The sequence below is a fragment of the Aplidium turbinatum genome, chromosome 18 (assembly GCF_918807975.1).
Source record: "Aplidium turbinatum chromosome 18, kaAplTurb1.1, whole genome shotgun sequence".
Taxonomy (NCBI): Eukaryota; Metazoa; Chordata; class Ascidiacea; order Aplousobranchia; family Polyclinidae; genus Aplidium; species Aplidium turbinatum.
The window spans coordinates 19383356-19452705 of record NC_137489.1 but is presented as its reverse complement, the minus strand read 5'-3'; the positions used below and the strand labels follow the sequence as shown (position 1 = coordinate 19452705).

The 69350-nt window shown below is 37.8% G+C and overlaps 3 protein-coding genes and 1 pseudogene across 3 annotated transcripts; 3 read left to right on the top strand and 1 right to left on the bottom strand.

Moving 5' to 3' along the window:
* The first annotated feature begins 5582 nt into the window (after window positions 1–5582).
* Window positions 5583–6185, top strand: LOC145787977 (26S proteasome non-ATPase regulatory subunit 9-like). The gene has a single exon (XM_082599817.1). It carries the CDS (start codon window positions 5583–5585, stop codon window positions 6183–6185), a length of 603 nt encoding a protein of 200 aa, XP_082455943.1.
* Window positions 6186–9849: 3664 nt separating this feature from the next.
* LOC145787814 (lipid transport auxiliary protein 1-like) lies at window positions 9850–20230 on the top strand. Its single transcript, XM_082599648.1, has 6 exons — window positions 9850–11437; window positions 12134–12238; window positions 13957–14110; window positions 14335–14504; window positions 14883–14941; window positions 16793–20230. The coding sequence occupies exons 1-6, from the start codon at window positions 11234–11236 to the stop codon at window positions 16992–16994; spliced, it is 894 nt and encodes a 297-aa protein (XP_082455774.1). The 5' UTR covers window positions 9850–11233; the 3' UTR covers window positions 16995–20230.
* Window positions 20231–37545: 17315 nt separating this feature from the next.
* LOC145787405 (7SK snRNA methylphosphate capping enzyme-like) lies at window positions 37546–43917 on the bottom strand. The gene is made up of 7 exons (XM_082599145.1): window positions 43083–43917; window positions 41982–42459; window positions 41626–41782; window positions 40438–40567; window positions 39925–40143; window positions 39592–39718; window positions 37546–39050 (listed from the first exon to the last, which is right to left on the bottom strand). The coding sequence occupies exons 1-7, from the start codon at window positions 43890–43892 to the stop codon at window positions 39010–39012; spliced, it is 1962 nt and encodes a 653-aa protein (XP_082455271.1). The 5' UTR covers window positions 43893–43917; the 3' UTR covers window positions 37546–39009.
* Window positions 43918–64465: 20548 nt separating this feature from the next.
* LOC145787263 (uncharacterized) lies at window positions 64466–67670 on the top strand (annotated as a pseudogene).
* The last annotated feature ends 1680 nt before the right edge of the window (window positions 67671–69350 follow it).

Here is a 69350-nt window from a genome sequence, read left to right as displayed (position 1 = left end):
CGCAATTGTGCAAAAATTTAAAGCAATCAATGCGGCAGAATAGGTGACAAGGTTTGGAAAAACTAGAAAAACCATATCTACGATCAAAAATGCCGGTTCCATAACATAAATTAAATCTTATTGAAATACTATTGTGAGTGTTAGCCTGGTGAAATGTTTTAAGGTTCAGACCAAGGAAAAAAAGCTATTGATTTATTTTCCTAGGATTTTTTTGTTTTAAATGTTGGAACTGTTTTTTTGTTTTTAAATTTACGAATAAAGGTTACTATTAAAATGGAAATAAAACACAAATAATTACAGTTTTAAAGTCTTTTCGTCCTTCTTTCTTCTTTAAGCTACAAATACTGTCTTTGGGGTAAAGATGGAGAGTAACAAGACCGGGCTGGAATTGCAAATCCCGGTGCTTGTTAAGGGTGGGAAAGGTTAACAAGGGTAAAGGTTGGGTACTGAATTCTTTTCCGTTGATTGGGTAGGGGTTGAGTATTAAGCTATGATTGATTGATTCCAAGTTTCAATCAATTTCCACTTGTAGGCCTAGTCACTTTAACTCTTATCTTTGTGGAAAGAAAAGAGCCAACAAAACCAGCAGGCGCCAGCGTCAATAACTGTATTTATACACTGGAATGGCCATGAAGGTATATACCTCCATGTGACATTTTCCTATTTGTGGTACGTAAGCACCAAAAATAGTACTACTGCCAACCTTGCCAAAGGGCTCCAACTGCAAGCAGTACGAGCTTTGCGCAATGCATAGCAAGGTGCCCCCAGTAATTTTGCTTGTTCAATTTCATTTTGTGTTTGTTTAAAAGATCAATAAAAGTCGTTTAAGAGACAACTAAAAAATCTCAAAATGTAGACAAATATGCTGATCAAGGTGTATATCATATTAGTATGGGTTGCCTACAAACCTTTGAATCACTGTGTGGGTAGCCCATGGTCTGCCCATAAAAAATGTGGCAGCCCATGGTCTGCCCATAAAAAATGTAGGCAGTCCATGGTCTGCCCATAAAAAATGTGGGCAGCCCATGGCCTGCCCATGAAAAATGTGGGTAGCCCATGGTCTGCCCATAAAAAAAAGTGGGCAGCCCATAGTCTGCCCATAAAAAATGTGGGCAGCCCATGGCCTGCCCATGAAAAATGTGGGTAGCCCATGGTCTGCCCATAAAAAAAAGTGGGCAGCCCATAGTCTGCCCATAAAAAATGTGGGCTGCCCATAAAAAATGTGGGCAGCCCATGGCTTGCCCATGAAAAATGTGGGTAGCCCATGGTCTGCCCATAAAAAAAGTGGGCAGCCCATAGTCTGCCCATAAAAAATGTGGGCAGCCCATGGCCTGCCCATGAAAAATGTGGGTAGCCCATGGTCTGCCCATTAAAAATGTGGGCAGCCCATGGTCTGCCCATAAAAAATATGGGCAGCCCATGTTCTGCCCATAAAAAATGTGGGCAGCCCATGGTCTGCCCATAAACAAATTGGACAGCCCATGGCCTGCCCATAAACAAAGTGGGAAGCCCATCAATATTTCATGCTTAGCCCATGATCAATAATTTTATGTGGCTAAATTTAGTAAAATGCATTTATATGACCACGCATTTGAAGATTGGAAGTTTTATATTCTACCTTGTCATTTAGAAACACATTCTGCAAGAAAGCCCATATTGGGCACATATAGCAAAAACAAAAAAACCCACATAGAACCCACATGCCCACAAGCCCATTAAAATAGTATATGGGGCCCATATGGGCTTGCTGGCTGGGATGTTGTCCCCGTCTGGGGTTGTTATCCTCCAGAGGTCCGTCATTTCTTGCAAGACAGATCTATCTAATTCACGGTCTCTCGAGTGTGAAGTTGGGTAATATCAACTTATCCACAGATGTGCAGTGGGTCTCCTGGAGGAGAATAACGAGGGCCTGATGTTTTGTGGCCAGATACTTGATGATGCTGAGCTTGCTGGCCGTAATGCCCTTGGTGTTCAGCTGCAGTACGGTGGGTCGTCGGTACTTTTCGACTTTTCGTTTATTGACTTGAAACTCCGTCACAACGAACAATTGCGTAAATACAGCTTAAAGAAAAAATGCATTTTTCAAAATCGTCATCCGTGTTTTACTGCAATAAGCACTGTATTGATGTATATATTGTGAAAATATCTAGGCTATACGTCTCATACACTCATCAATATACACTATCCTGCACTACGGTATATAGTTTACTCGAGTATAGGTCGATCTCGTGTATAAGTCGAACCCCTACTTTTGAGCTGAACATCGGTGATATTTCCTTCTCCCGTGTATAAGTTGGAAAGCTGACACCGACTTCAACAATCATGGGATGTTACGTAATAAGGACGATTATATCCTACACGCAAAAACAAAAATTACCTCTTAAAACAGCTCTTTCTGCTGTTTTGTCTGGTGAGCTTTGCATATTATTGCTCAACAGGTGCATAAAGTTTAGAACTGACAAGAAATCATTAAATTTGAAAATCAAGTTTGAATCACTGCAAATAAACGTATTCAAAACTCTTACTTCGGCTGACACCATTTCACAATCCATAATTTATGTTGGCAATGATTTTGCCGCAGCAAAAATGTGTTTATTTTAAAAACTGCTGAGCTGGAGACACCAGCTTGTCCCGTGTATAAGTCGAACCTGTCTTTTTGAGGTGAAAATCACTAGCCAAAATCTCGACCTATACTCGAGTAGATATATGGTATTTGATAAAAGACTATAAAGACTTTCGATAAATCAATCAATCGTTTATTTATCAAAACACAAAAGTGACATAAAATAATAATGAAAACAGAAGAGAAAACACTTCGCCGTTGTTAATGCTTTGAAGGTAAGTAATTAGCAAAACGAGGTTAATAAAACTGATAGCGGGTTTCCACTCTGCTTAAGATCATGATTTTTTGCGTTTTATTTCAATAACTTCACTGTCTTGAATCTTGATCGTTGTTATTCACTTGCAAGAAAATGAATCGGCTTGTTTTCCTACTGTTCCAATTATGAGCTAACCCTAACAATATCAAAATTTTTACGACTAGGCGCACTGCATGCGTAAAACTAATCGTTTCAAGCAGCGGTTCTAATAAATTCAATAAATTCAATAATTGCGACCTAGGTGTCAATATAAACAATACAGTAAGCTTAATCAAAGACTATTTTAATTGAGTAAAATAGCGGTATGGTTATAACGTCATCACCTTTCTCGCCCCCCAAGGTTTTTTGAAACGTCGGCGCCTATATGGTCCCATGGGCCATGACTGTGATCAGCAGATTTATAGATAGCGGAAAAAAATGTTCTGCCAAAACAATAGTGGTGTTATTTTGTGGAAACTCTCATGTTAGGCTGTACTGACAAAATCAGTTAATCGCATCATCTATTTGCCAGACCTTTTGATATGATTATCTGATTAACCGGGTGCAACCTAGTTCGTACCTTGAACAGTTCGTACCCCCAGTTCGTACCCTGAAAAGATCGAGAGAAAAAATAGAAAAGAGCCGAAGTCGCTGATCGCAGTTTAATAGCACAAAGCCGAAGTCGCTGATTGGAGTTCCCCAAACAATTTGAAACAAACTGGAGGGTTAGGTTTAGCGAAAACTGCGAAAAAATGTTTACGGAAATTGCGATCAGCGAGGGTTAGGGTTAGAGCATAGATTACTCTATAGTTAGAGTTTGGGTTAGCGGAAACTGCGGAAAAATGTTTGCGGAAACTGCGATCAGCGAGGGTTAGAGCATAGATTACTCTAGTCTATAGTTAGGGTTAGCGGAAACTGCGGAAAAATGTTTGCGAAAACTGCGATCAGCAAAGGTTAGGGTTAGAGCATAGATTACTCTATAGTTAAGGTTAGCGGAAACTGCGGAAAAATGTTTGCGGAAACTGCGATCAGCGAGGGTTAGGGTTAGAGCATAGATTACTCTATGGTTAGGGTTAGCAGAAACTGCGGAAAAATGTTTGCGGAAACTACAATGAGCGAGAGTTAGCGTTAGGGTAAGGGTTAGCGGAAACTGCAATCAGCGACTTCCGCTTTTTTAATTTTTTCTCTCGATGTTTTCAGGGTACAAACTGTTCAGAGTACAAACTAGGTTGCATCCTGATTAACCACCCCGATAGCTCGGTTAGTGCGTGACTTCTGGAACAAAGAAGCTTCAAGATCAAGCTGTGCTGGTTCGACTCTCAGGGTGTGCGCTTGAGCAACGCACGTTAAGGACTGCTCTCCATTCAGCGGCATCTAATGGATGGAATAATTCCCCGGCAACAACCGTACTGAAGCAAAATATGTTTTGCCCACCCTGTTTTCATGACACTTATGAAGTGTTCGTTACAATTATTTCCGTTTTTGTTAAACGCTGAATTATCCAACCAACTGCAGCGTAACTTCTTATTTTACGCTATGTCTCTCGCTAGGTATCCAACAGAACAAAGCAATTCCGCAACAACGCTGCGTTGAAACGGTACTCACTGCATTGTTGTTGCCACGGCAACTACCACTGCCACACGCTGGCAATTCCTTGTGAGAGAAAGCCACTTTTAATCTGTTCTCCGAATGGTCTCACCTTTGTTACGTCACAATCAAATTTCAGTTCCAGGTCAGCGTAAGGGAATATGAATATGACATTTAAATGAACATGACAATAAAATAACCGATACAAACTAAATCGTATTGAAACAATCGCTTTTTACAAATCTTTCCTCACAAACTTGTTGCTGAGTATAAATTGGGGCACTGCGCGATGTTGTCATTTCATTATTGAAAAGTTAAACATGAAGCAAAGTCAAACGTCTATTCGTGCATTCTTAAAACCAGCTTCTAAAAGGCGTCGAGATGATAACGCTGAAGAAGCCATGTCCAGCACGAATGGACATAAAGTTGGCATTGATGAAGAAAGCAGTGCTTTAAGGATGGACAGTGGTGAAGTCAATGTCTCAGGCAATGCACCAGTAGTTGTAGAAGACAACATGAGCCATGGAACTCTACCTGCTCCATTTGACGTTAGCATGCTGCCGGATCAGCTTTCGGCTCGGGAAGGTCGTGTGTTGCAAAGGAAGCTTTTTTCCGAATTCCAGTGGATGTATCTTAACCCTGATGGTACTTGTTACTGTAGTCACCTGTCCGAACATTTTGCGGCAAATCCAAAGGCGCCACTTTAAAGGTAACTGGTCACGAGTCACGCGCTTTTTAGGTCGCAAAGGAAAACATAAAAGAAGTTTGTTTAGTTTAGCAGCGCTCATAAGATCGCAAGGCGCAAGAAAGCAAACATCAAACCTATTAAAGCTTAATTGCTGCAGCGACGCTAAACGCAGTCTTTGTGAGAAAGGCTAACCATTGCGAATTTGCGAACATACACATTCAATGAAATCTGTTTGAAAACCCGCGCCCACCCAGAATTCCTTTCTTTTAAGAGAAAATCGACGCCTATGTAATATGTATATACATAATTATTTAAAAACCATAACATTATTTTCATAACCATACATAGTAGGCTATAGTTGGTAGCCTAGTAAGTTTGTAGGCTACTGCATTGTGTTACTGGTAACAATTATTTGCTTCACCAGTGAAGTTGTTGAAGTGAAGTGAATAATGGCTTCATATGTTAAAGAGTTGATGCGAAAAAAAGATGAAATTGAAAGCAACATAAAACATTGGTATGAAGTACTGAAAAGTCAAGGAAATGTTGGAATGGATGCTCCACTTGTTGACAGGGAAGGTTATCCCAGAAACGACATTGATGCAGTGCAAGTGAGAACTGCAAGGCACAATATCATCTGTCTACAAAATGATCATAAAGCAATAATGCAGCAAATCGAAAATGGTTTAGCAGAGTATCATGCTCAAGTTGCAGCAATGGATGTGAGTGAAAGCACTACAGATGTTGTTGCACCTACCACAACACCACAAACTATTGCAACAGAACTGATACCATTTGCAGCTATCGATTTAATCTCAAGAACATCTCCTGCTGAGTCAGCTGGATTGAAAATTGGAGATGAAATATTAAAATTTGGGTCCGTCACAAAGAACAATTTTATTGGTTTGAATGCGATTGGTGATGTAGTGAAACATAGCAAAGGAAAACCAGTAAATGTACTTGTAAAACGAGATCAACAACAAGTGTCTCTTGCACTTACACCACAAGAATGGGATGGAAGGGGTTTACTTGGTTGTAATATTGTTGCTCTATGAGTGGAGCAGGTACTTGAAGTAATAAAGCTTTTTTGTGTTACAAAAACATTGCCATGTAATTTAACATCTTTGATGGTCTATTTTAATTATCAAGAATGGCTGTTGCCTTAATCCAAAGGTTAAAAATATTACGAGTTGTTTACATGCCCTTGTTATTTTAGAGTGTGCAGTCTTCTACAAAATCAACTGCTGTCACCTTAAAAGTTGTGCTTTTATTTTTAACCAATACCAGTAGATTAGGCTATATGCAATATCATCTGAATTAGTTCATTCAGGCCTCCAAATTCACGGCGGACATGTCCGCCGTCACAGCATGTGGTGTCCGCGGGAGGTACCATCTAGATCGGTCATATTTGTTCGCCGAGAAATTACAGGTACTAGCGATACAAATCGTCATTGCATAGCACGAACATTCGAACAATTGTTGCGAGAATATAATTTCCCACGCATTCTAACGCGTATCTAGAAATTGTGAATATTGTATCCCATTTAGCTTCCATTCAAGCAGGAAAACTTTCGATTTTTGCGTTGCTTTGATTGATGACATTGAATCAGCGTAACAAAGGTGAATTCTTTGCTAAGAATCGATAGGAGTACCGGTACTTCTACACTAATCACGCGCAACTTAGTTCAAGTCTTACGTCACAATGTCTGTCTTTGATCTCCGAGTAATATTGATAAGCCTAAAGATAATGTCTGACTTTGATCTCCGAGTAATATTGATAAGGCAAGGTTGGTTACAAAATTAGATTATACGAGTAGGCTATTACAGCAAGATGCAGCAAAATTTGTTAAGTTTTGGTATTACAGTAAGAAAAGGCCCAGGGAAAGTTTACCTTCGCTAACATGACACGCAAAAATAAACCTAGAAAAAGCCTAGTGAAACTTTGCACAGCAGAAAATAGTAGCGTTAGTGTACTGTAGAAGTTTTCCGGCTTGTGCCCAGAGCATTGTGACGCAAGAATGCACACGACCTCGATCGGTGGAAGTTAATCAGTTATGCGGCGTATTAAGCAGCTACACGGCGGTGACGGCACTTTGACTTCAAGCGCACGTCGTTGGTCTGATGAAAGCCTTTCAGAGTTATTTTGCTGAAATTTAAAAAAGCCTTCTAAACCGTAGCAAAAGTTCTCAAATGGCGAAGAATTATCAAGATAAAGTGTGTCTGCCGTGAGACTTAATTTGTCCGCCGAGATAGCTGCTCAGACCGGACACGTTTGTCCGCCGTCAACAAAAATGAATTTCGAGGCCTGTCATTCATATGCTAAAACAATTTTTGACTGTTAGAGTGTTAGGTTTTGTAACAAAATTCCCCTCCTAACAAGAAATGCTTTGTGCATAACTGGGATTTGTTTCAAAATATCTGCATAGTTAATAGTTATTCATTTTCACTTTTCATAACAACAGTTAATAAAATTGAAATAAAGTGTAGGAAATATCAGTCTGAACATTACTTTTTTCTGGTTTAGATGAAATTGTTTTATTTAATTACCAGCAGATTGTGATGCAAAACATGAGTTTTTCTCCAGTAGGCCTACTAGGCAATGACGACCGTTTTTGTTCAAAACATTTTTTGCTTCTCAAAATAACTTTTCAGGATGCATTGAAGATGCTCGGTTGGTGTCTGTCTTTTGGCCAAAATGTCGATATTTGCATCAATAACATGTTTACCAAGTCTGCTTCACCTCTTCTTCTTTTCCTAATTGGTTTATATTTTTTTATTGAATTTTTTAAATTTGTACAATTTTGCTTCTGATCATAAATTAATATTGTAATGCCAGTACATCCCTAATGTTTCTTGCTAATACTTGTGAGATGACTTAATATACTCTCCTAAACTTTGTCTCACATACTGGAGCATGCTCATCTTTGACTATAAAATGGGATCTAATAATAATACATTTATCTAGCTAGTCCAAGTACCACTAGTTTGAAGTTCAAATAACCAAAGTGCAACAGTTTCGAAGTTATTAAGCTCTAATAATGTGTAGCATTTATTGGTTGAAGTGCTGTATTGCTGTGTACATTTCTTCATTTATGACTTTCTTCATATTAACTGCCATGTGTTCTAAAGGTTTGGAGACTAAATTTGTAGGCAACTATGTATTGTGCTCCCAGGCCTCTAAGCTCCCGGCGGCCACGGCTCCCGGGAAGTCATTGCATGGCCTCCGAAATTATCGTGCCGGTAGGCCATTTTTGGTCGTTGGCTGTCACAAGGCCACAAGCCAATACTTTTTCATTTTGGTGGTATTTCAAATTTTTTTTGGATGTTTGCCCGTTTGGACGTAAATATTTTTCTCATCCCTCGCATTCGCAACCTTTTTTTCACTAACCAGACAAAGTCTCTCGCATGCTGATGAGAAATATCGCTGATAAAAGTTTAGCAAAAATAAGCGTCAACATGTAAAACTTCAAAGACTGCATCCACTTCGAAAGCAGTGCATTTAAATACAATTGCAAATATAGAGAAATAAAACATAGTAACTTTAGCGGGTTTAGCATACTTTATTTCACACAAAATATAACATAATTAAATAAAATAAACTCAAACGTTTTCGACACGTACGTGTGTCCTCATCAGGAATTAAATCTGCAATACATAAAATGAAAAATCGTAAGATAAATTTGACTATGCACTGTAACTGTAACGACACTCTGGACTGAAAGCACAAATTGAACAAATGATACGAGAATGATTGCGAGTAAATTATGCGGTGGGAAACAGATCACGTGAGGTGTAGACTACAGGCATTGGACAAAACAATTAGAACACACACAAAAGGAACGATGAGCCACAGGCGAATAACTGCCGGTTGAGAGATGGATTGTTACGTTTGATTCTCAAGGCTTCCATGATCTTAGTCTGAAAATCAGATCTGCCTCGAGAGATGATTTTAAATTGGTCGATCGAGACATTGTCAGTGCACGTTTCACAAGAGGCGATGTGCTCTTTAATTGCACTTTTAGTTGTTAGGTTTGGGTTTAAGTGCTCCCCGGCCCTTGTCAACAAATGTCTGGTTGACATACCAATGTATGTCTGGTTTGCGTCACGCAAACAACTAAATTTATACACAACATTTGAAGAAAGAGCAAAGGGGGTAGGCGACTTCAATTGAAACAAAATTCAAATATATTTCAGAACCTTGTTTGCGTTGTTTTTACCTGAGTGAACGCAAAAACACAGTTTTAATTAACAGATTTTTAAGAACACAAATTTTTACGGACTTTTTTGTTTTGGCTGTTGGGCGTGAGAATTTGGCCACCGGTAAGAAGCTCTCGTAGGTCACGCTTGGTCGCTGGAAAAATAAAGGAGCTTAGAGGCTTGTGCTCTCACGATGTTCACACTGTCAGCAATTTATATAAGGGAACGTTCAAATATTACGTAACGCCTTCGAGGGGGAGGGAGGGGTTTATGCAAAGCGTTACGTTAACGTCACATCGGGGGGGAGGGGGTTCAAGCAAAACGTTACGTAACGCTTTCAAGTACGGAATGGTAGTTTTTTGTGCTGAATTCGTAGTGAAAAAGCGTTACATGGGGGAGGGGGGGATTGAAAAAAGCGTTACGTTGGCGTTACATGGGGGAGGGGGGGGTCAAAAATTCGGAAAAAAAGCGTTACGTAATATTTGAACGTTCCCTAATTTTAACTAGTCAACGCAATGAAGCTCAAATTAAACATTTTGTAAAAATTATAAATCATTTATGCGTCTTCATAAAACTTTAAAAGTATTTAAGAAAAAACTTATGGCAACACCTGCGACGGAACAAATCTTTTTCTCTAACTTTCAAAAGTGTTATTTTCAACAACTAATCAAATAAATACTGCAAAGTTTGGATGTTCATCGGGATTGGTATCTTTTCTAGCATTAGTTTTGTTGCAACTATTGCTAGAAAAGAAAAAAAAACTAATCAAATTCTAGTTACATTTAGCAGGCTTAGCAACTCACTGCCTAGGTGCATGATTTTTCACATGAATGCATATTGCACAAATAATAGTCAACTTGTTCTTTAACCAATAAACAAATTATGCAAAAACAAAACGTTTTTTAGCTATTTTTGCATGATAAAACTCAGTTTTGCCCATAAAAATCTGGGCAGGCTGGGTTGTTGTTAGGGATGGGCAATATAGAATATCGAATAGTTACATTCCGAATATCTAATTATTCGAATTGAAATGACATTTCGAATCGAATTTTCCAAACCGAAATGAAAATATCCACTTTTCAGACTACCAAAATTTTTTATCAATTTTTCGCCGATCAATTACATTCGGCTCAACGACGGCTAGCCAGCTCTCTTTACCAGTGCTGTTTGTAGACGTCGAAAGACCGTTGTGCTGTGGATTTGCATCTATTTTTATCATACGGAACACAGTTCAACTCTGGGTGAGGCTACCGCTACACCTAGTGTCATAATTTCCGCAACAATGCAGCAATCCAATGAAACAGATGATCTATTGAGCTCCGGTGTTGAGGCGACAAATACTTCAGCATCAAGTAACCATGACAACGAACATCTTTGAGTTGCCGTAGAAAACCAATCCTACCTTAAGGCAAAAGTGCCATATAGCGATGCAATTGAATGGTGGAACAAAAATCAAGAAAAGTTCCCCCTGTTGTTTGATCTTGCAAGGAAGTATTTACTATTTAGCCACTTCTGCATCCTCAGAAAGACTCTTCTCGAGTGCTGGATTAACAGCATCAAAACTGCGATTGCGGCTCACAGGAGAGCATTTAGAAGCTTTAAACATTCTTCACTGCCACAAAGACATGCTCTCCTAGGCAGTTACTATTGTTTTTCGTTTAGTTGCCACTTTTCATTATGTGTCTTCAATAAAACCAGAATAAAAACTAAGCTTTTTGACATTTTCTGACATTGAAAAAAATTATTCTAGAATAGGTATTCGAAATTCTAAATTCGAAAAATTATTCTAGAATAATTCTAGAATAGCTTACTCTTCTATTTTGCCCATCCCTAGTTGTTGTATTAAAAAATCTCGGATTTTTATAACCCTGACAGCAATGGTTATTTGCTTCGCATCTATGGTATCATGTGTTTTTTTAAATATAATGTTGAAAACCTTTTTGATTTAACAGCACCGCCTCTGTTTAACGTTAGGTTGATTGTCAATGCATGTATTATGTCTGGTGGGAACATTACATCCATGCCAAACCTTATATCACCATCACCTGAGCCCGACCAAACTGGCTGGACTGGAATAAGATTTCTTTTATTTCTTATTTATGGATTTTTTGTAAGTTAACCCACTAAATTCTAAATGTGGCTGATTGCTTAGGTTGCAAATGCAAGGTTTAACGTTTTTATTTAAGGTTGGTACTTGAATAAATGGTCTGCTACTATTCGGCAAGTCCAGTTCGGCTAGTCTGATTCGGCGAGTGCTCTATTCGGCGAGTTCCCTATTTGGCGATTTTTTGAATTTTTTTAAAAAAATTATTGGGTACTGTAGCCTAAATTTCATTGCCGCTTTTACATCGTTTAAACGTCGCTAAACGTTGAAATAAGACGCTAACCCTAACCTCTAACCCCAACCCCTAACCCTAACCTCTAACCCCAACCCCTAACCCTAAAACGGCAATGATAATTAGGCTACGGTACCCAATAATTAAAAAAAAAAAAATTAAAAAATTGCCGAATAGGGAACTCGCCGAAAAGGGCTCTAGCCGAATAGGGCACTCGCCAAAACGGGCTATTCCGTGAATAAAAGACTGGAAATTAGAAATTCTGTACATAAACTTAGTTGTTGTGACGCAATTGATACAGACTTTGAGTAGTCCATGAGAGGTTGTTGACTGGAGTGAGAAAGCATGAAAATGCACAATATTTTAAAAACTGCAAATTGCGTTTTCAGTTTAATAGAATTTGATATGGAACAAACATAGCATTATTGCATGAACCTCAGCAATTTTTTGTATGTCACTTATGTTTTCAGGTTTTTATTTTGGTGTTAGTCTTCATCAAACGTGCTGTACTAAGAGCTCGTCATAGCCTCAGATTTCCCCACCAACTAACAACTCCTGGTGCTGGCACGACTAAGGTATGCTTAAGTTCTTAAGGGAACACCTCAAATAAAAAAAAAAAATTTGAAAAAATTTATAAATATTTTGGACTGAAAAGATAAAGAATTTCATCAGGATTCTGAATGTATAATATATATATGTAAGTTTCTCCACAATTCCAATTCTTTCCCTGTTAAATTTTAGAACTAGTGGAGCTACCACGTGACCCAAAAGTCTAAAATACCGTATGCCAGAACAATGATATGCTGAAAATATACTAATAGTAGCAACAGAATAGCCCTTTCGGGTATTATATATATATATATATATTTGTGGTATTTGTAGGTGTTGTTTTGGTCATTCTCCAGCAGTTACAAATTTCCTGTATCGTAGTATTTCAAAGCCAGTTAGTAAACAATAACAATAGCCTAGCTGAAAATGCACGATTAGCAAAATGACATTTTTTGCAGTAAATGTTACTCATGTTTATTTCTCGTCCGAATTGGCTAAAAATTGGAATGCATGCTGGTACAATGTCATTGCATTAAACTATGAGAGCTTTTTTTTTAATTTTATGTCTTGACCATTTTATTGAAAAAAATGTGTATAAATATTTTCGCACACAAGTAACTTTCAAAAAAAATTTTTTTTTTAGGAAAGTGACATTTTAGAGAAAAATGCTCTCATAGGTATTCGCATATGAGGTAGATTTAGCACTTCGTAACATTTCACATTTCTTGTTGCTGTATGGTGCTGATACTGATAGTGAGAAACAGTATTTTGTATTAGCATGTCAAAAATAATTATTGAAATATTGCCTGTGTTTGAAGGAAGCTCATTGCATCAAATTAAACTTTTATTTCATGAGACTTGCATATTCAGATGCATCTTTTCATGCTCTTTTCAGAAATATATGGTATGTTGGGGTTCCCACAATAGTTAGCTTATCTGAGGACGCAAGCTTCTCAGCCATCAGTGAATATTGGGATTTCATTAGAGGTGTCCCCTTAAAAAAAGCTACTTGTTTATTTTTCATGGCAATGCAATGAAGTGTCAGAAATAAAAGTCTTTAAACAAAAGATCGAGTCTGCAGACTGTACCAACTCAAGAATGTTATGACAATATATTAGATTTGCATGAATTACAATAAGTTCTTAAATTTCATGTAAGGAAAAATTAAGGATGTGAAAAGTTTTAGATCACTCGTGTAAAACGTAACTTCTATACTACGACTGGTTGACTATAATAATATAAGACACGTTTATTTATAGTTATTCCATTTGCAAACAGTACAAAGCCAACTTGCAAAAAATTATTGTTTGGTTGGTTTTAGAATCTTTATCCACATAGCCTACTGTCAAAGCCTTGAAAGGTTATTGCTGTTGGCTTCATATACTTGTAGAATGTATGGGCTTTTGACATAGGGCTGGTTACTGAGATTGGCAGAGTGTAGTTTCCGATTGTTGAAATGTTGTTGCCGCTGATTGGAGAGCAATTCTGAAATGCGTTGCTCAAGCGCACACCCTGAGAATCGAACCAGCGCCACTTGATCTTGAGTCAAACGCTTAATGGCTGAGTTAATGGAGCATTTTGAAAGACCTCTGTCAAAAATTGTGGAAAAAATACTTCTTTTAATTTGGTATTGCTAGCTTGATTATTTTGATCTTTTAATTTGAATGTAAGCTAGTAGAGATTGAACATTTAAGCTTCAACAGTTTATGTATGAATGGTGTGGTAGCTTCTGAAATTTTTTCAGAAATTGATAAACGAAATCGACAAAGAGCTTGACAAGGCAATGAATTTAATGTATGAACCAAAACTGATGAGTGACGATGAACGTCCACAACAAGGTGTGGCCAGCTGCAATTATATCTACAGGATGAAGGCGGTCGATGCATTCTCTGAGTTAGGTGAATAATTTTTTAGCTTTTAAATTGCTTTATGTTAATCAATTAAGATTAATTTGTACAAATTACGAGATACTGGCGTGATTTATATTAATAAATTTCCAAAACCAATTATTGTGCAAATGTTTTACATAAAACCTGGATAGCCTATTGCTAACCATCAGGATTGCTTTTTACTTGTGTCCGGTTATACTTGTCAATGCTGAGCACTGTTTTCTTCCCACCAGATGAGGTGTTTGCTGATGTCAATGAAGATCTTGCTAGGCCAATGGGTAAGGATATGCGTCAGCACCTGCTTGATGTTAAGTCACATAGCAGCGGATGCCTGCGTTCCATACGCACCTCACAGCTGGAGGTGATGTCTGATCTCTACATGAAGGCGCGTTTCGGCTCAGAAGTGAGTTGTGCAGTTTTAGTTGTGTGTATTTTATTTTTTAAACATTAGCAGAGCTGTTATCCCACCTTTATTTATAGAAATGTGACAAATGTCTTTGGTTTTTTTTTTTTTAAATCCTAATGTTGTCAAGTTTCAATATTGTAACAGTTTTTGGCTATTCGGAAATGAACCAGGGTTTCAAGAGTTTCTGTAATTAAATTTGGGCACTGAAGATGAAAAGAGTTGTTTCCGAAATTTGACTATTTGAAATGTTTCCTGACTAATTGACCATGATAATAATTTGTGCATTTCGGATTATTGTTTATTAATTGCACAAATTACAACATAATCACAAGCCACATTTGTTAGTGTTAGATCAAGAATGCATTTTAATTGCAGGCATTCACATCGCATGAATATGATCGACTTGCCGAACTAATTACAGAGGTTGTTGCTACGTAAGTATGAACCATTGAACCTGGTATGATGAGGTTTAATTGATTGATGTAGTAGTAAATTCAATAGTATTAATAAATTACTATGGAATTATTGCAATGTGTGTTGGAAATCAAAGGAAACTGGAATGGACTTTGGGTTGGTTTGCTGGAAAAACAGAACACTAGTCAAATATGCGAAAGCGATACCATGCGAACTTCAACATAGATTGGTGGTTATCGACTTGGACAAGAGATGACTGAACAAGACTATAAATTAAAAAAGGGAATCAGAAGAAAAGTTTGGAAGTTAGATGTCTACACAAGAGAAAGGTTTGAGAAGAGAGTTGAAAGTCTTGTTCATAACTATGTGACGGATCTATTGCTATTGGGATCCTTCAAGAATAGAGTTCTGCAAGCTTGCGTTGAAGTTTTTGGGAAAATAAAAGGCAGGATTGATTGAGGAGATATGCGCTGGTCGAACGAAAAAGTGGGGGGAGTAATTGATGAGAACAAATTGGTGCACAGGTGCAGAAATACATCAGAAAAAACTAAGCTCAAGTACACGCAATTGAAAAATTGGGCGAAGAAAATAGTTGCAAAAGCTATGAAGAAGCAGAACAGGAATTAACCAAATTATAAAAAAGTCCTAGTGAAGTCTCTGAAGCGAGATGGAAAAGACGTGGTTGATGGACAATGTATCAAAGGAAGAGAGGGAAAACTTGGTTTCAGTGAGAAAATTTTGGAAAGATTATATGGAGGTGATAAAGAATGAGGAAAACGATTAGGATCAAAATGTGGAAGTTGACATGGTAGCAGGTCCGATAAAGAGAGTAACTTGAGAGTAGGTGACACAAGCAATGAGGAAGATGAAATCAGGAAAGGCTCCTGGACTATATGAAGTCATTTTGGAAATGATACACGCAAGTGGAGAGGCAAGATTGAAAGCAATGACTGAGGTCAGTCAGCGTATGTTAGATTGAAAAAGGATGCCAAATGGATGAAAATCGAGCGTGGTGATGCAGGTGATACCCATCTTCAAGGGAAAGGGTGATGTGGGTGATAAGATTGTGGGTCATAAAGGGAATACAACTGTTGGAGCATGCAATGAAAGTAGTGGAAAATGTGTGGGAAAAGAGAAAATGGTTTTTAGTGAAGCTGGTTGAGATACAGTGTGGATTTATGTCTGGAAAGGGAACGACAGATGCCATTTTTATTTTAAGCTTGCAAGAGAAATACCGAGACAAGGGAAAGAACTTGTATGTGTTTCATGGACATAGAAAAGGCATTTGATAGTGTTCCGAGAAGAGTGATAGTTCCAGAGAAGAGACACTCGTGCAAGCAGTTATGAGTCTTTATGGCAGTGCGGGTGCAAGAACGAGAGTCCGCATTGGATCTTCCCTCCCAGACGAGTTTTCAGAGAAGGTCGGTGTACAAAGACAAAGGTGATAATAAGTGGAACGGAAAAGGAAATCACAATGAGCAAAATGGACCCTTGTGGTGTATGTAGAAGAAAAGTAGAATGATTGGTTCTGTCGAAAAGCGGAGTGATGAAGTCGAAACAGTGAAAGCCTTTTGTTATCAAGATAGGTTGAATGCCAGTGGTGGTTGTGAAGCGGCAGTGAGTGCCAGAGTAAGGTTTGGTTGGGTAAAACTCAGAAAGTGTCGAGAATTGTTATGTGGTAGAAGATTTTTATTGAAAATGGGAGGAAGAAGACAGATCAGTGTGGAGGCAGGGTGAGCAGGCAATTGCGACACTTGAAGGTGAATTCGGCCACCCTCGGTAACAGGGACATCATCAGACTAAAACTGGCTTACTACTACCGGTTGGCTCAGCTGTATCGTCAACTCGTTTAACATTCTTTGATTGTTCAGGTTACGATTAAGATATCGAAAGAAACCCAAGACGAAAAAAGGAGGGCCTCATCACCATCCCGTCTCCCCACCCACCGACAGACCTTCGTCTGATGGGGCTTCATATGCCACCACATCCTTGTCTCAAACTGAGGTGTGTCCGTCACCTAGTAGCAGGCCCAGGCATTCCCAGGACTTGCAGCCATTGTTGAAAGAAGATTAATGTAATTTGATTAATGATTAATGATTAATGAATTTGATTAATTAATGAATGCAAATTAGCAGTAATGTCAGCAGTAAATTAAAAATTATTGAAACAATTAGAAAGTGATTGCTAGCTGTGCTTATTTTCATTATTTGAACAGCTCTCTGCTCTACATTGGCAGAATGACATCAGCGTGTGTGTCGCACTCACTACCTTAAATAAGAAAACCAACACACTGCGTGATATTGAATCACAGGTGGCCGTCTACACAGACTCAGATCTTGATAGCATGCACAATGTAACATTGTCCAATCTCTGCTGAGGATTGTTGTTTTTTACTATTTTTCAGCCACAGACATATACAACCAAGCAACCACACGGCATTTAACATAATGGATTAAAATTGACAAAGAGCTTATCTTATCTACTCAACGTCTTTTCTTGATACGTCATATGTTGCGTCTTTGCCTGGTGTAATTTAAACGCCACGTGATGTGCCTTTCTTCTGTTCTGCCGTTTCATTTTGCATTTCGTTTTTCAATTCAGTGTTTAGATCAGTCATTCATTTTCATTGTAGATATGATAAGCAGTTATTTTTTGTTACTTGATAAGGGCTAACGTGTGTATGGCCGAAAACGTTTGTAGCTTATAGTTTATGTTCAATTTTAATCCATTATGTTAAATGCCGTGTGGTTGCTTGGTTGTATATGTCTGTGGCTGAAGAAAGTAACCTCTTTACCAAAATTGTATTTACTATTTTTCTCATGCAAATTTCAGCTAGTTCTTGTTTTTTTCCTCTAATGTGATTAAACTTAAAACGATGTATCAGCTACAGTACCCAATATTGGAAAGGGGCTGAGCTAGTTGTAATTCTTCTTTTTGTATTATTTGCAAATATTAAAATTAGGTTATTTTTCGAACAATTTTTATAAGGAAAAAAATTCTTAATTAATAGCATTTTTGAAAAATTTGCTGTCCTATTGACAAAGGTTTTGCTAACAAAAATTCCATGTCATGTGATAGGCTACAAGTTCCTTTAACAATTGGGAGGAAGTGCATCAGGCTTTGGGGTAAATTTTAACCGCAATCTCCAAAATTTAAAAAAAATAAGGTGTTGTAAACTTTAACAATAGGTCATTTCTTTACTTTTTTTGGAAAGGCAAATTGTTTATTATTTTTAGTACTGGTTGTCGCAGTGTTTGTTACAATGAACCAACTGGGCTTACTCCGTGTTTCCTTTAGTCATTTGAGAAGAAACAATGAGTACCTGCGCTGGGTCCATGGGTATCTGACTCATCGATCGTGGTCTACTGGTAGATTACCACTGTCTATTGCACCTGTGTTGTACCGTCATGATAACCCTGTATTTTTTCAGTGTGAATAAGTTGTTACTTTCAAACTTTATGGTTTACCCTCGATTCACACACGTAATATCTCTCTTCGCTTTATTTCCTTTTATTGGTTCATCGATGATCTTCTTTTGTCTCCAAAAAGAAACTTCTTCAAGTTTTTTTTTCATCACAAAGTTTGTCTTTGTCGGTTGCAAGCTAGTCAAGGCTGTTGCCCGTGACGTGGGGCGTGTCCCCACTTGTTAGATTGGTGTGTGATTAAGACCAGAGTTTTTCCGAGGGCGAGAATCATGGTTTGAAGATCTATAAAGTTGCTACTTGTAGGCTATCACAGTCACACACTATACCTTACAGCCTATGTAGTAGGATGGGTCGAAATTTAGACTTTTTCTTCGATTTCATTGCTGCAAACTTTCTTGCGAATAGTCATAAAACGACATTCCTGAAACTTTGAGCTTGATCGGACATGTCTTCATTTTCAAAAATCGCCATCTATAAAGGTAGGCTACCTGAAGCGATTTTTTCGAGGCTTGAAAATGCATTGTTTTTAATTGGGAGTTGTTTTCACGAGATTTGAAAACGTCATAACTTACTTAATTCTTATTATAAAAAGATGATTTATGCGTCAACAGATTCAATATAATTAGGAGAATTGCAGCAATGAAATCGGAGAAAGACTCCAAATTTCGACCCACCCTACTATGTAGTCTTGTCACTTCTCCAAACACAATACCTGTCCTTCATAGATAGGGAGTGCTATTCATGAAATTTCTTTTCAAAACATTTGTTTTAACATATCTTTAGGTGATAAGTCTTTTGCGGGTGTGGTTTGATTAAAAAGTGATTATGAAAAATCAAGTTTCAAGTTTGGGAAGTATCTTTTCTTCAAATTGTTAGTTTAAATTATCAGTCGCGATTTTAAAGTTTAGATTATCAAAAAACTAACTACATTAGAACAATGTGATAGTGGCGGAAAAATTACCTTGACAAAGATTCAACACGTTCCTGATAGTTGAGTGAAGTGTTAGCTTGTTCCACCTTTTCCATTAAATTCCAGTTTACTTGATGGAATCCGTTAACGATAAGCAATTATTAGGATGGTGGTAATGTAACATGTGTGGTAATAAACATGTTAGTAGCCATATGAGCTTGTGTGATTATGCAAAACTACTTTTTTGGAAAGGCTAAATTTTATTATAAATAAGTTATTTATTTGTTAACTATTTATTAGTCTATAATAACTAACTGTTGTTTCACTTTGTGTTTTTCCTTCATAGTTGCCACTAGCATCGTCCCAATTATATTTTTAACTGTGTTTTTGATGGCTGTACTGCAGTAAAGGTTTCATATTCAGTTAGTGAGGTTTGGAGAATGAGAAAACAAGTTTCTCATACTCAGTCTTTGGCACTAACGAGAGTAGGATGGTCAGTTTCTTTCGGCCTTTTTTTTTCAGCAACTATGCTTACCCAATTTACTACACCATGGGTACAGGTGAACGGTGTCATTCAACAACCAACTTAAGGCGGGTGTTGCACCAGGTTTGCATATTCGGAAAGTCAACGCGTTATCCGCTGCACCATCCCACTGCTTTATATACTGCAAGTATAAGCTCATAAAACTGTTACTAGATATTTTAGCTTTGCCACCTCTTTGGTTTCAATTTGAATGTTTATGATTTGATTTTTTGCATGTTTGTTCCAAGAATAGAATATAAATAACTGACTTGTGTTTCATCGATGAAATATTTTCTTGCTGTTATTGCTTTATGAACACTGTAATTTCATTTTGTATCCTGTATAATGTTATTCTGTGTATTACATTTAATGTGTTACACTTTTATTGTGTCTGCTTGTTTATTCTTCTACTTGTTTCGCAGTGCTTGTTGCATACAAGTGAATATTCTGAACTGTTGTTTTTGTTTCTTTGCTTTCGATGAATCGCAAGATCAAAAACACCTCGCCTCGATAGCTCAGGTGGTTAAGCTGTCGATTCTCGTGGTCTGTGCTTGTTCAAGAAGGACAGCTCTCCATTCGTTAGCACCTACTGGTAGTAGTAGTCCAGTTTTAATCCGGTAATGTCCCGCATTACCGAGGGTTTCCGGATTCACCTACAAGTGATGCAATCGCCTTCACATCCTTCCTCCACATCGATCTGTCTTACGTGTCCTTTCTTGTCAAGCCCTCCTTGCTGCTTTCCACGTTTTCTTGGGGCTTCCTTGTTTTACTTGCAACTCCAGAGCTTTTCTCAAACGTCATTAATTTCCCAGACAACGCTTCAACAACAAGCAAAAACTTCATTTGTTTAATCTCGATAACCGGACCTGCCCCATTGGCACAAAACAAGTATGGAGAAACTCAGAATTAGTTTTCTCAGTCCGAAGATAAAAGTCATTAAGGCCACGATCAAAAGAAAATGAGGATTGAGGATCATTTAAGTTTAATTGGGATCCTAATTATGCTGAGGGTGAAACTAGAGCAGTGACGATCGGTGAGGGAAAGCAAGGAAAGCAGTGCTTACCTGAGCAAAAACTATGCAAAATATAATGACTGAATTCTAGGTTTAACTTATTATTTTTATCACGTCTATTTTAACTTGAAAATTACTGTATTCGTGACTAGAATTACTCGTAACGCTTGTGAGTAGTCTAAGTCCTCACCAAACCGCATGTCTTGCCTATAAATGCCAATTGACGCAAACGCTTCTGTCAGAAACAATCACTGAGGCTCCAGGTAAGCAACTATCAAACTTGCTTTTCCAGATTCAAAAATGTCAAAAAACGCCTTCGTTTTAACCAATCCTCACCCGTTTTGCAAAACGTCACCAGCTGCTTAGCCAATCAAATGTGTTATGGTAGGTTAGTTGTGCTTTCCCAGTGACGTCAATGCGTAGATTCGCTAGAGCGACTAGACTAACTCGTCAGAATGGCATCTCGTCACGGTAAACGCACAGCATCACAATGCCAAAAAGCTTGTTGCTGTTTTTAATGTCTCCTCGCCATGTACTTCAGCCTACTGTACTAGCTTTCATAGTCATGCCTTTGCCCTTTTTACAGCGTTGATATAACGTTACTTCGCCAATGAACGTTCAGGTGCAGATGCAATATTTAGTTTGTTAAGCTTCTATTCGCAGCAGGCAAACTTATCCAGCTTTTTGTACAAATTGCTTGCGGCTGTAATGTTTAAGCCTAAGTGTTAGTTTTTGTAGTGTAGGCTTAACTAGGGCCAGAGATGGGCAAGATCACCAGTATTGGTGATCTTGAAGATCAAGATCACCAAGAATAGGTGATCTTGAAGATCAAGATCACCAAACTATGTGATCTTGAAGATCAAGATCACTTTTTGTGTACTTGAAAAATAATGAAGTTTTTGATCAATGATGTTGCAAAAAACAATTACTATAAGCAACCTATACAGTTGGTATTGCTAACTTTTACTTTTAACTACTCGATCGCTGGCCTAAGAATTGTAATAAGTTAGTGACTGTTGCTATTAGACCTATCAATTGTTGACGTAGTTTGCCTAGAATCGCAACGTCACACCCAAGGCCGAGGTTAATTATAGTAGTTCTGAAAAAGTCGCAAAATTTGCAATTAGTTTTATACTTTTTATTTATAATAAATAAATAAAAATAAACTTTGAACTGCATCATTTTTTACCAAATTTTAGTTTGGTTCATGTGGGAGTTTTTATTCGTGTTACTAAGTAGTTATAACTTTCACTGTATTATGTCAACGTTTATTGCACCATTTACCCATCTGGCAACCTTGATACTGTTGTCTGCTATCAAAAAAGTTCAGAGGTTTGCGGTCAGACAAACCGCTCCATACTCAGACCGTAAACAAGTCTTGGTCTGGTTGATTTGCTGCAATAAACCACTTTACATGACCAAAGTCGGCTAGAATCCAGATTTTTTAACACTGCCATTCTAGACTTTTGAAATATCTAAAATTGGGTCAAAGAAAGAAAACATTTCTTTAAAATTCACACATGGAAATTGTGAACAAAGTTAAATCATTTTTTATTATACGTCAACATAAAGTACACGGAAGTTGACTTCTTTATTATGACCAACACAGAAAACTTTTTCAATTTTGAAATGGCAACACTGACCAGATTAGATGGAGGCTTTAAATGGTCTTTTGTTGGACACGTATCATATTAACAGTGACTTAATGTTAGTAGTTGCCACTAACTACTTTGTACAGTACGAGTTCTAAAAAAATGACTCTATCTAGTAAGTAAACTTCAATTTTAAAGTGATCTTGATCTTATTGTTCTTCAAGATCACTTAAAAAAAAGTGATCTTAGATCAAGATCAAGATCACCAAAAAAAAAGCACTTGTGATCTTCAAGATCAAGATCACGCCCATCTCTGACTAGGGCTACCATACGTCCTCTTTTAAGAGGATTTGTCCTCTTTTTTCAAGAAAAATGAATTGTCCTCCGAGGACACAAAAAAATGCTCAAATGTCCTCTTTTTTGACAGTTTGGGTTTTCATGCTTATATTTTCAACGGGATTATATTGCTTGATAACGTTTCAGCGACGGCTTGTAGGCTATTTGTTTTCTAAACATTTTGTTGTAGGCAGGGGCGCCGGAACGATTTTTGACTGGGGGGGCAAGATTACGAAAAAGGGGCACTTTTGTTTACTAAAAGGCCTTTTTTTTCAAGTTTTAAGATAAAATATAGCGATAATGATAATCCGGTATACAAAGAAGGGCACTATGCTATGTTATAATGATGTAACCTACTGTCAAGCCTTCAAGCAGCCTGCTTGTATGAACCGCCGGTGCTACCTCCTCAATCGGCCAAGTTTGGCCGCCGGTCTCTTCTAGCCAATTATTTAATTTCGCAATAGAATGATCGTGGATTCACTGTCGAAAATATGTAGTATCAATGAGTGACGCAAAATTAGGTCAGCGCGTCACAATCGCCACTGTTGCATTGTGCGGGAATATTTGTTATTGATGGAATATATCCATTTGCGATCACCAGCGCTGTAAGTCTTGTTTGTAATTCCCAACGTTTATTTCAACAAAGTGTTAATCCGAAGTGCTAATTTACATCGGCTGGCAATATTGTCGTTTTTATATCGATTCGATATTGTCGGGCATTGAACCGTTGTTAAAAAGGAGAACTAAGTTAGTTGACAACAATGGGGAAAACATTTTTTGATCATATTTTGCAAAAACTATGCTTCTTTTAGTAATGTACATCATTGAAATAGCTAAAACCTCAATTGCTAAGGAAACAGGGATCAGATGTCAGTAGATGTACGGTAACAGAAAAAATATTTCGCACTTGCTAGTGCGTCGTCAGTTCTGATAAAGGGCAGTTAAAGCCTACAAGTAATGTTTTAATCATTGAAATACTTATTTTATTACCTTGCCATCATCGTCAACACAGTCATGTCGAACGTTGTTTTTCGTTGCTAAAAAGAATTCTAGGGGAGTGACGAACTTCTATAAAATCAGCCACATTGGAGACACTCGTGCGAGTGTTGTTTGAATAGTACTGGATTACAATCCCGATAAAGCAGTTATTGCGTGGTGCAACGATTCTATTGTAGGACGTCGCCCAGGCCCAGACTTCAACAAAGCTAAGTGATTATTTTAGCATTGTTGCAAGTTTAATTATATTTACTTGTGCTATCGTTATTTTTATTTTGGCCTCCAAGCACGCAGATTTGGCCGCCGAGAAGGAGCTCCCGGTAGGCCACGATGGCTGCCGAAAAAAAAAAACGAGTTTTAAGGCCTGTATTGTGTTGCAAAATTTTGTGCCGTAAATATTATTTTGAGGCAAAAATGAAAGATTATAATTAGGCTAAAAGCGAATAGCAGAAATTGTTATATTGCAAAATGTGCAGCAGCTTCCATGACTTTAAAAGGGCACCATTGCCCCCCCTGCCCCTCCATCTGCAGAAAATTTGAGGGCAGGGGGGCATTCGCCCTCCCTGCCCCCCCCCCCCCCCCGCTTCCGGTGCCCCTGGTTGTAGGCTATCCCAATGTAACATGCTGATTTATAAATTCTACAAGAAATTGGTGCATTTTATGGAACTGTCGTTTAACGCTCATTGCCTGGTTCCCATGCTCACACTTTCTCAAAAAAAATTTTTTTTTACAAACATAGCCTACGTTTGATATTAATACACAACCCTTGTAGACGTTGTTGATTACCAACTCAGTTAGGTTCGTTTGTTACTTGAAACAAATCGAAACGAATGTCTAAAAGTGCAATGTGTATAACACCTAACCTACATCAAAAGAAATCGTGGCATGGATTGGATAGGCTTAGCCTATTGCTTTGCAAGGAAAGGAACAGCTTCTTAGTTCACGCGTTTTTAGCATCTTAACGGTAATGTGCAGCCTACTGTTTTAGTCATATCTCTTGCAAATAATTTAACGATTTCTTTAAGGTTGACCATTCCTTGTTGAAAAAAGTTAAGGCTTGACCTGAAGGCAGGGCCGGATTAAGGTTTTGGTGGACCTGGGGCTATATGGTAATCTGAGGCCTATATTTCATTCCCCTCATTGTACCAATCAGAATTAAAATGAAATAACAAAAATTATACCCGAAGTAGGCCTACAGTATTTAACATTTTTACAATAACACATTCAAATGACATATTTTTTGGATTTAGACAAAGCAAAACTGTTAATAACATTACCGGTGTATATTTTTCCAAAATTTTGTTTTCAATGAAGAGTAGGCTAAGGAATGCAGCCTTTTCTGGCCCATGGATGAACGCAGTTGATTCTTTACTCTTTGAAGCATTGAAAATGGGTGCAGAAAAATAAATCATCTTTTCAGGCAGTGATTCTTCTAGAATCTAGATCGTCTGGATAATAGTGAAGCAATGTTTTAGCACTCTCTTCAATTTTACAGTTATAGAGAGAGAGAGAGAGATGTTTGTTTATTTGCCTTTCTAATACTAATACATTGTCTAGACATGGTGTTTAATTCCGCCAGAAACGAAAGCTTATTTGAAGACGATCGTATGCTGCTATTGGGATTTCATACACAAAATAATTTGGTCAATGATTGGCAAATATGAGTCTACTTTGAATCTGCTCGATGGATCAAGTGATGTGTCTTCAGATCCACCTTCGCTATTCAAGCATACTTTTCTTCTCTTCTTTCTTGAAATTTCTTCAATATAATGATGACGGTCACCTACTCTACCCTTTTCTTTGAATTCTTAAATTGGGATCTTAATATTTGAGCAAAGTCATATAGACCAATTTTGTTGCTTTATTCAAAGTAATTTTGCTATCCTGCAGCGTTGGCTAGTTTTACGAAACCGTTCCATTATGCACGACCATTACTCAATTAAAATACCGGTTTCAAGCTTTTCCGTTGACAAGATAAACCCTTAGCTGTTTCTTGAGTCTGGATTGTTTGTCATTGTCATTATACATTGCTTTCAAGACTTGAAGATCTGCTTGATAACCTTTTCTTAGCGCATGTATAGCGTCATATCGTGTGCTTCCCAACGTGTATCAAACAATGGTTTAATTGTTGGCAAATGAGTTAAGAACCACTGGTTTACACAGTTAGCATTCGTTCTATGATTTTCGTCCTTTATTCTTTCGATCCTGATAATAAGCATGCCTGTTGCTCTTAGTAAGTTGTTATCGGTGGGCCTATTTTTTTGGTGGGCCTGGGGCTGCAGCCCCATCAGCCCCCGCCTTAATCCGGCCCTGCCTGAAGGCCGTGCCTGGTTTGTCACATTTTGCAGACTTTTGCGATCATTGCTGTCTGACTAAAACTTTTTCCCTTTTTGCTGACTCTTAAAAATATAAAATCATTTGTCTTAAGGAAGCACTAAAAATGAGAAAAAAAAGTTTAACGTTCAGTCAATCTGTTTTCTTGTTTTTTTTGGTAACTTTTGCTGCGTAGGCCTATACTGTAGGCTAATGATAAAACATGTAAAAGATTCTTCAAGCGTAAAACTCTACACTTGCTGGCGAAACGTGTCCTCTTTTAAGGCTATGAAAATATGGTAGGCCTACCTTAACTGAATATCTGAGAATGAACATTCATGACGAATTAAACATTTAGACAACTATTATTCCATGTCTAACACAGGATTTTGGTCTTGCAACGTTAAAATTAAGATTGTTCATGACTTCTAAACATTAAATGGATGTATGATCACGACATAGGCGAAGTACAATTTGACAGATTTTTATTTTTGATTTGTTTTGGAAATGCTCTCAGAGCGCACCAAATTGGAAGTGTTTTTCAAAAATTTCTGGGAGTGACCTCCCGCTGGAAGTGTTGCCTTTGGCAACACGCTTTCGTCCGACGGTTACGCCCTTCGTGCCTACTACCTTGCTGCAGCATATTTCCAAGTTGCTTTCCCAACGGTTTAAGCCACCGAACGTCACTGAACTAGAGAGTAACTTATGGCGTCTAAACCCTAACCCTTGTTCAATCTTGTCCTTAAATGATTTGTACAAATCCCCACATCTCTATGAAAATTCTCAAACTTGCTTGTGGCAAAGATGATAGGGCCAATAGTTGGTTCTTCGGCAGGCCCCTTGGTGTGTCTGCATGCAATCACACGTTTGTATTTTCAACAATCTGAAGGCGTGGAGTTCCACAGGATCTGTTCTCGTCTCAGTGTTGGTGAACATTTATGGCCTATGTATGACTTCTCAAATGTATCCTCGTATGCAAACATTTTCAGCCATTCTTGACTCACATCGCAAATGGAAAACAGTATAGAACACCATTGACTAAGCACATTTCTATCTTATCTGCACAATTGGCGCCTCAAGCTGAATGATTCGAAAAGGCGACCTGCTTTACGTTCATTCTATAAAGATTTGAATCAACAAATTAACTTCAAGCAGCCTACAGTAAGTTACAAAATGTCGAGCTTTTAGAGCAGTATTGCCCCATTTTTTATTTCAAATAGCCAAATAACGCTGGATCAACTAAATATGGGTGAGTCCCTTCCAGGGGTTTGGAACGAAGCGGTAAATATGGCCTTACGTTATTTAAACTACTGAATATCCAGCTTATATAGCAGTAGGCTATTTACATTTTTTTTTCAAATAGCCAAAAACCATTACACAAACTAAAATGAGTGGGCCTACCCGTCCTTAGGGGGCTGCTAACTCGGCCCCGACTACAGGTCTACTTGAAGGATGACAATCGTATTGAAAATTCCAAGCATTTACAAACACACATGATTGTCGAGCTGGGACTCCGAGACTTCGGCCACAACCGGTTGGTGTGGTCTTTAAAGCTGTGCAGGGAGACGACTGAGTGAGCCGTCTAGGTCAACAGCACAAATTAGCATGCTTCGACTTTTATTGCCACAAGCAGTGTTGGGCGCGATAACTCATTTTTCAGTTAAGCGATATCGATAAACGAAAAATGCCTAAAGCGATAACGATAAACGATAAATCAAAAAAAAGTTAAGCGATAACGATAAACGATAAATTATCGCCGATAATGTCCGATAACGATAATTTTTTTTTCTTGATTAGCGCTGCCCCATCCCATGCAGCACGAACTGTTTTCATCAACATGACGAAAAATCGAACATAATATACTGTGAAGGGACAAAACTTTTTGTAAGTTATGCATGAATAGAATCGCAACAGCGGCAGTAGGTATCGAATCTTCAACCTCTTGATCCAGAATCAAACCACTGAGGTAACCGCCGTGCTTTTAATTATACCTTTAGATACCAGTTGGATGCTTTTATCAATTGAGTTACACTACCGCTTACGTGCAGTAGGCAAAATAATTAAATCAAATGAAAATACCATAAAAAATTCCAAACTTTGTATTTTGCTTTCTACGGGCTGTTTACAGCAAAGTCAGCAATAATTGAAAAAATTCCAAAAAACGCAAAATGCTTGAAAATTTATCAGTAATCTTAAGCGTTATTGGTAGTAAAAATGTGCATACTGTGAAACAGGCCCGCAACCAGGGGGGGGCATTGGGGGCATTTGCCCCCCCCGAAATTTTTTAAAAAAACTTTAAGCGTTCTATGCAGTATGAAATGTACTATGAATAGACGTACGTCGTACACGTAAAGCCATACTATCGAAACCGAAAGTAGGCTACGCTGGTTGGAAGCCATGCTAACGATTTTGTTCGATAAACTAGGCTGGCATCCTCATTATCTGTTACTCAAATTCCAAGCGCGGAATTGGTGTTAAACGAACTTGCCAAATCAAGTAGAAAGTTAGACTTTATGCTCTAAATTAAAATGTCATTTTGCATTTGCAAAATCAACTTCTTTGGGCCTACAAACATAAAAGCTTGTTGAGCCAACAAAATGTTTCAGGATTGTAATTTGTAATTATCGTGTTGAGTTTATTCATATGTATCTGTTTGTTTATGTTGATGTAAATATATGTTATTGATTAATTTATGACTCCAGTCGTGCCAATGCAGTTCGTAGCCTACAGATGTTGTGTTTTATTTGTAATCGACTGAACACATTACTGTAATATCGTAATTTTCTTCCTCGGGTAGTCATAGCTAAATGAGAAAAGGTTACAAAGGCTAGTTTCCTTTAATGCTGTACTAAACAAAAACGTGATTGACATAAGTTATGACCATTGAACCGTAACATGGTAGTGTTACACATAGGCGTAACCGGGGGGGGGGGGCGAAAAGGGCCATGGCTGTTGAACCCTTTATTGAAAATATAATATAATTTGTAGAAATTTATATCGTTTTTCAAGACATCTGGCTATTAACACCCCCCAGGACTTGTTTTAGGCACACAGAAAGACACTAATAAATTTTGCAAATCGTAAATCGCGCAAAATTTACGCGATTTACGCTTCTTTTAACTGATCTGTTGAAGCAATTTCAGAATCGCTTAGCTACACAAAAACCCAACAGAGTAGCCTGAGTTTTTTGTGTTCTCTAATTTTAGCCGCAGTTTTTGCCCGTTCGTGTGTAATAGCTACCTTTAATAAATTAATAGCTGTTTATCTGCTAATAAATTTGATACAAATATTACCCTGAAAGTGTTTCCAGAAAGCGCTATAATCCATTATTTGAGTGTAATTTTGCAAAATTTGTCCGGGGGAGTATGCCCCCGGACCCCCTGGAATACGCGTGCCTTCGGCACGCTCTAACCTCCCACCAGCTTTATTGCTTCCCTTGCCTCACCAGGATACATCACTGCACATCAGGTGGCAATGTTTTAAATCAAACACTTTGTTGTTCTCTTCAATTCATCAAATATTTGGCCACCCCAATTTTTGTTTGTGGCAACGCCACTGGTGTCACACACTCTTGTCCCTTATCAATCGGCGTGGACATTAACATAAAAATGTCACAATGCATCATTTTAATGTTTGTTCTTTGATAAAAATTAAATGCCCCCCCCGAAAATATTTGCTGGTTGCGGGCCTGCAGTGTGAAATCCATCAAGCTTGTCAAATTAGTCGTGTTTGTTCAAGAACAATAACATAATTGTCGTAATTTACTGATAATTTCAGATAAATTTTTTCTGTTTTTTTTTTGTGAACACCATCATTAAAGCAATGGCAGAACGCTGAGTTGTTGAGATAAGAATTACAATATAGGCACTGTATTATTAGTGGGAATAAAGATATTTGATTGAGCGTTGGCTATGTCGCATAGGTAAATCGTCGTCGTATCCAGGCTTACGCCCGGTGGTTGAAGATTTAGATTAAGTAGACGGGAAGGCAAGGAAGCCAATCTTCTTGTCCACTTTCAGGCATGCCTTTAAGTGTCCTGCGAAAGACAGTGTCCTGCCTTTTCGATTGCCGTTCCAGCGCTCTCACCACTCGGCTATGAAAAGTTATACTGTATTGAGCATAATTTTACCACGCAACTCGATGCGCCTATTGTCATGCAAAAACTACTAAGCTACAAGATGCAATGATGTCGGTCTGCATGTCAAACGCTTTAATCAATATCATATTCTGTAATGACTTGTTTTAGTGATGGTGGCGTGAAAGATCATGTTTCCGATGTAAAAGCGGCCTCGTATTGCGACAGTTTCATAAACCACTTGCCAATTTCTTTCGCTTCGCTTCAAAGGAATCTGTACCGCCTGTGCGCTTACATTTTAATTGTAAAATTCACTCGCGATTATCGATTGCAGCAAAACAACAAGAGACTTGTTGCATGCATTTCATTGCATTGCAATTTGCAACTCTAAAAATTATTGTGTTGTCAGGGCCGTCGCTGCAGGGGGCGTGCCCCTCCCATGACAACGACCTGTGCACACACACTTCACGCACTGAAGAAGAACTGGTTTTAATTTTAGTTTCATGAACTAGGTGGCTAGTAAAAATATTACTTTTCATGGTCTTTCGGCTTCCACTTTTCCACTAAAATTTATCGGCGATTAATTATCGGCGATAATCAAATATTGCCGTTGGCGATAACGATAAACGATAACTGAAAAAATAATTAAGCGATAACGATAAGCGATAAAAATTTATCGCCGATAATTATCGCCGATAAATTATCGCCGATAAATTATCGCCGATAATGCCCATCACTGGCCACAAGACAGCATAAGATTGGTCATTCGGGGGTAAAACTACAACGTGAAGCGAATTAATTTGCGATAACAAGCCGCAGTGCGAGCAATGTCAATGAAAAGCAGAAATAAAATAAAGGCGCAAACAGTTTTGTCAGACCTCACAAGCTTGGGCTTTTTTTCGTTTGTTTCTCTGGGCAAGAAACTTTACGATAATTGCCTCTACCCAGTGATCGATTTCGAGTAATGGGTAGTACCAAATTTAAGTCATAAGTAGAGTAGACAACCGGAAAAGACATTGCCGTCGGCTGCAGCGTGGGTCAGGTGTACGTCGGAAGGCGTACACCGATGCATAGCGCTCAAGTTCGCTTTCCCGCAATGCAGGATAAAGATAAACAAACAAACAAACAAACCCTCTTTTTACACCTAGTGCAGGCCCTTAGGGGCAAAAATGAGCATCTTTAGGCTAAACGTGTTACACGTTGTTTTTTTGCATTTTTTTGTAGTTGATGAATCTAACTTCAATTTTAGTGGGTGCCGCAACTTTTTGGGTCACGTGATCACCCCCAAATCGGGGATTCCCCCCAAGTCAATTTTGAGCCCTTTTCACGGCATTTTTATGCAATTAGATACGTTATTTTTTTACATTTGGACTGACTGCCACTACAAAATACACGAGATAAAAATGACACAAAATTATGTTATTAATGACGTCATTGTGACGTCATGTATTAATTTTTTGCTTGTTTTTTTCTTATTGTAGTCGCTTGTTTGTTGTTGGTGTTACTTTTTTGGTTACAATAAGTTACCAATGGTTTTTCAACTGATTTGATTAGTATTGAGTGTCAGTACTAACATATTCAAAATCTTAAGGAATCCAACATCCGGAAAGTGGTTATTTTCAAGATAGCTTCCAAGATGGCCGCCAAACCATTGAACAAAACAGTAAATTGACCATAACTCGGTCATCATATGACCAAAACATGTAGTTTTGGTGTCTATATCTAGGTTTTTATACCCTGTGAAGTCAATGAGACTATTCTCAGAATTTTTGAATTATCTGATAGCCTATAAATTCAATATGGCCATCCAAGATGGCCGCCAAACCATTAAAATAACAGTAAATTGACCATAACTCGGTCATCCTATGACCAAAGCATGTAGTTTTGGTGTCTATATCTAGGTTTTTATACCCTGTAAAGTCAATGAAACCATTCTCAGAATTGTTAAATCATCTGATAGCCTATAAATTCAATATGGCAATCCAAGATGGCCGCTAAACCATTAAAATAACATAGTAAATTGACCATAACTAGGTCATCATATGACCAAAACATGTAGTTTTGGTGTCTATATCTAGGTTTTTATACCTTGTGAAGTCAATGAGACCATTTTCAGAATTGTTAAATTATCTGATAGCCTATAAATTCAATATGGCAATCCAAGATGGCTGCCAAAACAATTAAAAATGTACAATAACAATGTATTGTTTATTAAAAAACCCGGTAAATTTCTATCACAGGGATTTCTATATATACTTGGGTTAACTGAGCAGGCATAAAGAGCTCATACGATGTGGTCATGTAGACTCTTGACATAATCAGCGTAAAGAAAGCAAATGGATCAAGTATTACTAATGCTCATCGCTGTCACTCTCGATGTCATCGTCTGTGATTATGTGATTGCTGTATGGACACATGAACCAGTTTGGCATGGTCCACATCCAGCATGGTATGGTAGCACATATCTCCGGCAACTACAGTGAGGTGAACACGATTCGCAATTGCAGTGATCATTTTCAGTAGGTTGTCCGGGGCAGCTTTCATGTCCGTCATGATTGGAACCATCTGATTATATTTTACTTTCCATCCCCAGTCTAGAGCATCCATACCATTGTCAGTAGCCTACCCATCCTGACCATAATCTGGTAGTAAACTCTGAGGCAGTGGAATGTGGTAAAGGATAATGTAGGTGGCAAACGTTCAGGGTGAACAAAGGATTTGGCTGTTTTAATTTTCTTGACCAATGTATTGTATCGCTGTGTTTCTAGGTTACTACTGCCATCGTTGCCAAACATAACGGTCATAGCTTTGTTTCCAAGATCCTTAATGATGTGGCCTGTCTGATTTGGGAGAATAAAGCAATTTGCACATTCTTTGATTATTGGTTGACTTTTCACTAGTTTCCTGAAAGCGTCTTCTTCCCGATACCAAATATCCTTGACGTTGAATCACAACCGGTGAATGCATGAATGAAGAGAAGCTGTGAGCATAATTATGTCTGGTCCGATGATTGCTTTAAGTTTGTTGATGTCGTGTATCTTGGTTGCGTAAGCCTTTTCGGAGCGGAAGTAGAGCTCTTTAATGTCTGGGTCAGTGTCAGCAATCAGCATAGCGTAGTATCAATATTAAAAGGTCTGTGTCTTCACCAATTAAAGTCGTACTATGTCGATGAGGGCTGTCCATCTGCCGTCTTGACGATGTCAACATCTGCATCACCTGGAGCGTTCATCACATTGCAGCTTCTATTCCTCAGTTGAGCAGAAATTAATCCTTCCTTGTTGGAAGCTCGAGGCATGAACTGCTCCTTCTTTCCAATGAACTTGGTGTCTACAGTAAAGTGAACAACCGTGTGGACGTTCATGCCGCGTCTTTGATGGGTATTGTCTTTGATAGACGGACCACCATATCCATCAAAGACCACCGTTGCTAAGCGATAATGACGAATGGTAAAATCTGCACACGACTGTGCAATAGACCCATAACTGTCTCCAGTTTCAATGGCACTCGATGCAACAAGAACCCTCCATCAATGACGTAGTGATCGGTTTTCGAGGCAGATTCTTTCACTACTTCATAATCGGCTGACATCACACTGCTGGCATGTTCTGTGATGGCAGTAGCTATTTGAGGCTTACCCTCTGCAAGAAACAGGGTCTGGATGTTACGTGGCTGTCACAAGTAATACTCGTCTTCCTTTCAACTGGTCTGAGTTTTTGGGAAATGACAGCAACAAAATTGCGTTATATCAACTGGTTCAACAAGCTGTGATAACTTCAGTCGATCCAAACTTGTTTACGATCGTTGTAACATCGTTAGATACAGCTCTTAACAATCAAACATTGGACATGTTTGAGGTTTCCCCATGTGATCACGAAGAGGCAGACACCCGTATGTTTCTCCATGTGAAACATGGAAAATCCGATGCCATAGTCAAAACAGTAGGCTAGATACTAATGTGGTAATTATTGCAATTTCGTGTTTTGACAAGTTAGAAATCTGTAAACTATGGGTTGAATTTGGAGTTGGAGAAAAAACTCGCTTCATTCCAATCCATGATATTGTTTCATCTTTACCTCAATCTCCGATGATTTGCGCTTCTTTACCTTTGTTTTATGCTATCACAATCTGTGATACTGTTTCGTCTTTGGAAAAAAAGGCTTGGGATTGTTGGATGCTTAATCTTACCGCAATGTGTGGCTTATTTAACTCTCTGAATTTCTCAAGCTCACCTAGTTCTATAAATGACATACAAAAGTATGTCATAGCTCTTTATGGCAATGGTCCTACTATCATGGATGTAGACGAATGCCGTTATATGATGTTTACCAATGGTTGCACTATTGAAAAGCTGCCACCAACGTCAGCTGCTCTGATGCAACATACACGCAGAGCGATCCATCAAGCTGAAATACGGAAATCAAGCCTCGTAAATGTTCAGCAACTACCTTCTCCTTTAGCTTGGGGTTGGAAACATAATGATGCAAATCAGCTTGTTCCGTTTTGTCAGTCTACTTGTGGCTCTCGATGTTCCTGTAAGAAAAAATCCATAAAATGCACAAATCTTTGTTCATGCGAGTACGAAACATGCAATTCGACCACAAAATATCCAATCCTCTCTGATGTTTCATCTTCAATCCACATTGACGTTTCATCTCCAATCCACACTGATCATTCAAGAAATGCTTTTGACTTTCTAAACTCTATCTTGTAACTTGAAAAAACTTGTCGTACACGAATTTTTTTAACATCAAATTACGTATGGTAGGAGTTTAACATCCAAAACCGCTAGTTTTTTCATCTTGAATTGACAGGGTTAAGACTCTGACATTGCATCATCTGGGGTCGTGTATTAATTTGATTTGTAGATCATAATTAGGCCTACATATTATTTTAAATTTTAAAGTGGCATGACCAAAAGGGAAATTCACCCCTGGTATAGCTGCTCTTCTGGTTATTCCCTTGATGACGTCGTTATTGCGTCATACTGTACTGGAATTATTGTTATTGCTTGCAATTGTAAAATTTTAAGCATTTGCAAAGTCAAGTCAAGTCAAGTCAATTTATTTTGTTTTAACAGCGCCATATATTAACAAATAATCAGAGTAAAATGTAATTGTCAAAACAATGCATTGTACAACTGTTGGTTAGATTATGGCGCAATCAGGATGGTAGCGAAAGACCATAAGCAGTCATCTAGTCAGCCACCACCCCATCACAGTAAATCTAACTACACATTCATACACACTAGTGTGCAGAGGCAGGCACACTACTTCATTGAATAAAAAGGGTTCGCCACTGAGATTGAAAAACAACTACTGTTGGTTTGAATCTGCATTCTCAGACTGAGTAAGCCGAGGATGAAGATTCAAACCAACGACCAAGAATTGACCAACCACCAATAATTAGTGATCGTGTGCTATAATAGGCTACAGCACTTGCGAAAGTTTTCTTGATCGCTTTTTTCGGAATAAACTTACCTTTGGTTCCTGAATTTGAACTTGTCCAGTTTTAATAATGTAATGATGACGTCATAAAAGATGCAATCATGACGAAACTACTTTTAGGAATTGTGAAATGGTTTTAGTAACCGGTACTCCAACTAAAACCAACAGCAAACGACCAAAATAGGTTAAAAAAGCAAAAAAATATATGTGATGACGTCACAATGACGTCATCAGTAAAATTATTTTGTCTCACTTATTTGTATGTGCTTTTTAAGTTAAAATATACAAAAATCAAATATGTAATTGCACAAAAATGACGTAAAAAGAGCTGAAACGTGATTTCTGGGGAAATCCCCGATTGGGGGGTGATCACGTGACCCAAAAAGTTGTGGCACCCACTAAAATCAAAGTTGGGTTGATCAACTGCAAAAATATGCAAAAAAACAACGTGTAACACGTTTAGCCTAAAGATTCCCCTAAGGGCCTGAACTAACCAGTCTAAAATGAAATCTGTGGAAAACACAAACTTCATCACACTAATTTCATGCGGTTGCCTCGTTACGGCTGGGTAAAAAAACTCATTAGGTAGACAAGTCCCGTCGCCGTACGATGTATTATATACCGGTAATAATAATAATGGTGTTGCAAGCATTAACTTTAACGGTCCTCCTCAACCAACTTATTCAGCAAAGCAGACCTTGCCATAGGGAAATGGAGGTGCAGGGTCACTCCCCAGCTACGAATAAAACATGGCGTATTTGAGGATAAATTTCCAGCCATTTTGGCAAATCGTAAATTGTTGAGATTTTTTTTAAAAATATGTGCAAATACTTGAGTAAGTTTTGTTCGCAACCCCAAAATATTTTATTTTCTTATGGCTATGACCAGGCTATTATCTTCATGCTGTCGTCAGCTTCGGGACGCACCTTTCCAAAAGGTACCATTAAAAAAATCCCCTTTGCGAAACAAAAGAAAAACGCCAATCATAGTTAAATTAAGTCACTGGTTTTCTATCGGCTGACTTGGCGCAGAGGGTTAGGGCGGTGATAGGCTCTAGTCATTTCATTGACGTGGGTTTGATTCCCACCACTACTATTGCTCTTTTTTCTTCTTTAATTACCAAACAAACTTCAAAGGGGATTTTTTAATGGTACCTTTTGGAAAGTTGCCTCTCGTTAGTGCCGAGGCCTTAGTATAATGAGAACATTATCTTCTCATCCCCCAATGCTTGGATTCAAGTATGGGACTCACCTTTTTTTCAACCATAACGGTGTGGCCTCCACGCTAGCCATTAAGACCATCCAATCAACTGTACGTTTCTCGGCAGCCGATTGTGACAAGAATTGACAGCTTCTACCCTTTTCTCGACCTTTGCTATGTTGACGTGTATTGTTTTGATATGATGGTCAGAAATAAAAACAACTGAACTGACAGCGATAGATACCAGAGTTTCGTCAAAACTGTAGCTTACGCACTACAGCTGCCACTTCAACATTAATTCCCTGTTTGCTTTTAACAACTTTAGACGGATGGTTGTAAAAACTAAATAGGCTATGAGAGATTTCTTGAAATTGACATGCGAGTGTGCTTGGCCACTTTGGATTCTTATTTCGATCTTATTTGTTCCCAATAACAGGCCCATCAATCGCATAAAAATTTTTTAAAGCAACATTATTTTGTGGCGGGTGTGCCGCATTTTTTCATAGTTTTTGAGTGGGCCAGAACCATTGCTATGGACGCATATAGGCGAGTACATGACAACTATAAAGAATGAGACTGAAAAGCAAGTGGTAAAAATCATGTGTTCTACCACTTCTGTTCTCCATGCAGTAGGATGAATCAAATTAGAAATAGGCTTCTCAGGGAACAAGAAATATTATGCAGGCTACCTGTGTGCGGCCTTGTAAATCAACTGTGCGATGCATGGCCGAGCTCTGACACCAAGATTATCACCAGAAGCATTTATCAAATGTGATCCAGAATACCACCTTGCTAGATGATGCAAAATGAAATGGTTTTTATTCAATTTGAGCGTGTCTGTAACTTACACTGTACATTACACTGTCAATCCAAAATACAGTAAATAAGTAAAATATCAACGCAACAGTAGCAGCAGGATTTGTTATGATGTAAAAGAACTGGTGGAACTGAGATCTTCGTCGCTATCTTTGTCAAAGCAAGCATAGTGGAACGGTACGCCCCATCAGGCCAGAGAAGGTTGTTTCAAGTGATAGGGTACCTTTGGTGGCAACATCTGCTTGAGACGATTAGTTATTTGAGTCGAGACAACAGGAAAGAGAGGAGCCTGTATTCTCAGAAAAGTCACAACAATGGCAAAGCACAACACCCTCATGTTTCAAATTGTCGATCGGTTTAAAAAATTCTTTAGGAGGTATAGCGATGCTCAGTGGACGAGGAAGGATGCATCTCGCCACCAGGCAATCAATCGGGTTTGACGTTTGTGAATATCCCCAGCTAGCCAGGAAAGATGAATTTCTGAAAATACTGACCATGGCAACCTATGATGATGGTCGTACTAATTCCCAACCTCCAGATGACTTTGTGGCTATTTGACAACATAGAAATCTTTCAAAACTTTGAACACGTTTAAAAATTTTACATCTCCATTGCACTGCAACTGAAGGTCATCTCACATTCAACATAACCACATTAACACGAGAGTGTGGCCAAGTAGGGCAGGAAAAGACAAACAAATCACTTTTCTGTGATGCACTCAAATCAAAAGTTAATAACATGACTGAATAAAATTTCAACGTTTTTGTTCAACACGGGATGAAACGGAAAGTATTGCATTTCAACAAACAACTGAACCATCTGGTCTGATAAAATGTTTGCTATTTCAACACAAAATATACCAATGAGCGGGCTGCTTCTTTTAACATAAAACTGGATCTATATACTGTAGTAATTTATAATAAGAGTGAGGCAAGTTTGCCACGCATATTGGATTGAGATTTGGATACTCGGTGTGCAAAAGGTTTGCATCACTGACACAACACAGCTCTCAATGACAAATCAAAGATGAAAGATGATACGGTTACGTTTTAGAAACGTAATATACGTGGATATTGCTTAATGGCTGCATGAAACTAAATCGAATCTCAAATAACTGAGGTCGATACACTTCTCAGGGGAGAATCAGCTACTAGGGAAGACTAAGAGTGTCGGCTTGCTCTGTGGAAGTTTTAAATATAGAACAACTGTTTTTCGCTCTGACACGACAATTTTAGTCACCAACATGCAACAAGCTGGTTCTCAAAACATTTAATTAAACTGTGAGACTCGCAAAAAGACGCATTGTGAAGGTTAGCTGCATAATGGCGGCAGTCTGTCGCAGTAGTAGGCCGGGAACACAAGGAGGTTGACCCTAGCTCCAACAGTCATGCACTCGTGGCGTGGAATGCCTCAAGGAATCTTCTCCATAGTGGAAGTCTCCACGTCCTACTCCGGTTTGCTGTAGACTTGGATTGGCCGCTGGAAGCCTGCAAATTGAACAAATGTTAACACGGTGAGGTGAGAGAATAGCAAGCTTGATGACCGGTGAACCATGTCGTAAGTGTACGGGAGGCGAAATTTTTTTTCCCACGAGATTTCTGTCTCATTGATTCTAGTCACTCTAAAAGTAAGATTTTCGGAAAGTGTTTTGAGAGATTGGTAGATTCAGATTGCGACATAAGTATTTGCCAATGAAATTCTGCAATGATAATAAAATATAAGCTTTGACTAACCCTACTTTTTTTGAAAAGCTCTTGTGCACCGCAAAAATTTAATTTAAAGAAAAAAAAAGTTTGACTTCGACGGGCGTCGAACCCTCGTTCTCACGATCACTAGGCAAAGGATGAAACCACTGAACCAATCGTGCCAACGAGAAAATGTTGCATTCACACGGTTTTAATACAAACTTTTACCAAAATATGTAATACAGAAATCTCGTGGGAAAAAAAATTCGCGTACGAGAGTGGGAACTACATGTAGTGGACGACGTGGGATTCAACAAACTAAACATCACGGTGTCGAGTTTACCTTTGACCTGGTGGGAATGGGGTAATTCCAGATACTCGACCTTCTCGAAGCCGATGATATCCACAAGGTAATCAGGGAACATGGCCGGTCTGAGCTTGATGCTGTTGTAATTCTTGTAAATTGTTTCCTGAAAACAGAAGCCACGTTTTACCTCACCAGCAAAACCAATACTCTTAACATCGTAGCATAGGCCACACTTTCCAGGAAAGGTTAGCATCTTTGAAGGAGCTTGAATTGAGTAATTGATATGCGGTGTGTTGTATACCACTTTGTGTGTTAAACCAAATTACCAGTCCACGATTAAGTAACTGAAAAATATCAACTAACACTAACAGTTAGTTTTTTCTTCTTTCCATACGATTTCCATTCTTGCGGTTCCAATATGAGTTTTCCGCCAGGGCGCAGCTGCTTGTAGAATCGTTTGAAGGTGCGCACGAGGCCGTCGTCTCCCCAGTTCAAGTGGACCCACTTGCTCACGCTCATACACATGATGACATCATACTCTGGTTCCTGACATTGGAGGATCTCTTCTTTCTCAGGGACATAGTTCCCCTGCAATTCAATACATGGATCCGCTGCGATCTTCATGGTGGCAATTCTTGCACATCACCATTAATCAAAATAAAAACTGAGGAGTTACACCACATGCACTTACTTTTCATTTTACTATTGTACAAAAACTATAGCCTAAACATTAAGCAACACCTACTACAGCTACAACATGGAGAACGTTTATGTTTAATTAAACAACGCGGCAATGATAGCTAGGTTCACTAGGTAGCTAGGTTTCATATGCCAGACAATGAACACAGTGCTGCTATCCATAATACAAAACCTGATAAATACCTTAAGAAAAACAACATTATTCGGGAACTTCGCCAAATCATCTTTTCCAGTTTCAAGAGGTGGGCCAACTATAGGGCCATATATTATCGCCATTGATTCAGGATACTTTGAGGTCTTTGATGTTGGAACCCTGCGGATAATAAAATATTATTTAAAAATAAAGAAAGTTTAGCTTGTTTTGAGAAAGGGAGTATGATGCTTTAGAAGTGGATGGTAAGAAAGACACCTTGGTTAAACTGGAGAAATGCTGTGGAGAAAGGTATGTAGCCGATAGAATTAGGTTAGAGAGAGGGTACAAAGGAACGTGATCGATGGAGAAGGGCAATTTGGAGCAAAACAGACCCACCAGTATACCAGCAGAAAAAATCGCTGCAAAACAAGAAAGAATCAAGTGCAAGATAGTGGCCTCTTTTTAACTAGCAACTTTTTACTCATAATTCAATCGATCTTCATAGCATTCCAGCAGCGCTGGTTCAACTCTTGAAATGTGCGCTTGAGCAATGCGTTCTACGGACTGCTCCCATTCAGCGGCATATGTTGGATGTAGGGACAGTAGAATATCGGGATGCGCAACTACATCCGCTTTTGGCTTATCCGCAACACTAGAAGGGTTACGATTTTTTCTGATTTACAAAATAATGTACATTTTATAGGGTATATAAGAAGAATGAAGTTGGATTAAAGTAATTTAAGGTTTTTAGTTGAAAACAAGCGAGCAACAAAGCGTGAAAAAAATGTCAAATTGGCAATTGACCCTTCTAATGTTGGCGGAACAACGGAGTTGCGCGTCCCGGTATCTACCGTCCCTAGTTGGATGGAATAATTCCCCGGCAACAACAACATTCGGAAAATCACTCTGTCAATCTCGGTGACCGGACCTGCGTCAGTGATTCAAGCCTCAACAAGAAGTATGCGGAAGTACCAGGATTAAACTCTCAAAGAAGCTTTTTCAGTCATGTATCAATCAGTTCTGTAACATCAAATATTCGTTCTTTGGTTTACAAGCTTGTATTTCAAATAAGCTAAAATCACCCAATTCTTTGGATTGTTTAAGTTTAGTGTGGTTGTTTAAGTTCGTAATATTAGGGAACTATACATTGAATTTTCTCAAATGTAATGAAAAAATTCTTTAATAGTTTAGTAATAAGCATTAAAGTTAATAGTGAGCATGTCAGTACAAAGGTCTACCTAGTTTCGGCAGTAGCATAATGACGAACATTCTTCCTGGCACTGTTGATCAGATCACCATCAATATCCACCCCTACAACTTTTCTTGGAGAAAAGTCTCTTGCAATGAGAATAGTGAAGTGGCCAACGTTGCAACCAACATCAAGAACATCTTTGTCTGTAACAACCTTCGATGTAGAAGTGCATACTGACTCAAAATCACAGCTAGACAAATTGTGTTATGAACTAAAAACTTCCAACTTTACAATTTTTCAAGTACCGTGTTTAAGTTGCAAAGCCGAGATAAGCTTATTGCCACATTATGCAGCAAGAGATTAAATACATTTGTTAAAACTGACCTAATAACAGAATTGTACCTTTAAACCATTCTTTTTTGAAGCAGCCTAACCGAATGTCTTGAAACTTTTGAGGGTTTCGATAACCATAATATTTTGAATAATTTCCATATTGAAACTTGGCATTGGATGGTTTGAAGTTGATCTGAAAAGCTTTAGTTTCATTTCTATTGTCTACAGTAGAATCAATTGTCATTGAAACTTCCTTGTTGGGTAACTGACTCTGTAACCTTGCAACTTTAATTTGGTGGAAAACTTCTTCACTTATTGCATCATCAGTATTAGGCTTGTTGCTATTGCTATTTGACTTAGCATCCAGTTCGACTGAGCTTGTTTTTGTTGAAGTGGAAACATCACACACAACAGGAAATGGAAGTTTTCCAGAAGTTTGCGACAAGCTTTTTCGTTTGCGAGATTTTGGTGAAAAAAGATTGGAATTTTTGTGAATATCTTGTGGAATTACTGGAGATACAATAGGATCAACAACAATTGAAGATAACTGCAAAAAGAGTGAAGCTGTGTTATATGATTTAATATATTACCATCAGACTGAAATGACGACCACTAAAGTTTCGTAGAACCTTTGCAGTTACTGTTTTCTTGTCAACCGTAACAAAAGTAAAATAAGAGTATATTATAATATTTTATAGTTAAATTGCGCACAAATTTTAGCAACAATTGTGCTGTTTTCATAGCATCCAGGTCCAGGCTAATGTCAACTGACAAATATGCTGAATAGCAATACTTGACATAAATGACTCAATTACATGTCTTTGTTCTTCACACAAACAAATTATTTTTAATGTGAGCCAGTTAAATCGTATCCAATAAACTCCACTTGAATAAGTTTAACCGATGATATCTAGAAAATTGAAATTGATTTTTAGATGTATATACAAGATTGAACTGGTAACCAGAAAATATATGTCTTTGTGTTACCGTTATACAGTATCAAGTAACACTCTTAGTTTTACATAAAATGGTCTGTTTATTCCATGTCAAGGCCAAAAGTAAGCAGCATTCAAATTGCTAAAATAGTACAAATGTTTAATAGAATTGCATTTGAGAATATCATCACAACCAATGCAATTTGCTACCAACAATTTGCTTAGCTTCAAATACCTGTGGGACTGCAATCGAAAGAGATGCGTGCATCTTTTCTGATGACGAGGGACGGCTGGGGTTTTCGTTATTGAGTTTTAAGTTCACTTTCTTCCCTTTAACTACATTTGCACTGATTTTCACATTTTCTTTTTGATTTGTTGAATCAGCCGAAGCTATCTTTTCTTGAATCTCTTCGCCAACAAGATCTTCTTTAGATTCAGAGCGCCAAACTTTTTCATGTTGACTTTTACGACGCCTTTTTTTCTTTCTTACATTTTGTTTTATTCCATCATTCCCCTGAAGCGACTTATTCGGATCACTATTGTTTGTTTCAGTAGCTTCATTTTCATCTTGAGAGTGGTTTAATCCAAGAGGATCAGTCATGTCACTTGGAATCACAATATTTATTTTTGAGCTTCTAGGCGGCAGAGGACTTGATGAAGGAGTCACTGCATTAGCAGCCCGGTTCACCTTCTCATCCAGCATTGAATTTAGATTCAATGGATCATGAATGTTGCCTCCTAATAAAAATTTGGTGGGCAGGATAATATCCCCAGCATATCCTTTCTTGTTCAGACCAGAGTTTTGACGACGGTGTTTCGCCAACATTCCTTTAGCGCGTTGGGTAGTTGCATCTTCAGATATGCTATGACGACGTTTGCGATTGAGACGCTTTGCTTTTTGAAATGTTTTTAATTGTTGAATGAAATCTTTTTTACTTGGCTGATGATCTATAACTTGTTCACCAGCAGAAATGGAGCAGGGCTCACTTGCATTAGATGGCAGGCTGTTTGTGGCAGATGGAGACAAGGTCAATGCCATGCTCATATCTGCACCTCATCAACCACATATATAAAATCTCAATCTACAATAATACAAAATATTTTGTCAAAGCAAGAGTAATAAAATAATAGACTATGCTATGCTTCAATGTGAGATTGTTCAAATATATCTATCCTTTTTCTCTCAATATAACATAAGCTGGGGATTCCCAACTGGGGTGCCGCAAGCTACTTTTCGTATTCATTTTTTATCTTCTTTCAAATGGCTAGCTTGGATCATGCTGATAAATTTTTTATGCATGATTGTTTTTGCTGCATCATAAAGGGCAGTTCAGGTTTTGTCATACTATGATGTTTTGTTGTCACAAATATTGTAGCTGTGTGAACTGATGTCACAGTCAGTGTCCCATACAAGTTGTGATGATGTCGATAGCTCAGTAGTTGAATGCTGTGCATGGAAACGTTTTTGCTCATTTTGTCTGCTAAGGGAAGAGCAGTAATTTTATCTGCTAAGGAAAGAGTCAGTAAACCCATATTAGGGGTGTAACCTATAAAGCAGCGGCTGAAATCAAGACGCCCCTTTGTGCCTGCCGCACAACAACTACTTAAGAACGCAGAAGAACTTGGTTTAAGTGCGGCACACTGGACCAACCACATGTGGAACACGGAGTGGCAAAATCACACCTCCACACTCCATGACTTCATACCCGACGCCGATCCCCGCCCACCAGGGATGTCCCTCACAAGGCTTGCCTGGGTCAGGCTTAACCGCCTGCACACTGGCGTCGGCCGCTTTCGTTCGGACATGCACAAGTGGGGCCTGGCTCCTTCATCAGAATGCGAGTGTGGTGCCACGGAACAGACCGCAGACCATGTCATCCACCACTGCCTAACCCACCGGCCTCCACACGGTGCGCATGGTCTGAGGGTCCTGGACGACGAGACTGCTGAGTGGCTGAAGATTTCCTGCCCTCCAATCTAGCCTGGAAAGATCGCTCATCCGCCATCATCATCATCAGGGGTGTAGCCAGCACAAAATTTCGGGGGGGGGGGACAAATAAGTATTTCTGCATGTGAAAGTGGGCCCAGTAACAAGTTAGGCTACCAAACACAAAGCACCCACACTAGGGTGGTCCAAAAAAAACTTTTTTTGTAAATGTTAATGTCTCACCCTAAAATATTGTTACCATTGATGAGAAAATGATATATGTGAATTTTCATAAAGATTGGTTGATATTTAGGGGTTGCTACCGGGGTTCAAAGTTTTGTCGTTTGCCCCCATTTTAACGTTTTAAGAGGATGTGATACAGATATGATATGATACGGTACAGTAAAAAATATGGTACAGTGCCATGGCATATTGCAAGAAAAATACAGTTTAATAATTACTCTATATAGTCTGTTTATAAACTCATGTACGTCTGTATTACGAATTATACTAACTGGTCTACATATATCGTTGGGGTAAAACCAAATGGAGTTATGTCCAAAATCATCAAACTGAGATAACCGCAAAAAAAATGGTTTGAATGTTTTTGATATCTCAAATGGATCAAACCAACCAGTGCAACAATACTCACAACCATGTAAGTGCCACAATACTTGCAACCTTGTTTTGCAAACCTGGAGTGCTGGAAAGAACGACGCTCAAAAACCGAGACACTGCAATAAAACTAAAAGTGGACATAACCCAGTTTGGTTTTACCTCAACGATATATACAAAATGTGCGACTTTGTATACTTGTGTTTAAAGTTCAGAGACTAAATTTGACAATCAATAACAGCTTTAGAAGACAGTAAATAAACTACATGTACAAATGTACATGATGTAAACTAATATACATAGTACATACATAGTTATTACCCTCTAAACCAGGGGTTCTCAACCGTGGCCTTCGGCCCCCAAGGGGACCACAGAGCGTTCTCAGGGGAGCCACGATAAAAAGCTTCATTAATAAATTATAACATGTATTGATGAATTATAACAGAATTGTGACACAAAAAACACTCATGTAGGTGTTAGTATCGTAAAGCTAGCTAAAAGCATGTTTTTTCATCATATGTTCTATCTCACTGCATGTTGCATCATCTTTTGTGATTGTAACGTAACAATTAAGGATACGCTTGATTTACTAGCGTAGTCTATTACGAAAAAGAAAGCATTAAATCATTTAATCATTCGTTAACTGTTTTTATTGATTTCGTTTCATTGTTCTTTAAACAAATACATTTTTATTTTGCTCAAGGGGGCCATGGTCTTTTAGAGCCACAGTCTGGGGGGCCATGACTCAGAAAAGGTTGAGAACCACTGTCTAAACCCTTGACAGCCTGTTTCACCCTAAAAGGGTAATCATCAGAAAGTCCTCCTTTTAGGTTAAAACAGGCTGTCAAGGGTTTAGAGCAGTGGTTCCCAACCTTTTTGACCTTGCGGCACCCTATCGAAGAGATAAATAGTTTGCGACATCCTGGCAAAACTGGGTCAATTTTATGAGATTTCTGTATTTCAAGTAACTGTATGAAATAGCACAGAATGAGTTGTACAGTATAGCGCGCATAAATAAATGTATTTATTCAAAATTTAGTGTGAAATTTGGGCTTGACTTCTTGCACAAGTCCCTTAATATCTCGAGGCACATTTGACAAAGCCACCCACATTTCTTCCTCGACTATAAGCAGTCGTTCTCGTTTTTTTAGTTTTAATGTTCGTTTGTACGGAAAATCCACTAATTTGGAGACCCAATTGTAATCGCAAAGCAATTCACAAAATATATTCATATAAGTATAAAGCAGTGCTCCGCAACCGGTGTGCCGCGGGATAACTATCATCAGAACATACTTTTTGAAAAGAAAGGAGTTTTTATGTTTTAAAAATTCTCGCTTTACCACTGCAAGACAACTCAAACTCTAGCTAGACTTCCCACAGTGCATTTATGATTTTTTTGCCTCACATTGAAGTTTTCGCAATGGGAAGGCTGCCCTAGTTTTAAAAAAGGCTGGTTAACGTGGTAGTGCGTTTTTAGAAGTCAGGCTAGGTCATTTTGAATTGTCAGTTAGCAGTGTTTAATGAAAAATTTCGTAATATTGAAAGCACAGCTATTAAGTGTAGTAGCCAACGTTTTGTCAATGGCGAGTCCATAACAAACGAGTAGCTTAATTATTTTGCAAAGAACTTCCAGCCAGGAACGAACGACTGGCCAGGAAATTTTTAGAGTGACCAACGAGTTTTTCATAACCCATGGTATCCATTGGAATAACTGCATCAACGTTTGCACAGATGGTGCTTCAGCAATGGTGGGCGAAGGAAGAAGTTTAGCTGCATGGGTAAAACGTCAAAATCCAGCCATTCAACTTATGTATTGCTGCTTACACAGGGAAGCCTTGATGATCAAACATTTTACAAGGGAGCTGACAGAAACAATGAATGACTGTATCCAAATTGTTAACTTTATTAAAGCAAGAAACAAGCGCAAATATCTCATTAAAAAGATGATAGTTATTTTTTACATTTTGAAAATGTGTCGGCCGAATTGTGCCGCAAAATTTTAAAGAGTTTTTAAGTGTGCCGTGAGTAAATAAAGGTTGCGGAGCACTGGTATAAAGAATAAATCAATTATAACTTAGCCTTTTCTCGATTAGCTATGTAGGCTATCGTGTTTGTATGCGCAGGTATGGTATCCCCCATGCAAAAGTTTCTATTTTATAGTGGTTCGCAAACAATCGTGCAATTTTATAATCGTGCTGGGTCACACAATCCGATAATCCATCACTGCAATTTGACTTTGTGCGCCGTGAAACGCAAAATAAAATCATGAAACCTGGCAATAATGATGCGTTTCAAACGTTTTTATGGAAAAAACAGCAACGATTCAAAATCTCTTTCACGCTGTTATTCCTGGGCGAGAAAACAAAGGCTTATTGTGGATTAGAGTTAAAATAAATAAATTCCACACTTAACGGGTTAAAGTTAAAATATCTCGCGGCACCCTTGAGCATTGCAATTGGCACCCTGGTTGGGACATTGCCGAGCGTGGAGTGGCGTTGATCACGGAATACAACACATTACACACATGTGACGAAGAACAAAAACAGTATCTTTTGCGTGTCGTCGCCGATCACCGTCAGCGATATCCAGACTGCAGTAGAAAGACCCTCGCGCAATAATTCCTGTATGTAGTTTATTTGTTGTATTCTAAAGCTGTTAATGAATGTCCAATTTAGTCTCTGAATTTTAAACACAAGTATACAAAGTCGCAGCGGTGACGCGCTCGCTTTCCAATTATGCAATCCTGGTTTGACTCCCGGCTTATACTGGTTGTTGACAAACACCGCCCACGCCCACCTCTACCCAGGGTATAATATATTGGGTGGGCGTAGTTGCTGAAGTAAAGGCGGCCGAGAGAAAGGAACTGGCCAGTGGCCACCCTACTCTCGTTAGTGCCGAAGGCTTAGTATAATGAGAACCTCATCCCTCGATGCTTGTATTCAAGTATGGGACTCACCTTTACCTTATACAAAGTCGCACATTTCGTACATGTACACCAGTTAGTATAATTCGTAATACAGACACATGAGTTTATAAACAGACCATAGAGTAATTATTAAACTGTATTTTTATTGCAATATACAATGGCACTGTACCGTATTTTTTACTGTACCGTATCATATCATATCCTCTCGAAACGTTAAAATGGGGGCAAACGACAAAACTTTGAACCCCGGTAGCAACCCCTAAATATCAACCAATCTTTATGAAAATTCACATATATCATTTTCTCATCAATGGTAACAATATTTTAGGGTGAGACATTAACATTTACAAAAAAAGTTTTTTTTGGACCACCCTAACCCACACGGGGGAGTGGGGTATGAGTACTGCCGACCTAAATCAATAGTAAAACTCCGTCTAATGATTCTGTAGCAGAGCGTGAATTTTTTTCTAAAGTATTTTGTAGGGGGCAATTGTCCTCATTGACTACGCCCCTGGCCTATGTTAAGTTTCACATTTGACTTTAAAATACAGTATATATGTAAACTTTACTTTGGAGTGCCATTATATTTTTCAACAACTGACCTCCAGAGGCTAATTTTCATAACATAAAAAGCAGATAGTTTCGTTGCATTAACTTCTTAACGCAATAGAAGTCAAATTTGTCAAGCGGTGTTGCATTTGAAATTTTGTCGTCATGCACCAGCAAACTTGCTTAATGTTACTTATGACGAATTCCGCTATTCTTTGTGCATCTTATGATGCTCAATTCTGTCATCTAGAGCAGTGCTCTTCAACCGGTGTGCACGGTGCACCCTAGGGTGCACCAAAATATGCATGGGGTGCACCAGTACGAAAAGGTATACACGGGTGCATCACAAACTTGTCACACTAAACAGATACTTTTTACAAAAACTTTCTGTGAGCAAAAATGAACCATTAATATTTGACTTTCAGGATATTAGAAAAAAGATGTAGGTTTCAAGTCATTTTGCAGCAACTGAAGGACTATATTGACTGTGTATTTATAGACCGCAATACTACTACAATCCTCTGTATTTTTTTAAATGTTGATGTCTAATTTGATTTTTGTTTTTTAGGTATAACATTATTACTTAGTTAGGCTAACTATTTTGTCTGTGATGTCTCTATTCAAATATTTTACGAAAACTTCAACTTCTGTATCAACGAGCGAGGGTAGTGTCTTTCAGCAAAACGAAGGCAGTGCCACTTATTCATGCCCATCTTAATTTGTTGCAAGAAAACTTTGAGAAATATTTCAATGCTAAACAGAATGCCACACTTAATGCCAGTTCTTGGATATTACAACCTTTCATTTATGACGGGCCTACTACAGAAAGTGAAGATTTGATTGATCTCCAATCGGATTTTGTATTTAAAGAGACACCATACACTGACTTTTGGGTGCACCTGTTAAATGTGCCAGAATACAGAAGCATAGCAGAAAGGGCAATTTCCGTACTTATTCAAATGGCAACAACGTATTTATGCGAAAGCGGCTTTTCTTGTTTGTGTGAAATCAAATCTCGAAAGAGAAATTCAATCACACACATCGATCCATTGATGAGGGGAGCAATTGAAAAAGATATCATACCTCGGTTTGAGTTGTTAGTTAATAACGTGCAACAACAAAACAGTCATTAAATAATGATTTTTTACATCGCTTTTACCTCAGTTTACCTTTTAAGTAAACAGGGTGCATGAGTTCGTCACAACAACTTTAAGGGTTCACCAAACCAAAAAAGGTTGAAGAGCACTGATCTAGAGGCAAAAGTGTGTTAGTCAGTTTTCACATTAGAGATTAGTTGTTTTGTGAATAAGAGTTTTTCTTAAAATAATTGCATAATGTTTTCAAAAAAATGTGAAGGTTTTCAAATATATCACCTTACACATACTGATACATGTCATAATTTAGACTACGTAGTTTCTTGTACAAGAGGCATTTGTGTTAGTACACAAAATCGTCACACTAGTCGAAGTCAATTTGAAATAATAAAAAATCAATGAAATAAAGGATACCAAACTTACAACTGCTAAACATTTCTCACAACTGGAAAGCAAAATTAGATCAGTTTATCAAATAACTCACAGATCTGGCAGCCCTTAAAAATTGTCAGGCAACGTGACAGTTTCAGGAATTGGCAGATATTTTAAAGGATTGTCAGACCATAATCTTAACCCAAACTGTAATACGCAAAACTGGTCCAATTGGAATTGGCATCCCTGACAATGCCCCACAAAAGGCCACAATGCATAGTACCCCTTTAAATACCAATTCTCAGTGTTGCCAGATGTTTTTAACTAAAAATAGTATTTAATCTATTGAAGAAAATTGGAATTACAGTAGAACTCGCTTAATCCGATTTGATTTGACCGGCGATTCCATCCGGATTAGGTGAAGATCCGGATTAACCAATGACGGTTCTATCAAGACTTGTTCATTTGTGCTTCCAGTTTTATCCGGATTAGGCAAAGATCCGGATTAACCGAGTTCTACTGTATAATATTAGGAAATCAAAGAATTCAATGCTACAACTCTCCTTAACTGTTAAAAAAATTTCCGCAAATGGGAAGCAAAAGTAGCTCAGGTTTTGCAGGCAAAGCTTGTGGATCTGGAAACCCTAAAAATTGTGGAACAATACCAGGCATTGTTTGTATATTCAGGGAATGGCAAACATTTTACAGGGTTGTCAGACCATAATCTTACCCTTGACCCCCAATTATAACCCTAGCCATAATTCAAAAAACGATTCCAATTGGAACTGGCAACCCTTACAATGGGTATTTAGAGGTACAGACAATGCATGACCATGGATATTCAGAGGAATCCGTGTTTTCAATGATTGACACACATTTTTAAGGGTTGTTGAACCATAATCCTAACCCTAAACTGTAATCAGCAAAACTTGTCTGATTGGAACTGGCAACTCTGATAATGGGCATTGAGAGATTTCATTGATAAATTTGAAAAATTGACATGAAAAATTCTCATGAGATACATACATTGATAAGTACTGTTGAATACAACAATTGTCTCCTCACTATGAATATCAACATTCGCTCCCTGTTAAATCCAAATAACTTTTCTAAACTGCAAGCTCTTATAGCATCCATGTCCTACAAGCCCCATATAATTTCAATAAATGAAACATGGCTGAAGGAAAATCAATATGGAAATTTTAAGTCACTTGATGGCTACATATTTCTAGCAAATAGTAGAAAACAATACAGAGGTGGAGGTGTTGCATTGTATATAAAAAATGACATTGTGTTTACTGTGAACAATAAACTTACAATTATGGAAGAGAAAATTTTTGAATGTTTATTCATTGAGGTTTCTGTTAGTAATAAAAAGTATACTGTTGGGACTATATACCGATCACCTAAAATGACTGCAAATCTCACTACTCTTTTATTCAACATTTAACTCAAGTTCTACAATCAACTAAAAATGATTGTTATATTTTGGGTGATCTTAACTATAACCTTCTTGATCTAAACAACAAACACACCAACGGATTTGTTGAAACCATGTTTGATTACAGCTACTATCCTATCATTAATAAACCAACCAGAATATGCAATTCAGCAGCCACAATAATTGACCACATTTGGACAAATGTTTACAATGCTCAAATAAAAACAGCAGTGCTCACTGACTGTATTGCAGACCATCTTCCAGTATTACAATGCTCACAATTAGGATTAGTCAAACAGTGTAATTTTCAACAAGAACATAGAAATTTATGTGATAAAAACATTGCTATGTTTACAGAAAAGTTACAACAATTAGATATCTCTGACATATTATATATTATGAAACTGATGCAAACCAAGCATATGATATATTTATTGACAAGTATAATACTCTTTTCAAAACTTGTTTTCCAGTATGTAATGACAAAAACAAGAAACATAACATATGGTATGATAATGAATTGAAAGAAATGCATCGAACTAAACAATTGGCATATAAAAAAATTTCTTAGAAAACCAACTCCAACAAATAAAGCAGCATATAATAAACAAAGAAATACTTATAAAAGATTTTTGAAATTTAAGAAACAAAATTATTTCAAAACCCTTCTGCATAAGCACAAAAATGATCTTAAAAAGACCTGGAGTGTCATAAATAGTTTGCTTGGAAGGAAAAAAACTAAAAATGACTATCCCATTAGCATTAATGGTCAGGTAGTAAATGATACTTCACAAAAATGCAATCACTTTAATGAATATTTTACTTCTGTGGCAGAAAAATTACTTGAAAAAATTCCCCATTCTGCTGATCATTTTTCCAAGTATCTTCCAAATTCATCACCCAAATCAATATTTTTAAAACCTGCAAGCTTTGAAGAAATTTACGAATTTATTAAATCCTTGAAACCAAAGTTAAGTTGTGGTACTGATGGCATTCCAGGCAAAATTTAAAGGCATACCCCCGATAACATAATAAAAGTACTAACAAATATTTTTAACTTATCTTTGGTACATGGTGACTTCATAAAAGCATTTAAAATCGGTAAAGTAGTGCCAATCTATAAAAAAGGAGACCCAAGCAATTGCAGTAACTATAGACCAGTTAGGCTTTTGTCTTGCTTCTCAAAAATCTTAGAAAAAGTCGTGTACTCAAGATTATACTATTTCCTTGATCAGCGTAATTTCTTTTACACCCAGCAGTATGGTTTTAGACATAACCACTCCACGAACCAGGCTACTACACTGCTAACCAATCTACAAAGCAATGGAAAATAAAGAAGCAACCCTTGGCATCTTTCTAGATTTATCAAAGGCTTTTGACACAGTAAATCATGAAATACTTCTGACAAAACTTTATCACTATGGTATCAGAGGAACACCCCTCCAGTGGTTTCGAAGCTACTTAAATAATCGTTTTCAAACAGAAGAAATTTCTGGTAGTGTTTCAACTCCATTAGAGACAAAGTGTGGTGTGCCCCAAGGTTCTATTTTAGGCCCCCTATTATTCATAATTTACATCAACGACTTCCCAAATTGTTTAAATTGTACTGATTCTATCATTTTTGCAGATGACACAAATCTTCTGATGTTAGGTAAGAGTGTGGATAAATTGCATGAAGCGGCCAATACAGAAATGCAAGAAGTTGTCAAATGGCTTGTAGCAAATAAATTATCACTCAATGTAAACAAAACAAAATACATGGTATTTGATACTAACAGTTTACGTGCAAATAAGTGTAAGCAAATCTTAAGTATATATAAGGCAGTGGCTATTTGACCGGCTCCGGTCTTTGAATCTGAAACACTATTTGACCGGTCATGACGTCACTACATAAGCACTTTTTTCTTTTTCTCTTTCAAAGCAAAAGACGATAAGCGCCTTAAGTTTTAAATTCAACACGTTCTCTTCAACTGAGTCCGTGGCGCATACATAACGTCTCGGGCTTCCATTCTAGAGGGAATGAGTTCGATACTATCCGGAAGCGTTCTTCTTTTTTTTTTTTTTTTTATCTACAAAAGAATACAAACTGATATGAATCTGAATGAATCAACAAGTGAATAAAAAAGTTTCAAAACGAATTAAAAAAAGTTTTTTCTAGTCTTTTTTTAACAAATTCCTTTCATTTCTTAGCACAAATTCTCTGAAAAAATCACGCCTTCTAATAGGCTGTAAGATTACGTTTCGCTGAAGTCCGAAGTTAAAAATTAAATCCAGTCTCATTGTCGCACAGCAATCAGTCAAGTTTCAAATCATCATCTCAACCAACCCTTCAAGACAACTTTCCACTTTCACTTTAGTACTTTACTACGCTACGGCTACGCTGAAGAGGTCGGCAGATCGAAACACTGGCCTTTCTCCGTAGTTGCTTTTCATAATGTCTTTTTAGACATTCTTTTTGGGTCAATAATGTCTTTTTAGATATTACTTTTAAAGAAATAAAAAGGAGTCAAAAGGCATGTAAATTTCACTCTGTGTGGAGCTACATGTACTTGAGAGGTTAACTGTTATTCTTTTATTCACAAATTAAAAAAACTTAACTTTATTACTCACATTTGGAAAGATTTAAAAAAATGGGCTGTAGGCTACTCAAATTAAAAATTGACGACAAAAATGCACTTTGGGTCAAAATTTAGTTAAAAAAAAAAAAGAACGCTTCCGGATAGTATCGAACCCATTCCCTCTAGAATAGCAGCCCGAGACGTTACGTATGCGCCACGGACTCAGTTGAAGAAAACGTGTTGAATTTAAAACTTAAGGCGCTTATCATCTTTTGCTTTGAAAGAGAAAAAGAAAAAAGTGCTTATGTAGTGACGTCATGACCGGTCAAATAGTGTTTCAGATTCAAAGACCGGAGCCGGTCAAATAGCCACTGCCTATATATAAATGATCAACCAATTGAGAGAGTACAAAATATCAGTTTCCTTGGCCTGACTCTGAATGAAAATCTTTCATGGAAACCACACTATGCAACATTTGCTGCAAAAGCTTCGAAGAAATTTTGGCATAATTACCAAGATTAGACCCTGCCTTAATTTGTCAAATTTGATCTGCTTATACCATTCTTTAATTGAAAGTAACCTGAGGTATTGTATTACGACCTTGGAAATATGGCAACAAAGGACTTAAACAAAAACTTCAAAAAATCTGTGATAAATTTCATCGTATTTTCCGTCCCAACAATGATAGTTGTAGCAAGATCCCGATATCAATTGAGCAATTGTTCAAACTGGAAGTTGGTGTTTTCGTGTTTAAATTTCACAACAATTTACTACCAGATTGCTTCACCAACCTTTTTAAATATGTCAAAGAGGTTCACAGCCTGTCTACAAGAAACCATGATAATGATTCTCTAAACATTCCATACTTCTCAAAAACGCTTACTCAACATTCAATAGAATTCACAGGTGCAAAAACATGGAATGAATTTCCTTCTTCAATTACAAAGACTGATACAAAGTCACTTTTTATTCACAAACTAAAACAACATTTAAGCAAAACGGACACGCAATAGATTGAATAGAAAGACAACGTAGAAAGGCTTTCTTGCATTGTTGTGAAGATTACAGTGGAAATCCAAAATTATTTACAAAAGATTAGGCTTACCTAACAATAATATCGATTGCTTGTGCTGTACTTTTATGTTTGTACCGGTAGATATTAACAGCAAACGAAATACTCCATAATCAACACGACACGTCGCAAAAGGGGATGAGAGCTTCATCATGAACACCATCATGACATCATCATCTACCATCATCTCATCCATTCCATCACCCACCAGGACAAGAAACAATAAGTTAAACTGGATATCAAACCTCAATCGTCTTAGGCTACTGTGTGATGTGCAGTCTAACCATAGAAAGAACTCAACACCTGCTCTCCTAGGCCACATTGAAACGGGCTTTTGCCTGAGGATGGGTTTCTTTTATGTCCGGTTTTCTTTCTCCATCCTATTATTATTATGACTGCTCATCCACATCAATATTGGAACTGGCAAATTCAATCCACAACACTTTTCATTAGGCTGTCATTAGTTACTACATGTGTGCTTCTCTCTGTTTTTGTTTTATTTTTGCTATTTGTTTTTTGGGGTTTTGTGGCCATGCTAACTAGGCTACTGATATATAGTCTACTACATAATTTTTCATTCAGGCACGTTTTAAACCTTTGCCACCTTTTCCCGTTCGTTAACGTGCTGGTAGGTTTATATCGATTTTTGTAGTTAGTATCTTTTTCGTCCCGGACGCGTTAATGACGAAAAATAAAATGATTGATTGATTGACAATATGGCAACCTTGGATACAGTTCGAGCTGATGCCAACGATTCGCATGCGTTTCACAACTCACCGCCAGGTGGCGTAATTGTTTACATCACGTGACAACATGGCTGCTGCTAAATCATTCAACCGTGTCAGCACACAACAACCCTGACTTTCTTAATATCACATAACATGGCAAAAAATGCCTCTGTTTGTCAGCGATTGCATAGCAAACACAAGAAAAAGCAAAAGATTTTCTGTCCTTGCAATATTTTTCAGAAAACTTCACAACTGATACACACAAAATCCTACCTAAAAACGGTTTATTCGATGAAACTGCGCGAGGTGAAGTCTTCAGCAGGGGTATTTATATAGAAAGTCACATGACCTCTGACGTGTTTTGTTTTCAATATTTCAGAAAATAAAGGGAACTGTGGAGCAAAATGGTTCAAACACATGGTCAATCTGGTTAAAAAAAAAATTCCTCGATTATACTGTAAATAAGTGGAAGCTGAGTTTATCGTTCACATTTTCAGCTTTTTATTTTTTGATTAGAGGGAATTGCTTACTGTCGTTGATCAACTACCACCATTATGTTCAATTGGTCATGCCTCAAGATGTTGAAACACATTTGGTTTGGTTTTGAATCTTTATCCTCGGACTGACAAAGCCTTGGTGGGTTATTCCTGGCAGAGATGTACGTATACGCCGCATACTTGCGGCCAGAGATGTACGTATACGCCGCATACATGCGGCGTAGACTTTTTGTTTACGTTAACGCATGCGGCCACATTTTTTTGGATAGTTTGCGCTTGAGGCTACGCCGTAAAGTTTTCGCGGTTTTTTAGCGCATAGCGTCAACACATACTTTTTAATGTCTTTTTTTCGCTACAACACGCCAATACCTTCCAGCGCTGCAGTTGAAAGAATGTTTCCAATGGGCAAAGACATATTGCAACCAAAACACAGCAAAATGTCAGATGAACACTTTCAGATGCTTGTGTTTCTTCGTGGAAATTCAAAATAAAACTTGTTTGTTTCAAGTGGTTTATACCGTGTGAATGTGGCGGTGGTGGGTCTGGGGGACCCCCCTCAGAAAATTTTGAAAAATTACTTTGAATTTGGTGCATTCTGAGAGCATTTTCAACAAAAATATGGGTATAAATATTCCTGTAAAATGGTAAAATGTTTAAGTCTTCAATAGGCACAAATGTACATTGTGCAGCCGTTATGCGGTGTTCAATATCTTTTGCACATGTTAGTGCTGTTGATAGTATGTTACCATACCAAGATAAAAGTAGCCTACTTCACCTATACGGTAGGTCTTTTGTTGATATTGATCTCTGGGGATGCGTGACCGGGTGGCGTTTAGTTATCCGTGTTTACTTCCATTCCTTTCAATGAGATGCCAGTGTTTGAATCGAGTGTGCATCTAAGTTGTCTATCCGAATTATAATCAACAGCATTTTTCTTTCACAGCAACACACTAGCCTACCAGAAGTTCTTTTAAGCGCCACAGCATATGCGCAGTTACCAGAGCCCATTAATAAGTGGCTTATCATTGATCACTTTGTTTTTTTTTTTATAAAAGTAACTTCATTAAAATGTAACAGTCAGATCCTTGCTTTTTAACGTCCCACGTTTTTGCGAAGATTCTACTAACAGCTAAACAAGTTAGGCCTATTAGCCTATAGGCTAAGTATTCACAAGCAGAGATGGGCAAGATCACCAGTATTGGTGATCTTGAAGATCAAGATCAAGATCACCAAGAATACTGTAGGTGATCTTGAAGATCACCAAACTAATTTTACGCTTGAAGAATCGTTTAGGCCTACATCATTTTAGATCATTACTAGGACAATTTTTTGTACGATAGCCTAACCTAAAAAATTCAAAAAAGTGACTCTATTTTTGCGAAAAAAGTAACTTTATTAAACAAAAACACAAAAGCGAAAGAAAAAGCAGCAATCCAACATAAAAAAACATTTAAATTAGCTTCAATTTGTGCTCAAATTATAGTTGCACATTCAAATTACACATACAGTATCATCAGTATGTAGGCCTACGAGTATGTAATGTTTTACATTCTCTGGCAGAGTTTCTGTCAATCAAACACTTTAGCTGTTGCAGGGAAAAGAAGTGGTTAAATCAGTGGTTTGCAACCTTTTTGACCTTGCGGCACCCTATCAAGAAGATAAATAGTTTGTGGCACCCTGGCAAAACTGGATCAATTTTATGAGGTTTCTGTTTTTCAAATATCTGTAGCAATATCTGTAATTATAGCAGATAGCCTACTGTACGTTTGATGTTACCAGTACTATAAAATAACACAGAATCAGTTCTACAGTATAGCGAGCGTAAATAAATGTATTTATTCAAAAGTCAGTGTGAAGTTTGGGCTTGACTTCTTGCAGAAAGTCCCTTAATATTTGGGGTCACTATTCGATAAAGCCACCCGCATTTCTTCTTCGACTATTAGCAGTCGTTCTCGTTTTTTAGTTTTTTGTTTGTTTATACGAAAAATCCACTCTCACATAGGTAGGCTATGACGTGGAAAACTGCAGCAAAAGCAAAATAGCTTTCTTTCCAACTCAAGGGTATTCAATTCATTTTGAATTTTTATACAAAAAGTAATCACAATTTATATTGTAGGCTAATTTTGTTTTGAATAATTTTTGTTTCGGTCCAGTTGTGCTGAAGAGTTCTAATGAACGAAAACATGTTCCACAACATAAATTAAATTATATTTATTGAAATACTATTGTGAGTGTTAGCCTGGTCAAATGTTTTAAGGTTCAGACTTTTAGGGAAAAAAAGCTATTGACTTGTTTTTCTATAGCTAAATTACATGCAATTTAAGCTAAATTGCAAAGATACATATATATTGTAAAATACACATAAATTGCGAAAATTCAATTTAGCTATATTGCAACAATATAGTTAAATTGCAAAACGTGCCTAAATTACAAAAATGCAATTTAGCTATATTGCAATAATATAGCTAAATTGCAAAATTGTGTCTAAATTGCAAAAATGCAATTTAGCTATATTGCAACAATTTAACTAAATTGCAAAAATACAATTTAGTTATATTGCAGCAATTTAGCTAAATTGCAAAAAATGCAGGTAAATTGTAAAATACAATTTAGTCATTTTACAACACTTTAACTAAATTGCAAAAATACACTTTAATTTTATTTCAGCAATTCAACTAAAATGCAACAGTTGCAAAGGACTGTTTAGTTATATTACAACAATTTAATAGACCTTTTGCATAACAAACCAACAGAGCGTGACGTTGGAGTCGTGAAGACGTGAACGACCAGCCGCTCAGTGCTTCCACTTTGAAGGATTTTATCCCGAAATCGGGATTTTTCAACGCTTCGAAGGATAAAAAAGGGATTTGAAGAAAAAAAGGATTTTTTAGGGATTTTTAACAATTTTACAAGGAATTTTTGTCTTAAAAAGGGATTTGTTCTTTTTAGCAATTTTAAAGAAAATTTTATTCATATTCCCTTTCAAAAGTTCTAAAAACGACTGGAATAAGGATGATCAGCTGTTTCCATCGTCACTCGCCATCCGGAACCCCTCTTACTCCCTGTCCCATCCTCGCCTTTCTATCGCTTGATTTCTTTTATCGCCACTTTGGGAATTGGACGTGATTGCAGACTGTAGTGAGAGAGTTAGTTCTCAATTCTTTGAGTTAAAATTAGGTAATCCGTTGATTTACAGTTGAAGTTGAGTAGCAATGACAAAGTTCACTGAGGTTCGACGTACAGTTAGGTATGATAAGCTTAGGCTAGTGATATGTTTAGAAAAGTTAGTTTTTGCCTATGCTACCGTAACTGATGGCATAATAATAGAGGCTGTATGTAGTATGTATACAACATGTATAGTGTACACAGTCAGACTGAGTCAGTATCATGATTAGGCCTAGTATCCTGGAGTTTTTCGTCAGTCTCAAATGATTGTGAAGGCGTTAGGCTACTGACAAGGGGAAAAAAGAGATAGCCAACCAATAGTGTTAAGTTAGCGGCTTAGCGCATCAAGGAAAACTAAACTAAACACAAAAATAAATTTGTTAATGGATGGATAATTCGTTGAAACTGGACATTTACCACCTGTACATTTTTGCTGTTAGGGATAGGTTAGGAACTCCGGGTAGGAAAGATGAGAGTGGTAATTGGTAAATGGTGTGCAGGACTCCAGGTGGTAAATGTCCCAGAACCGACTGACAAGCAGTTTTTTGGCTGGACAGTGAACAAAGGAAGTAAACCATGTTATTGTAAAATATGGGCTGCTTTTGTGCAGCCTACTGTTCTAATAAAACAACGTTGCTTCGACATACCGGTGCTACTTAATAAAATCGAGATTGAAATAGCTTTAACTGAGATTATAATAACTTTAAAGTTGTATTACCACCTTTTTTAACCTAAATAACGTTAAAAATAACCTCGCCTATAAAGGGAATTTTGAAAGATTTCCGACTGAGGAAAAAGGGATTTTTCGAGACAAAAAAGGAAATTGAAGAGGATTTATCAATTGTCAGAAGTGGAAGCACTGCAGCCGCTGTTCACAATGCTGTGCGATAGGGTTAGTGGCGTATGTAGTTTGCAGGCGAATAAATTGTTTAACGTTTGCTTTAGCTGTTGTTTTGTGGTCTTTACAGGCGTGTATCAGTGTTTCAGTATAATTTGCCAGAAAATAAAACTCTTTTAAGTTGTAAACTTAACTCTTTGTAAACCTTCGACCAGTTTTTTGCTGTATTGGAAGCGATCTTGCCAGGCAAAGATAGGAAGAATTTCTTGTATTATACAGCTTCAAAAGCTAAGCATGCAAATCAAAATGTTGATGCAGAACTTAATGACGAGGCTACTTTCGAAATACCTCAAAATGCTACAGGAGCACTGCATCTACATAGATTAGCGGTGGAAAATTGAATTTTTGCTGGTGTTGAAGCTTCGCCTGGGTTTGTTTTATACAGACTTAAAGCACAAGGTTTGGTATTAGTTCTGCATTCGTACCGTACTGTACATCGTATTTTTCATTCATGAATGCACCTCATGTATTTAAGGTTGATTGGTTTGAACATATTCCCTCATCGTGACGTTATCATAGCAACCATGAAGCCAGACTTCTAAAAGGACTACCCAAGCACCATGATCATCATCGACTGCACTGAAGTAGGCCTACATCTCGAAACACTGTCCTCACTTCACCGTCAGTCGCAAACGTACTCGAACTATAAAAGTACGAACACTGCAAAGGCATTAGTCATTAGTGGGAGTTGATCCAAATGGGGGTAATATGTTTGTATTTCAGTTGTACACTGGTAATGTGAGTGACAAAGAAATATATCAGAGGAGTGGATTTTTTCACCTTTTGAAGCAGAAAATAGCTGCTAATGAACTGCACGTCATGATGCTGTTATGGCCGATAAAGGGTTTATTATAGAAAAAGACTTACTGTCAACCGGGGTGACTTTGTTCACCGGGGTGACTTTGATCAGCACTGTTTTAGCTTTGTAATCGCCAATTTGAGTAACTGGACTTCGCTCAAATTCCAAGGATGGGGTCTGAAGTACTTGAGCGAAGTCCAGTTACTCAAATTGGCAGTTACAAAGCTAAAACAGTGCTGATCAAAGTCACCCCGGTGAACAAAGTCACCCCGGTGAACAAAGTCACCCCGGTTGACGGTAAGTCTTTTTCTATAATAAACCCTTTATCGGCCATAACAGCATCATGACGTGCAGTTCATTAGCAGCTATTTTCTGCTTCAAAAGGTGAAAAAATCCACTCCTCTGATATATTTCTTTGTCACTCACATTACCAGTGTACAACTGAAATACAAACATATTACCCCCATTTGGATCAACTCTCATTTAACTTTAACAACTCTCAAGTCATTTAAGTCATTAGCCTACATGGTATTGGTCTACATTTGAATATCTCACCGTTCCTAGGCAGAAGGCCTCAAATGAGTGAGGACAAAGTGTTGAATAAACGAAGTATTGCACGCCATCGCATTCATGTAGAGAGGACCATAAAAAAATTTGTCAATTTCACATCTTCGACAGGAAAATACCAGTGACTATGCTTGGTATCATCAATAAAATGTGGTTGGTTCGTTGCATATTATGTTATGTAGAATGAAAATAAAATGTTGCAAGACAAGGTGCCACTATCGTGGTCCATAATTCCCGGTCAAAATGCACACGCTTCACAATGGCGTCCTAAATTGCCTTTCCTAGTCTGTTAGCCAACACTATGATTAAAACGAACAAGAATTGAAGTGTGCCGATAATCTACATTCTACAACAATTCATAAACACAAACAATTTACTTTCACCTGCCACCGACCTCACGCTTGCTTGCAATAACAAGAAACGCCTTCATAAACCGTAGTAAACAAGCGATTCTCAACCCTCAGACTCCGCGTAACTCAAACGTCACACTCTGGTGATTTTGAATGTGCAAAAGGTCTATTAAATTGCAAAATTGCGTTAAATTGTTGTTGTAATATGCTAATGAGGACAGCCGCGTTTCCATCTGTTATTTAAAGAATTGCCAAAGTCGAACGGGACGGTTTTTGCTGTTTAGGCTAAGCCTATTCTGTTTTGCATCTGGTACGGTACCTGTAGATAAGTAACGCGTCGTTTTTTACAGTTTGATATGTTTTAGAGCCCTAGATCAGTTGTGGCAGTTTTGGGATGTGGATTAACAATTGCTTTGGAGAACCAGGCTTAACTCAGTAGGCCTAACTGTCTGACTATTAACCGTCAAATGTCTTTCAGGCTAAAATTGACTGCTTAGATGAGGCTTACCGGTGCAAAAATAAGTTGTGTGGCAAGTGTGTCTGGCTATTACAGTTTAGTGTGCTGCATACTGGTTAGCAAGATACCAGTAGTACTGGTAGGTTGCCATTTTGTATCGGTAGGTACGGTACAAGGTGACCCTACCGGTAACTCGGTTAGATCTAGGACCTAGTTTGGTCTAATCATTCAGTTATATGATAACTGTACCAAATATCCCTTCATCTAATGTTTTGGGCCTATTCATTGTAGCCTATTTGAAAAAGGCCCAATATTCTAATTAAGCAGTTAAGGGAGGTAAAAAAGGAACTTCAACTTTGATTGGTTGTGGCTTGCATTATTATTTATTTATTGCTTTTTATCTTTATATTATACATATATATGTCATAAGGCTCCTTTTTTTACCATTATAGGTGTACATGCCCTGAGAGATTTTCAAATATTTGGAAATAGTCCTACCAATTAATTGTAGGCTATGTGTATAGCCTATACGTAACGTTCCATTTGATGATATTGATATGTAATGTTTCTACCAGCAGCGAGGGAAGCAGAGGGTTAGCTTACCCCCTGACCTTTGACAAAGAAGAGAAAGGGGACAGAAAGTGTGCTAATAGCATAAGGTAGGCTACTAAGATAAAAAAAAAAATTCAAAACAGCTTCCCAAATTTGCAAGCACGCTTAACATGCACTTGCACTCCAAATAACAAGCAACCTTTTCAAGTCCTATCAGTGTGTCACTCTAAATCAAAAGCATATGACCAGTTTCACACATAAGATTTTAAGCAGCGCATAAACGCCCACAGAAATGCGAAATTTTTGCCCAAAAAAGCTTAAAAACATCCAAAAAATTTGGGGTAAAATGCCCAAGCAGTGTTGCCATTTTTGCAGCTTCAGTGTTTACCTTAGAAAATTGCGATTACAATGCTTTGTTTTGGATTTGCAAAACATAAATCTGCCTAAGCTGAGTACCTAGACCAATTTGAATTCTTAAGGCAATTTGTGAAAGTATCCACATTGTTTCAATTATGTAAGCCAGTCCCCCATCTTACTTTTTAAGTTTTGCAGTTATATACAATTTTTATTTTTAGGTTGTGCAGTTACAATAACGCCCAAACTTTTTTGTAAAGTTCACATTTTTTGTGCTTATGATATAGTAAACAGTGCATATGATTCAACATTTAAGTCATTGGCTTGTATGCCAAATGTCAGTTATATTTCCAAGTCATAAAACACATGCTCTAAATTGCCATCAAGTAGTACCACACATGGCATAGATATACTGACAACAAATTAAATGCATGTGCTCCAGTTTGCCAGAGCTGGTATCTGTCTTTTATCTAAAGGCTATGCCGCAATTGTCACTAGAAGTGATAAATAGGGGCAGGACTGCCCTGTTACTTTCTTATACAATAATGTTGATTCTGCAGAACAGTAAAATATCTACATTTGATACTTTTATATACCGGTATATTGAATAATGTTAATAAAATCTGTATTCCTGATCTTAGCAAGTGTTTATTGTGTTACGAATTTTGCCAATATATACCTACTTTGCTGAAAATTTTCAAAACCAAAGACTGGAAAAATATCCAATGGTAAGTGCTTGCATGCATTGCATTATTTTCACTGCACTTCTGCTTTCGTCACTTTGGACAGCTTGAGTGATTTATTAATCATTTATTCATTATTACGTAAGATAATTCCATTCTTAATGTTCACTAAAATGGAAACCCTGATTTTCAGTAACATAAAGGGAGACCCCGGGAGATTTCCTTTTTGTATTAAAAAATGAAAAAAATTGAGAAGTGAATATTTTCACCAGAATACGGTCACACAAGTTGTATTTTTGCTCTTCAGTGCCTGGCACCTGGTCACCAAATGTTGATTTTAGTTAAGTTTGATGGCTACAGATGTATCATTGAGTTATTTATACAATTGCACATAGTAGGCTACTTGAATTAGATGCCATATTGCCATGACCATAAGAAGTCGAGAATTTCAGATGCTAAAAAATCAAATTTTTGTAACTGCTGCAAAATCATTTTGAGATACCTTGACTGACAAAAGTGAAAGCAGAAGTGTCAGATTTTTAAATTTTACAGCCGCTTCCACCAACTTTTGAAAAAACATTTCAGCATGTGCTTCCACATTTTCTTTTTCAAATTACTTCTATTGAAATTTAACTCCTTCCATCGTTTCCAACTTTTAATTTCATATCCCTTGTTCAATTTCATAGTCTTCTTGTGTTGTTGTGTCCTTGGGAAAAGACAACAATTTTGGATTACACTTGGTGGATTCAGGCAAGTGCCAAATTGAAGGCGACCACAATAATCAGCAATCAGAAACGGAAAATCTGGACAAATATTCTGAACCTAATAGAGAGGGTTAGATGAAGAAAGTCATCTTGCACCCTTCTGTGCTACAACATATTTCCCAGCAATGTTTTGTAGTAATTTATTATTGATATAATAGGAAAGAAGAAAGAAAACTGTGGATATGGAGCATCTGCGTAATTTGCTGCAATTAAGGATAACATTCACTAAGATCAGCGAAGAGTTGCAAATATCACGTCCAACTCTTTGAAGAATATTGAGAGAGGAAAATTGGAGTTATGAGCATTTTGCGTAAGTACAATAGAAAAAAGATTCAATATTTTGCAAGATATGTGCTGTATATTATAACGTGCATTGTATTTTACAATGTATATAAATGAGTCTGTCTCAGTTGAATCATCATCATAATCCATCGTCGGTTTGTTCCCCACTAGTGGGGTCGGCCTGAATCCTTTGTATATATTCAGATCAGCTGCAGCCGGGCTCATTTCAAACTGTTGGTTATCATCAGTGCTGCACAGATCACCACGTAGTAAGAAGCTAAACTTTTGGCACGGTACCGCCAGGGCTCGCCAGTCGCCACCTCTGCATCACTCACCACAGGTGAGGCCGTGCAGCCTAGGCATAACCATGCAGATTTGGGCGCCGCAGACCGCGATACCTCGTGGGTAGAAAGCAAGTGTAATGAAAAGTTTAGTTTGGTATATTTATTTGTGAGGAAATGCATAGGTACTAGGGAAGATAATTGTTAGCAGGCAAATCTCAGCTTTTGCATATCTTTAATTTGTTTCGCAAGTCCTTAATGTGTAATATTTATACTGTGAAAATTTTCCCTACCACGATTATTGTCTTGCGCGGCAAATCTTCACTGCATCAAATTCTGTTCCGCGTCGAAGTCTCGTAGACTGGTATTCTTGCAGGCACCCCAGATTTTACTTTTGTTTGCGACGTTGATACCCATAACGTTTGCATATAAGGAAGAGATCGTCCACATATTTCGTAATCAACATTTTATCTATTTTGAAATCCCTCCCTCCCTTGTAATCAATAATAATCACAGCTTACCCCCCTAATTATGGTGTAATCCGTCCATAACCCCTCCTGGATGCAAAACGCTCTCGCATAAATTATTCGTGCAAACTTTTGTGTAAGCCTTTGATTCTAAAACACTCATAAAAATAAGTATTGTGGCACTGAGGTGCCTGCAATTCTAAAGACTCTTTCTATATAAGTGACGTATTTTACATCGAATAACAGTGTACAGAAGTGTAACAACGATGAAAAATTTGATTTCACAATATAAAGAGGAATGTGCTTACCATAATCATTGGGCTGACCCCCTCCACCATAATCAAACATAAGCAATTTGCAAACCCTCCTTCCCCTTTGTTGATTACGTAATATGTGAACGGTCCCTAATTTTTACTACGCTAAGTGTTGTAAACAAAAGCTTTTCATCACAGGTCACTAACGGATCAGCAACTAGATGAACATGTCCGAAAGTACAAGGAAAACCATCCAGCTGCCGGAGAAGTGATGGTTAAAGGCCATCTCATTTCAAAGGGGTTTTCCGTTCAAAGAAGGCGTTTACGTGAAAGCCTTCGTCGCGTTGATGCTGAAGGTATAATTCAATGGCGTATGATAACCATACGTAGAAGAAACTATTATGCACCGTCACCAAACTATGTATGGCACATCGATGGGACGCACAAGTTAATCAGATGGAAGTTTATTGTCCATGTTGCAATTGATGGATACAGTAGGTTAATAACCTACTGTCGGTGTGCAGACAACAATAAGGCGCAAACTGTTCTGGACAATTTTAAAGGTGCTAAAGAAGTTTACGGTTTACCACTGCGAATTCGGACAGATTTTGGTGTGGAAAATGTTGCAGTGTGGAATTACATGCTTCAAAAAAGAGAGAATTCAAATGCAGTAACTGTAGGTGCGTCTGTTCATAACTAAAGGGTCGAGCGATTGAACAGAGACGTAAATGTGCAGGTTGTAAACATATTTTACAACCAATTTTTCCTTTTGGAAGACTCTGGTTTATTGGACCCTTTGAATGAGACGGACTTGTACTGCCTTCACCTCGTATACATGCCAATAATAAACCAGAGACTTCAAGAATTTGTGCAAGCTCACAACAACCACAGCATATCAACGGAAGGAAACCGTACACCGCTTCAAATGTATCAGTTGGACTACAGGCTCTTTCATCTTCAAACTTTGGACGAAAGTGGAGCGATAGACTTGGATGATAATATAGCTGCTCGCGGCGAAAACAACGTCACGTTGAGTATCATTCCAAAAACTCTTCCTTCACAAGCTGAAAACAGACTGCTTGAAATTTTGGGTAATGCAGTTGATAGAAACCCTACAAGACTATTTAGAGAAGCTGTGGCATTTGTTGCCAACTGGATGCAGCATCGATGAAGCGAAGCGTGAAGTTTCTTGCATTCTTAAAGTAAACAATACATTTTTTTAGCCTTCGGTTAAGCCCACCTTTAAAACTTAACATACCAAAATCCATGTTTCCTTCAGTGCCCACAACTGCATACTACTACAGTGAAATTTGCAGTCTTTAAAATAATTTTCTGCTGTTTTGTATGTGAATGATGACTAAATTTTCTTTCAGTAATGCTATTTTTTGCAATGTCATCATCTACATCAAATTAACAAATATAAATCTTCATGACGCTTAGCTTCATTTCATTAATCTTTATGAGAAATTGCAGGAATTTACTACTGCTTCAAATAATCATGTTGTCAACGGTGGGCCATCAATCGCTGTCACGATTTCTTTCTATCTCTTACCAGGAAAAAGACTTGGAAAGGTTCAATGACGTAGTTTAATGGGTCAAACCGAAAAGCAGTCAATTAAATGTCGAATGGTTCCACTAGTGAAATGATAATCTAACTTCTTGAAGGACTTTAACGAACGGCTTCTCAAATAACTCTAATTTCAAACACAATTTATATCAGCACCAATTCTCATCTACTTGTATTCGATTACTTCAACTCTCAATCAACAATAATTTCTGTACCAACTACCAATCCACAACCCATAACACAACTCCCATCATCACATAATCAACTCAATAATAATCATTTCGCAAACTACACCACTATTTATAGAAAGTTGTTTCGGTCTAGTAACATCGAGAAGGTTACGTAATGTCACATTGTTCTGTCAAGTTGCACAAAATGTCAACAAGCAGAAGCCCAAAGAAGTTTAAAGAATGTCACGTAGGTAGAAGATCCTTACATAATAAATATTTCGCAATCGGACATCCACTGATAAACATCCTTATGACGTCATGACAAACGACGCTCAGAAATCATGAAAAACAACAGAATCTTCCAGAGTTGCATATTTACAGACGATTCTAGAAATACGTTACATAATACAGATTTCTCATTCAAAGGTTACTTCAGGTCAATACCCGATAATAACACATCGCTCAAAATTCCATAATGAAAACAGCACATTCTGTCAAGGCGCAAAGCAGCCTGACGCGAGGCCTTGCACATTGATTGTGACATATGCCCCCCCTTAGAATATTGTTACAAACAATATAACAACACAATCAATACAAAACACACTACAAAACAATTAATTACTCAATAAATCAATTCTCATAGGTCCATCATTGCATGATCTACCAACGATAGCTTTTCTCAAAACAATAGTCACGTTTTCGGCGAAAGTCTTCAACGTCCTCAACATCTTCAGTGCATCGGCGAGCGAGACGACCCATCTTCCTACATCGGAAACACCTCCTCTCCGGACAGTCCTTGGCCAGATGACCTTCTCTGTGACAGTTGTAGCAAGCCTTTTCATCAAAAGGGCAGCTCCTGGCTATGTGTCCAATCTCCCCACATCGGTAGCAGTGGTTGTCACGGCAACGTCTGTTTTCCGAATGTCCGCCGTCAGCAACGCACTCCCTGGCGAAGTGTCCGCGTCTACCGCATCTATAGCAAACTCCAAATGGTTGTCACCTACCTCTTCTCCTCGGTTCTTCGCGCTCATTGTATCCATGACCGTGAGATCGTCGCTGATTATCTGCAGAACAATCTCGAGCAAAGTGACCATTCTTGCCACAAGAATAACAA

Coding starts and splice junctions, on each gene's coding strand:
- LOC145787977 (XM_082599817.1), top strand. CDS start 5,583: ATGGCTTCATATGTTAAAGAGTTGATGCGAAAAAAAGATGAAATTGAA.
- LOC145787814 (XM_082599648.1), top strand. CDS start 11,234: ATGTGTTTTTTTAAATATAATGTTGAAAACCTTTTTGATTTAACAGCA. Junction 14,111..14,334: donor CGATGCATTCTCTGAGTTAG/GTGAATAATTTT, acceptor TCTTCCCACCAG/ATGAGGTGTTTGCTGATGTC. Junction 14,942..16,792: donor ATTACAGAGGTTGTTGCTAC/GTAAGTATGAAC, acceptor TTGATTGTTCAG/GTTACGATTAAGATATCGAA.
- LOC145787405 (XM_082599145.1), bottom strand. CDS start 43,892: ATGAGCATGGCATTGACCTTGTCTCCATCTGCCACAAACAGCCTGCCA. Junction 42,460..43,082: donor TTTCGATTGCAGTCCCACAG/GTATTTGAAGCT, acceptor CTCTTTTTGCAG/TTATCTTCAATTGTTGTTGA. Junction 40,568..41,625: donor TATGCTACTGCCGAAACTAG/GTAGACCTTTGT, acceptor TATTATCCGCAG/GGTTCCAACATCAAAGACCT.